Source organism: Adiantum capillus-veneris, chromosome 12, assembly GCF_014529385.1.
Source record: "Adiantum capillus-veneris isolate H3 chromosome 12, ASM1452938v2, whole genome shotgun sequence".
NCBI classification, from domain to species: Eukaryota; Viridiplantae; Streptophyta; class Polypodiopsida; order Polypodiales; family Pteridaceae; genus Adiantum; species Adiantum capillus-veneris.
In genome coordinates, this window is record NC_140942.1 from 45350886 (window position 1) to 45422974 (window position 72089).

Consider the following 72089-nt stretch of genomic DNA (forward strand, 5'->3'; position numbering starts at 1 on the left):
GCCGGACGGCGGCCGGAAAGTGGTCGGAAAACAACCGGTCGGTTGGCCGGTGGTCAATGGCCGATGGGCGGTGGTCGGAAGTCAATGGCCGGTGGCCAGTGGCCGAATTCAATGGCCGGTGGCCGAATTCAAAAGCGGACTTGTCTTCTCAAGGGCAGCCACACATGGGCGGATTGGAGGGTCCAATTTGGACTTATTCGCACAAGGGCGGCTACACATGGCTGTCTCTCATAAGAGAGGGCAGCCCTTTTGGCCTATAAAAGGAGGCCATTTCTACACACATTTCATGGTGTGAAGTTGATGCAACAAGGTGAGTGTGAGGTGGTGAGAGTGAAGCAAGGCGGGAGCTCCATTAAGGGTATAATCCCTTTGTAAACTACTTCTTGTTTTGAAGTACTAAAGCCATTGAGTGGCTGCTTTCCCGTGGACGTAGCCCACATTGGGTGAACCACGTATATCGTGTGTACTCTCTCTCTCTCTCTCTCTACTCTATAATCTCGTGTATATAAATCTATCTCTCTCCATTAAGTAATCTACTCAATTATCTATTTAGCTACGTCTTATTTCCTAACAAAGTGCTTATGCCATAAGACACATGCCCTAACAAGCCAATTAAAGAATCTTGCACATAAGGGTGTTGTTATTGGTATTTCAAAGAGTTAATTTACTCCACTAGCAAGCTAAGATAGCTATACCAATGAGAAGATATGGTACCTCCTTGTCCTCTCCCCTTGCTAGCATCTTTAAGACTTGTTCAACAAGCTTCTAGATTTTTTGGGACCGATGCCACCATAAACTTGACTAATATTCTTCTATGTAGCCACTAGGCATCAATATCTTGGACATTCAGACCCTCATTAGCCTCTTCAACATCATCATCATCAATACCACCATCTGCATAGCCTTTGTATCCACATATACACCCTCATTTTATTTATTGTTGTCTTCTTGCACATCATCCAAGTTACTCTTCTCTTATTCTTCTTCGTATGCAAACTCAATAGCAACACCAATGACATGATCAAGAGCTTCTCCTGCACCACGATACCAACTTTACAACCATCATTGTAATCTATAATAAGTTTCTCAATCTTTGCTTGTGCATGCATTGTTTAGTAGCTTTTCAAACTCTTTCTTCTCATCTAGATCATTGATGTTGTCAGTCTTAAGGACAACTAGAACTTTATCAGCTACCCTATGTAAAATATCTTGGGGTTGATCGCCATATTGTTGTTGTATGAGGTTCAGAAGGGCTTACCTCTCGTGTATCCCTTGAGTGGGGGGCCTTAGTGATGGGATATGCTTATGTATCACCAAGTTGACTTATGTATTAAATACTTTAAATATTCCCTCTTACGTTGTCGTGCTGTGACACGTACATAGTGGGAACGCATGCTACAAAATCTATCTTGTATTTTTTTTAGATACATAATTATATTTCCTATAATGTACATATGCATATGTAAGTATAAAAATAAGCTTTCTATCTCATCTTATTATTTATCTCAAGGGTAATGTATTCTTACTTTACCATCAAAAAAATACTATGGGAAAAGTGTCAATAGCTCCGCCTCTTTAACTTGGGGCAAAAAAGCATTGATTCTTTATTTCTACTATTTCATTATCATCTCACACCCTAGCTAGATCCTATATCTAGGGTAAACTCCAATATATATATATTCTATGTATTTTTTATACTTTTCTTATATTTCTTTTTAAATAGCTACTAGGAGAGAATCAAATCCTAGTGGGACACTAGGTGGCATGATTTCAAAGATACACTTATTTTAATGCATTATTGCAAGCATGATTACAAAACTTTGTCAAGGAGCAATGTCATGATTTCATATGGCATGAGGTGTCCTTTGGAATCAAATGAAAGTTTAGGCTAAGGGGACCACATGAAGACTTTTGCTGCCAGAAATGGACCCTATTTTGATGAATTTTTTACACAAGGTTCCAATCCGAATTGGAGAATGATTTTAAAATGAAAAAAATGAAAATCGTAGCTAATGAGCTGAAGTTTCTGCCCATATTTTTACTTTTTTATTTGGAGCTACGGTTGAGGAGATATGATCAAAATACTGGACCCCAGTCTGCCCACATCATGCAGGGACAGCTCATTTCCAACTTTTCCAATTCCTGTTCACACTGGCTCCTCTCTTCTTGTGTAAACCCTTGTGGGTTCCCTTCACCTATAAAAGGGGACCTCTTCTTCCTTGGAAGGAACTCAAGCATTCAAGCCATTGATGAGAGGAATTCTTGAGGGAGTGAGTAGTAATGCCTAATTGTACTTAGCCCCATTAACATAAGCCCAAGCCTACACTTTCTCCTAGAGGAAAACTAGCCATTCTTGTACGCCATCCTTGGAGGATCAACTCTAATCAAAGAAGGTGTTGTACTTGGCGTATCAATCAACGTTGAATTCTCCCCTCTTCTTCTCTCTCCCATCAATAATGGTGCCGAAGGGTTTCAAGTAAGATGTGTTCTACATTGATGTTTTCTTGATTTCTTGTTGTTTTCATTTTCATCTCTAATCCAACATATATATATGTATCTAATCTCATCTCCTTAACCAAACCTATCTCTCTCATTCTTAGTAATTCATCCTCTCTAGGTTCTCTTTGCTACAGGTACATCTCTCCCCGCAGTATCCTTATTGCCTACGGGCAAGAATAGGGCTTGGGAGGGAAACTTCTCATCTCTTCACTTCTCTCGTATCTACATTTCTCACATACTATCCTAGATGAATAACCCACATGATGATCATTTCTATCGCTTTCACTCTGTACAATCTATTAGAATTAACGTATGGATTAGCCGTAAAATACACTTTCAACAACGTATAGTGTTTCTCTTCGGCCCTGAAAGGCTCAATGAAATACTTCTATCACCGGATCCCATCATACTACCTCTCATAGACTATAATTTTTCTTTTGATGTAAGCGTAGTTATCTTGCTATGAACCAAGAGGATTTGTACACACAATTAATCCCAATCACTAGGCAAAATATATATATTATGGTAAGCACAAAACTACAATTCCAAAGAACAATTCGTAGCCTATTTGGTCAGCCAAGATTGAATGCCATTAACTCATCCATTAACCCTTTCATATTACCCATGATACGATATGACCATAGCCTTGATGTTTTCATCTTCGTATTGTTTTGACATTCTCTTTTGCGTTCTTTCTTTGTGTGTGTGTGAGTGCAAGAGAGAAAGAGTGAGTCTTCTTTGATTGCACTTCTTTCCAAACCCTAGTCTTCATGGCATCCATGGTTTAACTCCTTCATATAGTTTTTGTTGAGTTCTCTCACAAACTCTCACAGCCATAAGCCCGGTGCTTTCCTGGCAAGACCGCAAATTTCTCGACAACGTATCCCCATAACTAAGGTCCTCACACTCATCCATTGTGGGCTATATGCTGAGACTAGGAAATGGCAGCAACATTGCATACACATTTCCAAATGGAGCTGTAGGCCTTGTTAGCAACCAACTTGATGCCATTTCAAGTATGATTTTGTATGGGGGGTTTGCTTGCCCAAATATTGCGGAGGCATGCCCATCCAGTTTCAATCAATGAGAGCTTTGTGTTTGACGTGTTATGAAATGACGATGCATGTTTAAGATAGGTGTACACTTAAAAAGGGATGTGTGTAAACACCCTAAATTTAGAGTGGACTTTAGTGGAATCTAGAAAATCTCAGATTTTAGAACCAGACAAGGATGCTTTAGGATCTGGTTTTGAACGTAGAGCGAGAAGAGACTAGGCCTACCGTGGGGGTGAGCATGGATCTCAACTCTGTGACTCTCGCGAGCTTCATTGTGAAATCTACCATGGTCGACAACTTGCAAGCAACAATGCACTCTGTAGACCACACGGCTCAAGTAACCGCTCTCTCCCTCCCTCCCTTCCCCCCCCCCCCCCCCCCGTCTCTCTCTCTCTCTCTCTCTCTCTCTCTCTCTCTCTCTCTCTCCTCAGCGGCATGAAAATGGGTTTCTTGATTCTCTTGATTGTAGGGTTTATTGGATGATTGTTGAGATATTTTTTTGTCTTAATGTATAGGGCATTGCTGCTCAAACTACTTGCAATGTTTGCGGTTTTTGTGGTCACAAGCTTGCCATTGGTATTTCAGAAGTCAAACTCTGTCACAAGTAAGCTTACCTTCCATTGTATTTTCATGTTTACAGAGATCTTTTGCTAGATCTTTTGCTGAGTGTTTGTTCCATGATTCCTGAGATATTTTCTTGAGTGCTCGACATAGGATGGGATAGCCAGATGCAGTGACTATGAAATCATTAATTTCTGGTTATAGCCAGCATGGGTGCACGATGGAAGTTTTTGAGATCTTCCAAGAAATGCTAGCCAAAGGTCTGGAGCCAGATGACTTTGTTTTGTCTAGCCTCTTGAAAGCTTGTTCAAGTGGCTTATTGTTTGTTCAGGGTATGCTTGTCCATTGTCTTGTAGTGGAGATGGGCTTTGATGAGGATTCCATCGTCGGAAGCGCTCTTGTTGACATGTATATGAGATGCGGTGGTATTTTAGATGCTTGCAAAGTGTTTAGAACTATTCCAGGAACAAAGCTGCCGTTATGGAACTCCTTGACTGCAGGGTTTACATTGTAGGGGGGGCAAGGTTTAGTGTCGAGTTATGTCGAGGATTTGTAGAGACAAGGTTTGAAGCCGGACAAGCTGGGGTTTGTTTGCTTTCTTTCTGCTTACAACAGATTGGGTTTGGTGGGAAATGGCTACACCCTTTCATTAGGAAGGGAATGGGGTATAAGGGGGCCTCTTTATTTTCCATGGGATTAAAAGGGAGATTATGGATGCGGCAAATGGGTGGATGCCATGTGGACTGAAATGGTGGGTATGGCAGGTCCTAAAAAGTAAGTGGTCCAACTTGTGCTCTTTTACAAAATACAAAGATAAAATCTCTTATAAATTCAAAAAAATTAACTTTTCTCTAAATAGTTGAGTAAAAACCAGTACTTTATCTCTCTAGTGGCTCTCAGTTTCTCCCCCCCTCTCTCCTAAAAAGGGGTCCCTCCAAAAATGTGCTGATCATTCCCTCCCTCTCTCTCTACTGTACCATCTCTCACTTCTCTTCACTTCACTTTCAGTTTTCCCTCCCAAAAGCTTTGTTTCTCTTTCCTTCCTTTTAGTTTTCCCTCCCAAAAGCTCTACAACAGAAGTTTGAACCTTATTTCCCTCCTCAAGCTTACTGCATTCTCCTCAAGCTAAAGTTATCCATTTCTCCATGATCCTTACTAAACACCTCTACCTAAAGCTGAAGATCTGCTGCATATTCTTCTGCTAGATCATCCCTCTTTCTTTCCTCAACAAGTTTCCTACTCCTTCTCCATTGTGCTCTCTAGAGAGGATCTACTTTCCTCTCAAGCTTTGCAACATTATCTTCCCAATCAAGCCAACAAGCAGGTGGAGCAGTATAACAGTAAGTGGCATTCTTCGTCTGATGTACCACCAAGAATCTTGCTCTATACAACTGAGAACATGGATGTGCAATCTCTAATCATAAGTTTTTGTCTGCAGGTTATGCCACTATTCTCCATGGCATCATCGGTGGGTACTCGACCACGTAGGAGTGTTATTGACTCCATTTCATGCATCAATGTACAAGACGACAGTGGATGTTGGGTGACGATGGAGTTCAAACGATTGATGTGGGTGACAATGCAGCCCAACTCAAGAGGTGCACACAAGGTCTCAAGGAGACACATGGCTTCTCGAGCACACCATTGGAAGGGAAGTATCATGGAGTTCAAGCAAACCCATGATGGAAAGCGTCTTGCAAAGGTGCAACATGTGTATGTTGCTTCACAACTGAAGCTAGAGACAACAATGGCTCCATCAAGGTTTCTTGAAAACTGTAATTTCACTCCTTTGTCAAATTTTTAGATTGTATATTTTGTATTTGTGTTGTATATATTGCTTTGATGTCTATAAGGATTTCATTGCTTGTTCATTTTTGCAAATGTATTCCCATCTGATTTTGTAGAGTGGGAGCCAAACGAGTCCTTCACAGGAACTTTTGAGGCCATCCACATTGACCTTGGCAAGTTGCTCTATGCTGGTTGTCCATCTGTGGAGCTTGTCTCACGGGACATTTTTTTTTATAACCATACTTATGTAACGCCTAGGAAAACTGGGTATGGTAATCTTTCTCCAGTTCATCCACCAACCTTGTAGAGTATGGAATGGCCTAGGCCTGGTGCACTTCATTGCTAAATACACATTCACCTCGATTCTCCTTTTGGTTGCTACGATCAAGGCACCTATGATTCCCATAAAGCTTCCCCAACTTGGTTTATGTCCCTTCATGTGTTCATGTTTATCTTTTGACTGCAGAGTGTTTACAGGACACCAACAATGTGGACTTGCAAAGGGGAAAGTGCGATCAACAGTTTCCTTGTAGTTGGATGGCAGACTAAGGTGGTCAACCACCAGGGAGATACAATCAAGTGCTCTGTAGTTGTTGAGAATGTGGTGTGCAGATACCATATTGCGAAGAAGAGCTTGTCAATCGTCTTTCCCTACAAAAGATGGAAGCTGACAAAGGGAGAATGGGAGGCACTAGACTCTGATGTTGCTCCTAGAGAATCAAATGATATGAAAATATGCCTCCACAATAATGCAGTGCATGACATCTCAATGAATAACGACTGGAATCTCAGTCACCTTTGCGAGTATCTTAATCTTAGATATACCTTGTCCAATCAATATGTTTTTGTAATCAATGAAAAGGTTGTTCGTTCCAGAAAAGAGAAGAGCTTTCTGTGTGAAAACATTGTTTTTCCGCAATGTATTAATGTAAAAGCTTGTAACTAAAACGATTTCTCTCCCATTAATACATATGGCGTTTTGCATCTCTTTCTCATTTTTTAACTTGTTCAAGATTAAGTTTGAAATATGAAAGTTTTTTAGTTTTGAGCGTGAAGACTTTCAATGCTGGTGTCTTTCAATGCTTGTTGCGTGATTTTGTTTATAATTATAGTTTTAAGTTAATTTGATGTTAATTTTAAGTGCTTTAAAAAAGTGACACTGAGTATAAAAGTCACTTTGTAGGATTTAAACTTCATTTCTCACATTCAAAAAACACAAGCTTTCAGCTCTCTTCCCATCTTCTTCGCGAACATACCCATGGCAACATCTTCTGATGCACTTCTTACACAATTATAGAAGATAGGACTTGCAGATCTCGCACATGAACTAGTCAGTGTGTTTGAGAGGACGATCGACATGCATGCCATTGCTAACCTTCATGTAGAGGGATTCCAGAGCTTTCAGCTTTCTTGACTACATGATGGAACACATGGAAGAATATGCAATAGTCTTTGAGGGATCCAACATGGCGTGGTTGCTAGTGGATTTTCTCAAACGCCTCTATGCGGATGACAAAAACTTTTGCTATTGCTTGTTGAGGTTTATAAAAGGGCTTATTGAGCGGGACTACAGGATAGAGGATGAGGATGACCTCATAGACTTCAGCATGGGGTGCATAGGCACCCAATTCATCTCTTGGGACATGGTTCTAGTATTGCTTGTTCTTGAGGGCATGGAGAAGGGAAAATCAAAGGAAAAGGCCAAGCAAAAACCTCCTGTAACCATTGTGGAGGAATCAAACGAATTTATTGAAGAGTTTGATGAGCAAGCTAAAGCATCTATGGCACTTGTCCTCTTGCAAGATCCCAGCTCCACTAAGGAGGAAGATGGGATGATAGAGGGAGACGAGGTGCTCCTGACCTCCAAATTCTCACTTTGCATGCAGTGGTGGTGGATGGTTGTCACTTATTGTTCCTTGATGACATTGCAAAGACATTAGGACTCACAGAAGATGAGTTGCTCTCAGTGCTCGCTATCTATGCGGGCATGAAAGATCCCATTAGAAGGCAAGAGAAGGTCAACTTTCAAATTGACTTTGAACACCAAGGTCTCCCACCAAGCCTCTCATTCCTCCCTAGTGAAAACGAACAGAAGTTGGTACAAACCGTGGCAAATACAATTATGGAAATCAAATCATGTGACTCATTTTATGAAAGCATCCCGAAAAGCGCTTTTCTTCCACACAAACCGCTGACCATTATGGGTGGAGAAGATCGCTCTAGCATCGACCTTACAAGGAAAACTCTTGAAGAGATGGATGAGGAAATTGAGGTATCCACTTTTTAACTTTATCGATAGTAATTGTTTCCTATATATAGCAAGTGTTGAAGTTGTTTAAAATGTTTTGCAGACCACATACCATGTTTAAAAGTTTGCAATGCGTACTGGTAGTTCATGCAACAATCCTATGGGTAGAGATAGCTCCCTGTGGCACTACCTTGGCCATCTGGGGCCATCCGTTCTTCGAGTTGCACAAACAAATTTCTCCAAGCATGGTTCTGTGGAGCTGCTCAAGTGCAAGCCATTAAGTGCCATCATTGCTGAAGATTCCGTTACCCTTAATGCTCACAACTGTATCTTGGTGGATCGAGAGGCCGCATTGTATGCTTTTACAGGAAAGCACCCTGGGTCAGTCCTCTCCCACTGTGCCTTAAGCCTAGGTCAAGGGGTGACAAACCCAAAGGAGATTGTCACATTTTTTGGTGTCAAGTCGGCCATTCGCCCTATACCAAAAGATGTAATTTACAAGAAAACCAACTAGCCATGATGTAATATCCAGAGCAATATACAATAATTTTGTCTTCTGTATTTTGTTTGTCACTTCATGTACTTTTTTTTTCTATTGCACATATTGGCCAATAAACCTTTTTCTTCAACGCGTTCATATGTCCTCAACCATCCAAGCACCCGTCTGACGTGGGACGCATACCGGTGAATATTTTGTGAAACGGAGCCGTTTCGGGTGCGTACGGAGGCCGTGGGATGACCAAAAGACCACGACAATGACCAACGACGCGAAACAGGATGCAAAAATGCCCTGTGCACCATGGCGCGCATGGGGCCGTTTTGACCAGGGCCACCACAATGACCAACGATGTGGAACGGGCCGCAAAAATAACCCGTGCGCCACGGTGTGCATGGGGCAATTTTGACCTGGTCAAAACTGTCCCATGCACGCTGTGGCACCGCAAAAATGCCCTGTGCGCCACGGCGTCATGCACGCCGTGGTGCAGAGGGCATTTTTGCGGCTCGTTCCACATCATGGTCAAAACTGCCCCATGCACGCCGTGGCGCACAGGGCATTTTTGCGGCCCGTTCCACATCATGGGTCATCGCCGTGGCTTTTGGTCGTCCCACAGCCTCCATACGCACCCGAAACGGCTCTGTTTCACAAAATATTCATTGATAGATGTCCCACGTCAGACGGGTGCTTGGATGGTCGAGGAGGTGAAATCTAACTACTTGATTAATTCAAACACTTCAACAATAGAAAGTACACAATTAACTATTAAAGTTACATCGAATGAGAGAAAATTGAGTCGTTTATATTATATCAAAAGATTACAAATCTGATAAACAGAGGTTACATGGGAAAACTAATTCTTATGGAGGCACCCTTCATTCCTCAGAATCCACGCTAGAGCTAGATTTGTATTTTTTAATGTAACTCACTTTGCATGCATCATACAAGATCCACGGCATCCTGTAAAGCCAAAACAGCCACACGCTGGATACGTGTAACTGAATCTGAATATTCGTCCATTCTTTCTCTTACCACCCGAGAAAAAGCTGCCTTTGGTATTATTGGCTCTGTGCTCTTTTGATATTTGTGGATCTCACATAGAGAAACTATTCCAAGCTTCCATCACGTTTTCTTCTGTGCTGTTGGCGGTGGTGGAGGAGCCGCTTGTTTGGCCCATTGAGGAGGGTCATTTTTATACTTCTTCCTCCTCTCTTCTTGGGCTTGCTGCTCTTCAGGTGTGAGCTTGTCCTTTTTCTTTTTTGCACATTGTTTTGCTCTCTGAGGAATTTTTGATGGTCTAGAGCTCCTAACCTTTTCTTGTTGGGCGGCCTGAGTCCTGTCCTCTTCTGCTCTCTTCTCGGCCTCTGCTCATGCTTGTAAATTAGCCAAGTGGGCTCTCTCAGTCTCGGATCTCTTCCATTCTTCTTGCTCTCTCTCCCTTCTTTGTTCTTCATGCAATTTCTGTGCTTTTCTATCTTCTACGGCCTCTTTCTTTTCTAACTCTCTCATTCTCTTCCTCCTCTTGGCATCTCATGCTATTGAAACAGGATCACTCGGTATTACCTTGATCACCCGTTTTTTGATTCGCGGAGGGAATTTCCACGGTGTAGTTGCGACTGCTTGAGCTTCAGGTGTTGCCGTTGCTTGATCTCCAATTGTTGGCATCTCATGCTATTGAAACAGGATCACTCGGTATTACCTTGATCTTCCTCCTCTTGGCATCTCATGCTATTGAAACAGGATCACTCGGTATTACCTTGATCACCCGTTTTTTGATTCGCGGAGGGAATTTCCACGGTGTAGTTGCGACTGCTTGAGCTTCAAGTGTTGCCGTTGCTTGATCTCCAATTGTTGTTGTTGCTTGATCTTCAGTTGTTGCTGTCGTTCCATGAGCTCTAGGTCTTGTTTCCTGTGTTGGTCTGTTAAGAGCTGCAAATGCCTCGAGGTCCGGTAGCGGTGTGCAATTCGCATGTTGTAGTGGCTGGAGATAACCAAAAATCTGTCTCATGGTGTTTTGATCCTCTGTAGTTGAAGGTTGGGTTTTAGGAGCTGGTTCTTGTGGTTGAGGCTGTGGATTTAAAACGGTGGATTCTGTATGAGGTGCTGGTTGCGGATTTGCAGTGTTGTCATTGGCAGTGGTGTCATCGTTTGTTGACCGATGGGTCAACAACACAACATAACTCAAGTTTCGTACCAAAGTCTTATCTTTTGCGAGTTATGAAATGCTGCGGATTATGGCTATAAACATCATTTGTAATGAGTAGTTATTCTAGTTTCGAAAGCCGGGGTGCAATGGCACTTCCAGATTGTAAATGCAAAGCCATTTGACCCTTTCAACCCCATTTTTGGTTAAACCTAAGGTAGCCTTAGTATATAAGGTACCTAGGTCATTTTGTAAAAGGACTTTTTTCATAATTAAAACTTTAGCGCTGCCGTCTACTGTGTGTGAGAGAGAAAGAGAGTGAGTGTGAGCTTTATCCTCTCGCTACGCCCGGCTCGCTCAACACATTGGAGATCCGACTGCACCATTGCTATAGGCTCGAGGAGAGCTACGCGACAACGCCAAGCATTCCACGCGAGACGAAGCGCACACGCCGACGTATCTACGAGCTATTTATGGCCGTAAGTGTATCAAACGATGTCTGTTTTCTGTGTGCTAGTAGTCTATAGAATCGTGGCGACATAAGCTACGCATAGGTACTCATAAATTTCAGTTTCGGGCACTTTCAAAATTCTGCTCTGTCATCCTACGCGTTTTCCGCAGATTGGTTTAGAGTAAGGGCTTTGAGTGTAGAAGCGTAGGGAAAGGTGTATCCTAGTGAGGGGATGGTGTTCCTCAAGTTTCGTACGAATATAGCATGATTATGGGAGTTACCTTCCGTATGTGTGTATGTGGCTAGGTGGTGTAGTTGAGAGTAGTGAGGTTCTTGATTGTGGTTTAGTTGGCCTTCTAGAGTGTTGTATGTGTAGGATGGTCTTAGCCTGACAAGTTAAAGAGATTTCCTCCGTGTGCCTATCGTGTCATCTGTGTCCTCGATTGACATTATGTTGATCTAGGTAGTGTTTGCATGCACTTCATGGGTGTGTGAGTCGCTCCCCGTCCAACATTGGCGCCGTTGCCGGGGACACAAGGACGTAAGTAGGTTTCCTACTAACACTCGTGTGATGGTTGCTTGATTTAGTTTCGGCTAAAGAAAGCATTTTTCTTAAGTGGATCCGGAAGAGGATATTCCACGATCAAGTGGATAGCCAGGAAGCGTGCGTCTTGCCGAGGGTCTGCGACTAGATAGGTTTAATTAGGATCTGTGGATTAGAGTAGTTGTTGGTGGTCGAGTGATTTATGAGGTGATAAAAGCGTTTACTAGTTCGTGTGTGGTAGTGAAGCGTTTTTCTACTCATAGATGCAAAACCCCATATGATTTGTAGGAGTAGCTTTAGGTAAGTGATCCGATTCTGATCTAGAGCTATTCAGCACTGAATTATTTGCTAAAATGCTTGATTGCATTTGAAATCACGGAAAAGTGTGCTTTTGAGGGTAAAAATGCATTAAACAAGCTTTTGTGGATATTTTTGTATGACTGACTGATGCTGTGCATATAAAAGAGCATTTGCAAGGGTTCTGTGAAGAAAACCTGCAATTCTGTAAACATAGACATCCTAGGATGTCTCAAGGGGGTTCTGGAGACCAAATTTGAAAATTCTGAATGCACCAGTGGGTTCAGAGGGTAGGTTTTACCCTGGTAACATATTGACTTGGGTGTTTTCCCCTATTTTTGTTGACCAAAAGCCAAAAGGCGGAGTCAGAAAATCTAAAATTTCAGCAAAGGCTTAATTGAGTGATTTTTGCATGTTTTTGCAATTGTGAAGCATACTTGCACTTGCTGAGAGCATAAGGAAGCATCAGGGACACTTCAGTCTCAAAAAATCAGCAGCAGACATCCTACGCGTAGGATGTCTACATGGTGATCTGGTGGAAATTTTGAAAATCTGAGGTTACCGGTGTGTTTAGAAGGTAGGTTTTACCCTATTTTCACATGGAAAGTGGAAATTTGACCATATCTTGACAGATCAAGACCAAAAGATGAGAATGGTCGGACATCCTACCCAAATTGTGTCCAAGGCATAATTTTTGAGACCAAACCATAGGATGACTCCAAAGGCATGTTCTAAATGTTGTATTGAGTGCATGTGACAAATTTAATCTCATTTGGGTCAGTGAAAGGAAGATTGAACAGACTTTAGCACTTTTGACTGAAAAAGGCAAGAATAGCTAGTTTTGGGGGTCTTTTGACATCCAAACTCAAATCTAAGCATAGCATTGGGTTTCTGGCATCAAGGGGAAGATGTGGCTCAAGTTTGGGGTAATTCTAAGCAATTAGACATCCTACGCGTAGGATGTCTTCACCATGATTTAGCACTTCAAATCAACCTCTAAGCATACCACAGTGATCAGTACCTTAAGGAGAGTCTGTGGTTCAAATTTGGGGCAATTCTGAGCAGTTAGACATCCTATGTGTAGGATGTCTAAGGCATGTTTTTTAGACCAAAATTCTATTGTGACCATACCATGCTGTCATATAGCCTTAGATAAGCCTCCTAGTCAATTTTGATCCAATTTGGAGTTGATTTGACTTAGGAATTCATCAGGATAGACATCAGGCTTTTGGAACAGATTCTTCATCATTTGACCAATCTATAGGTGTCAAAATCAAAAAGTAAAAGTAGCTGTGAGTTTAGCACATCAAGGGGAAGCTACAGTGCAAGTTTGAGCTGAAACAGGGCAAAAAGACATCCTACACGTAGGATGTCTCCAGGGTCATAAAGTGGTCAAAATTCTACTTTGGCCATATAGGGAGGTTCCAAGTGTCTCAAGGATTCCAAAACTTTGTTCAAAAGTGAATTTGGACCTTGTTTGGCCTATTTACCAAGCAAAGACAAGAATTGTTAGACATCCTACTCTTGGAGTGCATAGAAGCATCCAAATTCAATTTTGAGTATACCATTGGGTTACTGAGCCCTAGGAGAATCTTGGGATCAAGTTTGGACAAAATCTGAGCACTTAGACATCCTACGCGTAGGATGTCTCTAGCTTGATTTAGGACTCCAAACCAACCTATGAGAACACCACTGTGATCAGCACATCAAGGAGAAGCTGGGGTGAAAATTTCAAGTCATTCTGAGCAAAAAGACATCCTACGCGTAGGATGTCTCAAGGCCATTTTTAGGTCCAAATGAAATTCTGAGCATACCATTGTGTTGTTGGACTTAAGGGGAGTCTATGAACCAAATTTTGTTAAATTCTGAGCATATAGACATCCTACGCGTAGGATTGTTTTAGGGTCCAACTGTACTTTTGACCATACAAAAGTGTTCACAGTGTCACAAAGATCCCAAATCTTCTTTTAAAATTGAATTTGGACTCATTTTGACCATTCTAAACTGCATTTCACTGTTTTGGCCATAACTTTCATAAACAGTATTGGATCGGAAAAGTTTTTATATCAAAACGTAGCCTGAGAGCGACTCTACAGATCTTAGAGCAAAATATGAACTAAATGTATGCCTACAGCAATCGTTTAGTTCTATTTTGAAAAAAACGTTGTTTGAGGCCTCAAAATTCATCCGCAAGTTAGGGGTGTCTGAAAGCGACAATTTGCGAGAATTCTGACGAAACGGTTGCAGTTTAGGACATAGTTTCGACTTTTCCCTAACCAAAGCACTTGAACACAGTGGACTAAGTCTACTTGAACCAAGCAAAATCTCTTAAGCCCAAAAATCATGTCTACCCTAGATTCAAACGCAACTTACACAAGCTTGGAGAGCCCGACGATAGAGGAATATCCTCCCACAATGGATCTTCCAAACTTGCAATTGATAAAGACCCATCTTGTTGAGAGAGTTTGGATGATTGGTCATGAGAGTGAAGGACCATATAGATACATTGACGACAATGAGGTCAATCTTTATAGGTGCTCAGATCCATACCTAGAAGAGATAATGGATTACAAGCTCTTATATGTCTACACATACGGAGTCGACTGTCAATGGAGATCTATAGTTGTCGACAAGTATGGACGAGAATACAGAGTTGTAGAAAGCACAAATCCATAGACTGTACTAGAAAGAGGTGGATATTTGGTCAATGAAGGACCACAAATGCCTCCACCAAACACGGGAATTCCAAGAAGAGAGCCACCAGGATTCCCTTCAAGAGCGATAACGAGAGAAGGATTGGGAGAGTCTCTGGTTAGACTTGTAGACAATCGACGAGTTAGACCATCCCAAGTCTAGAAATGGGTAAACAGAAAATACTCCGGAGATAAAGATCCGAGAGATCACGTAACGGCTTTTAGAAGAGTGATTAGAGCAGAGGAAGTTTCAGATTTTGCGATACAGTTCGTGGGATTTGGATTGACTCTAGAAGATGATGCAGCTACATGGTTCGACTCGGTGGAAAAATGGGATTTTGAGACCCTAGATGAGATGTTTGAGGAGCTTATTGAAGAATTCTCGCCAAAAGGCATTGCTCACAACACTGTCTCGCAAATCCATAGATTCAAACAGAAAGAGAATGAATGAGTACGCAAAGCATCATTACGGCTCAAGAGATATGTTAAGCTCTGTCCGAGAGCGGAATTACCTACGCAAGCACGGCTGATGCTGATCTTTATCCAGGGAATGAGACATGCGGGCCTTCAGAAGGATCTGCATATGATAAGGAGGATGACGCTAAACGAGTTGATCAAAGAAGCTCTTTATCTAGTGGATAACTGTGAGGCATACAAAGAAAAGGACTTAAAGAGTCAAGGAGATGACACATCCTCTCAGCATAGTGTTTCACAGATAAGTGAGTCCATTGACAAGCCAACGGCACCTATTGATCAAGAAAAGCTTATTGATGACTTGGTCAAGAGGTTGATTCCTCTTGTAAGGTCTGATTCGGGAGAGCCGAAGTGGTGTGAAATTGAGAGAAAATGGACGAACCATACGGGGGAAGAATGCTATTATAGCATGGAAAATGCTAGGGAGAGGTATGTACAACATGTTCCAGAAGCATCTACTCCACCTAGATACATTACAGGGAATGCGCCAAGACAAGTAGGAGTTTTAAGGCCACAGCTTGTCTTAGGACAACAACCTTCGCTGCCAGGTGCTAGAATGCCGGTAGACATGAGATACATGCCAATGATGGAAGAATCAAATAAACCAACGCCAGTACCAGCTACAATGTGGTATAGCAACCAAAGTGAGTACTACCCTTCGGAGCAACAAAATGTTAGAGAAACACATGGAGTGGTGAGGCCGGTACAACCTCCACCTCCTGGGTTTCAGTCGAAAGAAAGAAGGTATGAAATGGACGAAAGGACATTGCGATTCATTGAAAATAGTGTCTTTTCTAAGTCAAAGCTTGCTTATAGCCAAGAGGAAATGCTAAAAGAATCTCCTCAACCAGAGACAGATTGTCACAAAAGTCGTGACAACCACTTGGTCAAACAATGTCCTCATACGGAGATCACTAAAGTAAATGCTTATTGTCTTGAGTGTGGCATCACTCACTTGATCCCCGATTGCCCGAAAAAACCAAACCAAATCAGGAAAATCACGACAAATGTATCAGGGATTGTTCAGATCCCTAGTAGCTCAGAAAATTTTAAGTGGTTACGAGAGCACAAGCTCAAAAGAAATCTGATGAGAATCCAGAGACAAAGAACACGGAAAGTGACATGAGTCCAAAGACAGATGATGGACCAAAGACAGACGCACCTAGTCAGAAAACCAAGAGCAAACGAAATAGTTGGAAAGCTAGAAAGACTAGGATGAAAGCACGCAGGGAACGAGAGCAAAAATCCCTAGCTGAGAAGCTTACCGAAGCTGAGGAGAAGATAAAACAACATGAGGAAAAGGAGGCACCTTCTCTTACACAAATGGTTAAACCTCTAGAAGAACCATCCACGGATGTGAAACCGAGAAGTGCTAGTTCAAGAGGATGTGTGTTGGCAGAGAAGGTTAATGAGACATTAGATGCCCTCTTGAAAGCCTATGATGAAAGGCTAAAAAACAACCAAACCCAAGAACACAGGTGGATGACATATCCCTATGCGGAACTAGAAAAGCAAAGGTTTGAAATGTGCAAGAAAATGATTCAAACAACCCAAGATTTACTAGAACCACAAGTTGCAAAACCTGAGGATGTGATCCGTGTTATGCCTACACAAGTAATCCCACCAAACCAGGAACTAAAAGAGCCAGATTCTAGTCATGAGCACATACCAAACCTCAAAACCCAGCATTAGAACCAAGGATAGTACTGAATACCACGGATAACTCTTCCGAGGGATTTCACCAAGCTATACCTGAGGATTGTAAAGAGATAGATGGTCTTGACGAATTGTGGAAACAAGTCAGAGAGGCCAATGAAGCCGATGACCTAAGAAGACGAGTAGACAAGACTGGTGATGAACGAGGAGTGTTTCTACCACCAATAGAGGAATTTGAGACTGGATCTCAAATGAATCTAGACGTGCAATCTTGTTGGGGAGACAAAGGATCTGTACAATCTATGGATAGTCAACCCCATTCGCTAAGAACACTACCGTCCTACATGGGAGAGTACGAAACCAAGTCAGAAGTGGTTGCTGTCCCATCACAGATACTGTCTCCCAACAAGGCCATTGATTCAAAGGGGCTAGTAGATATTCTATCTACCCCAGTCACCTGTACAATAATGTTAGCCGAGTTGCTCATAATAAGACCAAACATGTGGGCTAATGTGGGTAAATGTCTAGAGAAATTTGGTGTAAAAACCCCAATGACTCAAATCAAGGAAGGCATCAAAGAGCTTGAAATGCCTTAGCTAAATACTAGGCCAATGCCATTAAACAAGGTAGGTGAGTATTACGAGGGAGAAGATGGAAAAACCACCCTTCCTGTGGAATTAAATGGTGTAAAAACCATGGCAATCCTTGACAGTGGAGCTGGTGTGGCCATTGCAACCAAAGAGGTTTGGAAAAAATGGGGAAAACCTGCCTTGATATCCACACGAATGACCCTGCAGCTTGCAGACGGACAGAAGGAAAAGCCCCTAGGACTCCTAGAAAAAGTACTTGTTACTTCTTGTGGCATTGAATATGAACACACTTTTGCTGTTGTTGACTTTGGCAAGAAGAACAACTATGACATCATTCTGGGAAGACCATTCATGCGACAATTGAAAATGGTCCAAGATTGGGGTTGTGACCATATATACCTGAGACATATGGAAACCATAACAAAGTTAACCTTGAGGGACCATAGCTATAGGGATGTGACGAGAACACCGGTTGAGGAGTTTGATTCTGCCATAGTAGCAGGATCAGAACTTCCAGCTTGGTTGGGTAAGCCTAAAGAACTGTGGATGTGTGGAGCTTCACAATGTGGTAGCTTGAAACGTGAGGAATGTATCCTAGAGCGAGTTATAGAGGATAGGGACTATATCCCAGAACCATTTCCTAAAGAAGAGTTAGAGCCTTTTGGATGGGAACACATCTTGGCTACTCTAGATGTGTGCGCCGTGGAGGATGCTCCCACAACAAAGTTTTGTGATGAAAATGGCCATGATGTCGTTCCTTATTTTGCAGTGAGTGTAATCCAGGAAAACAAAGAGAACCAGACATCAATAAGCTCTCAACATAAGGAGCAAACAAAGAAATGTGGAGAATCAAAAGATGAAGAAGACGACGAGTTCTATGACTCTGTAGAACACTTCGAGCTTCAAGAAGATCAACGACCCAAGAATCAATGTCATCGCTACACGAATAAAGTGCATCAAAAGTGGATTCCAAAGTCCTCGGTGAAGACACAACCACCACAAGCATGCTCATACATGGCTCCTAATAAGGATGCAAAGACTCAGCTAGGAGGAATATGACCAGAGCAACGAGCTAACAATGCTCTAATCAATGGGCTAGAAAAGTCCTCCAAGAAACTACCACCCACGAGCAAACAAACACTAACTTTCCACTACCAGCCAAAAAATCAAGGGAAAGTACAAGAAGTCAACCTTGCTGAGGATAGTAGTGATAGTGATGAATCTTACGACATCTCCTATCATCAACTCAGGCCATCACTATCACCAACCCCTTCAGCAACAATAATGACAGGTCAAAAGAACAGGACAAAAAGTCAAAGCAAAAAACCTCGACAAATCTGGATACCAAAAAGCTAGATCGGCCAAAAACAGATATGGATCAAGAAGACAAAGATCTATAATGACAAATCACAAGATCCAATACTAAAACAAAAACAAGGAAAGCGTGCACGAACGGGTAAGAATATCACAAAATTGCAAGCTTTCACAACTCAGGTTTGGGCTCCAAAGAAGTTGATTCAAGCACAAAAAAATCAAGAATTCATTTGGATTCCAAAACAACCACGGTATCAACTTTCAAAGCCTAAATCCCGTCCCCAACCAAGCGTATAAGGGCTGAAGCAAAGACCACTGTCGACTCACACAACAAAAAGGTGGATCCCAAAGAAGTCTCTTCAAACACAAATGAAGCACGGGAAAGTATGGGTTCCCAAACAAGCGTCAACAAAAAAACAGCCAATAATCGCAAAGAAATGGGTCCCAAAGAAGAACAACAAAACTGCTGTCAGTGCATCGCCGCTTGAATTCTTACAATTCTTCCTATGATTACAGTACAGTTAGAAGAGAGCAAGTCGCTTTAATCAAGCAACGATACAGGAGCTTCAAAGACCATTACATTGCTTATAATAGGAAGCCTCACAAATGCCAATAAGCAAATTCCTTATACCCACATCTTGCACAACATAAATCTTTTCCATGCATTGACTGTGTATGCATAATAGGGTTACATTACAAGGCCTGCATAGGTACAACTTTTAATTGCCCAAGCACAACACATACCCTTTGCGATACCCTGTCGTAAAGGATGACTCCAAATAGGAAGGGGGGAGGCATTTTGAATGCGGACCTAAAATTATGACTATTAGAGGGCAATGTTTTGTGAGATGCATTGAATTTTTGCGTTTTATTGTGATAATTTTTTGACGAAATTTAGAGTATATGCCCTCATAGTAGTGTTACAGAGGAGTATAGGGAAAAAATCCATATATGAGCCCCTAGGGACATGTGTATAGTGTACATAGCATTTAGATTTCTATTTGAATGATTTTTCTTTTGTTGAGTTATTTTAAGATTTTCTTTGTTTATTATTAAGAAAAAAAATAAAAAAATCCATAATCCACATGAAGAAAAGACTGACGAGAGGCCTGAGCACTACAAAGAGAAGAAAGTGAAGGAAAACGGTGAAACTTCACGAAGTATGTCTCAGGAGCCACTACAACAGCCGAAGAACTTGTCGCAAAGCAGTGTCAACATGCAACCGACAAGTCATACAAGTCAGAGTCGAGTAGCTACGCCACAAAATGAGTGAGGTGTTAGTCCCAAAGCTTCAAGTAATATTTTTTGTGGTCTAAGCGTCTTAGCTATTCTAGGTACTGCTCAAGCTAGAAGAGTTGAGCATATTTACGTTGTGTCGCTCATGCTGGTATAGGTGAGCAAAAGAGTCAAAGTCTAAGTACTTAAGTCTGGTGAAGTGAAGGAGAAGGTCCAAAAGACACTCACGTACTGAGCACAATGAGATACGAGTGGAGAAACTTCTACATCAACAACCCTTCTTGGAAAGGTGGAAGCTATTGAGACATCTTTTGATGTCACATGTGCTACATTTATTCCTCGAAACACCCATCATCTCCTTCTTTCACATTGCATGCTTTTTGTTGAGGTGTAGGCCAGGTGGCCGTGGGAAACCACCCTTGTACACTTTATTTCACCTAATCAATATAGGGAGAAAAGAGGTAGAGTTGACTCTTCTCTTTCTTCTCCACTAACCCACATAGGCTGCCTGTGCATCTCCCCCTTCCCCATTTCTCTTCTTCCCCCTCTCTTGCACACACTCCGTACACGCACACTCGTTCACAACAATTGGTATCAGAGCACAGGTGGAGCAGTGCGGCGGTCGTAGATTGCGGACCTTGCACAGCGAGAGATAGACGCCGTAGGAGCTTAGAGCTTGAGAGAGAGCTCAGCCATAGCCAAGCTCGGAGCTCAAGGGAGAAAGCCTCGTAATTGGAGCATCAAGGTGCTTTGCAAAAAGAACTCGAAGCAGGCTCAATAGGCAAAATCAAGTGCAGGCCAAGCAAAACAAAGCTTGGAATCGAAGCCAATTGAGAAAGTACAATTCCCTTGTACTCAACAAATTGGATCTGTCGGCAGCAGAAGGAGAATTGTACAATCGGGCAATGTGCAGCAGATCTGAAAAGGAGGAGCAGACTCGGGATACACACACACACACACACTCTCTGCGAGAGGCAATTTGAGGCAAGCAGCAATAGGTCAAGCAACCAGGACTCACAAGCAGAGGTGTGAGATAAGCTCAAGAGCTTGAAGCAAGGAGCCAAGCAGGTCGAACGACTCAAATTGAGGCAAGTATTGACACCGTGAACAGGGCTTGGGGGAATTGGAATCGAGTCGAAGGAAGCAAGGGAGCAAAGAGAGAGAGAGAGAGAGCAGACACGTAAGCAATGCATGGTTGGGCATTGAAGAAAGTCGCGAGCAAGGTCATGCTGCAGAGCAACAGAGGGCAGAATCGGGTGCATCAGGTGGAGCTTTGCAAGGGGGAGCATCTCGGCAATGAGTGATGCAGTAAGGTGCAAACACCTGCAACGGCAAGCAATTGAAGCCAGGAGCTCGGCCCGTGAGCAAGGAGTGATTGGGGGATAATTTGAGCGGCCAGAGCATTGGCAAGCTTGGGCATTGAAGCTGCAGGGGAGGGGAAATGTGTATGGTTGTGTGGTGCTCTCTCTCTCTCTCTCTCTCTCTCTCACACACACACACACACACACACACACACACACACACACACACACACACACACACACACACACACACACACACACACACACACACACACACACACACACACACTCAGAAGCAATTCCAAGCACCAGTGTGTATACAGGCAGCACTGCCGGTGCTAGCGAGTTGAGCACTGAAAAGGAGGAGCACTCACCATTGAGCATTTCGGGGGCTGCAATGAGCTGGCTTGAAGCAAGCAAAGAGACACACACAAACGAAGTCTGCATTTCTCTGCAACAGGAAGTCGTCAAAAAGCAAAAAAAAAAAAAATTCGATTTTTTTTTTGCTTGTTTTTTTGACACACTATAGTGTGTCAAACACTTGTTCCCACAAGTAGTGGCGAGCCACAAATCAAAGAACATTCATGCTGCAATTGAATGTGTGTGGTAGTGTATACACACACACACACACACACACACTCTCAGGAGTTGGAGTTGCAGCGAGTCCATTTGCCTAGGAATCGAGCACACAGCTGAATTGGGCAACATTTAGCTTGCAGAATTGAGGAAAAGTAGGGTTTTTTTTTTTTTGGTAAGTCGACCACAAGAGATCTTGCTCTTGACGAGCGACGTGCACCGACATCGGCGTACAACCATTCTCCGACTTCGTCATCGACTTCTTAGACATCGTCACCTGACTTCGACGTCCGCACACCGAGTCCGACAAGCTTGAGAGCGATCTTGACAGATCGAGCGAGATCTGCGATCGATACCGATCCGACTCGGTATTGACCGCTCGAGCATTGACATTTTACGGCTATTCATCTAGCCACTTCCGCCCAGCGGCGGAAAGCGACATCGACATCGACACCGCTCATGCGCACCGGCTCGACATTGCTCATTCGGCAGATCTCCGACATCTGACCCAGACACCGGGCGCTTCCCCACACGAGCGCGTTCCCGTGATCGACGACCGTGCTTGCGACATGCACGGGTGAGGTACCTCTATCATAGAGGAGTGACACCCGACATCGGCACCGAGCGCACTGATCGCCCTGTACGACACAGGTTACGGATACGACACCTTTGGCGGCTATTCGACTAGCATATTTCTGCCCGGGGGCAGAAATCGGCACATAGCGACACCGACACGCAGGTTACAGGCTATAGGGGGTTTTTCAGCCCATTCACTCACAGATTCTCCAGGTTACCAGACACAGCGCTTTCACAGGCGATTTGGCAGTCATTTTGACAGCAGATTCTCTGCGGACACATGCGTTGACAGATGCATTTTTTTGTGAGCACACATAGTGCTACTGAGCTCTTTTGAGAGCAGATATCCCTGCAGGGATCACTTTCAATGCATGCAACAGTTCTTGGCGCCTGTTTGAGCGCGATTTTACTCATGTACATTGAGTTGCGGACACTGCCCACTGTACTACGTGTGGAGCCATTTTTGGCTATTTCGACAGTTTTTCCCGGCCGTTTCTGAGACTCGGACTGGAAGAGCCCTTTCTGAGACTGAGGCTAGTCCATTTGTGTCTGCATTAGCCTTTTGGAGGGTCGATAGCGTGAGGTTTTCTTTGAGCTGGGGTGTGCTTGAATGTTGAGACACCTTCGGTGATACAAGTAGCTGGAGTCCCCCTTTTCGGTACCCTCGCCATAGGATATGTATCTGGACGGTTATTTATGCTTTTGACGCCGAGTTGGCACTCACATAGCAGTTGTTTTTTGCAGCAGATGCCCAGTTAGTGCAGTTGGCACATTTATATGCATTTTGAGTTGAGTTTTGACTCCTCATACAAAGGAAACTCTGCCGGATTTACTTCCCGCGAGTCGTGACTTCCATTGTTGGCACTTTTGAGTCCATTTCGGTTGAGATTTTACTCCCGATACAAAGTTTACTCTGCCCAAATTTCTACAACGCCTCGCCATAGTTTGGCACCTCTCAAACCCTCTTATCAGCGATGGCTTCTTCTTCAGAAAAGGAGGAGTATTTCATTCGGAAGTTCGATGGCAGCAACTTCACCATGTGGAAAGAGCGCATGAAAGATTTGGGAGATGCCAATCACTTTCTTGGTATGCACATCAAGAGAGACAGGCAACATGGAATTCTTGAATTATCTCAAGAAAAGTACATTCACAAAGTCTTGCAACATTTAAGTATGCAGGGGGGGGAAGTCATTGAGTACCCCAATGCAAGCATACTCCAAACTTAGCAAGGAAGACTCTCCCAAGACAGTGGCTAAGAAAGAGAAAATGAAAAAAGTACCATATTCTTCAGCAGTTGGCAGTTTGATGTACGCTATGGTAGCCACAAGACCAGAAATTGCACATGCAGTGGGAGTGGTTAGTAGGTACATGGAAAACCCTGGCAAGAAGCATTGGGAAGCAGTGAAGAAAATCCTCAGATATTTGAAAGGTACAACTAGCAAGTGTTTACGCTTCGGAAACAGTGATGCATCTATTGTAGGTTACACGGATGCGGATTATGCGGGTTGCGTGGATCGTAGAAGATCCACATATGGCTATGTGTTCATGTTTGCTGGAGCAGCTATCTCTTGGAGATCGTGTCTCCAAGATTGCACCTCTTCATCTACCACTGAGGCATAATATGTTGCTGCGTCTGACGCCAGCAAGGAAGCCATATGGTTGGCTCGTCTAGTGGGAGCTTTGGGCATTCACGAGGTTCCAGTACTACATTGTGATAGTCAAAGTGCCATTGCTTTGGCAAAGAATCCAGTGTTTCACTCAAAGTCGAAACACATAGAGGTCAGATACCATGTCATACGAGATGCATTGGCTGGCAAGCGTATCGAGCTTGTCAAGGTTCACACTGACGACAACCCCGCAGATGCTCTCACAAAGAGCCTAGCCTCGGAGCGATTTACACATTGTATAGAACTTATGGGTGTAGGATGAAGCCTCGGCAATGCTTCATCAATTTTGTATAGACTAACAATACTAATGCCACTATTGGCCACCATGACCTTCAAGTGGGAGGTTGTTGGGGTGTAGGCCAGGTGGCCGTGGGAAACCACCCTTGTACACTTTATTTCACCTAATCAATATAGGGAGAAAAAGAGGTAGAGTTGAATCTTCTCTTTCTTCTCCACTAACCCACACAGGTTGCCTGTGCATCTCCCCCTTCCCCATTTCTCTTCTTCCCCCTCTCTTGCACACACTCCGTACACGCACACTCGTTCACAACACTTTTGTTGACAAATTTCTCATATGCATATAGAGTGTCCCATAATTGGCACTTGCATTAGGCACTCTTTTCGTGTTTCACCCAAGCACTCACCTTTCATGAACATGTACTTCACGTTCAACTGCTCAACTCCAATAAGAGCGTATACCAAAGGCATTTTTTTTCCCACCGGGTTTTTTCCCTTTGGTCATCCAGGTTTTAGACCCTAATCTAAAGACACCTATCACCATCCTCTTGTACATATTCCTTCTACATCAACAATAAGGAAATGCTACTCAAATCAATTGACAAATAAATTGGAGCACCAATTTCAGATCATAGCATACTTCTCCTCAATGAAGAGTCGAAGAATGGCCTACAATGACAAAGCTGCAGACAACAACACAACATAACTCAAGAACAAAGAAGTCCTCAATGACAAAGAGCAGACATAAGGGTAATCAGAGGATCTCAAAAGCTTGTCCTTGATAATGTGCATCGAATGCTCGGCAGGGTTTTGAACCTCAAATTAGAATAATTAAGTCCTGGATTCGGCTTGACAGACAGACTTTGCATTGGAGTGCAACTTGGCCTAAAGAAGTTAAGGGTTTAGCCATACAATTTCTACAAAATCCTTACAAAGTTGTCATTGTCTCACAAGATCAGAAATCCAATCACTCAATTCTATAGATTGTAGAAGTTGTTTCTGAGAATCACAAATACTCCGAATTCACAGATTTGCTGTAGCAATTGATGGATGGAGCTTTCTCTATCCATGATGATAAGAGTCAAGTTAAACGACATTGGGTTCTTTTTGAATTTAGATATGGCAGTAGACCTATAATGACAGAAACAGATGCTGCAGCTCGGAGCGTGGATGTGAAAGACATAAAGTTCGTCATCAATTATGATTTTCCTAAATCATGTGAAGACTATGTACATCGGATTGGACGAACAAGACAAGCTACTGCAAAGGATATAGTCTATACTTTCTTTCCAACAACAAAACGAAAGCAAAGACCACATTGCCATCGATAATCAGGTCATGTCGGGGACGACATGAAGTGGAAGGGGGGAGTGTTGACCGCTGGGTCAATAACACAACATAACTCAAGTTTCGTACCAAAGTCTTATCTTTTGTGAGTTATGAAATGCTGTGGATTATGGCTATAAACATCATTTGTAATGAGTAGTTATTCTAGTTTCGAAAGCCGGGGTGCAATGGAACTTCCAGATTATAAATACAAAGCCATTTGACCCTTTCAACCCCATTTTTGGTTAAACCTAAGGTAGCCTTAGTATATAAGGTACCTAGGTCATTTTGTAAAAGGACTTTTTTCATAATCAAAACTTTAGCGTTGCTGTCTACATTGTGTGAGAGAGAAAGAGAGTGAGCGTGAGCTTTATCCTCTCGCTACGCCCGGCTCGCTCAACACATTGGAGATCCGGCTGCACCATTGTTGTAGGCTCGAGGAGAGCTACGCGACAACGCCAAGCATTCCACGTGAGACGAAGTGCACATGCCGACGCATCTATGAGCTATTTGTGGCCGTAAGTGTATGAAACGATGTCTGTTTTCTGTGTGCTAGTAGTCTATAGAATCGTGGTGACATAAGCTACGCATAAGTACTCATAACTTTCAGTTTCAAGCACTTTCAAAATTCTGCTCTGTCATCCGACGCGTTTTCCGCAGATGGGTTTAGAGTAAGGGCTTTGAGTGTAGAAGCGTAGGGACAGGTGTATCCTAGTGAGGGGATGGTGTTCCTTAAGTTTCGTACGAATCTGGCATGATTAGGAGAGTTACCTTCCGCATGTGTGTATGTGGCTAGGTGGTGTAGTTGAGAGCAGTGAGGTTCTTGATTGTGGTTTAGTTGGCCTTCCAGAGTGTTGTATGTGTAGGATGGTCTTAGCCTGACAAGCTAAAGATATTTCCTCCGTGTGCCTATCGTGTCATCTGTGTCCTCGATTGACATTATGTTGATCTAGGTAGTGTTTGCATGCACTTCATGGCTGTGTGAGTCTCTCCCTGTCCAACATCGTTGTGCGTGGTGGTGTGCTCTTGTGTATCGTCCATGTTGTGCAAGATATGAGTGCGTGTACGTTTGGTCTTGAGAGGATCTTCTAAAATGTGCAAAAGAAATGAACTTTGAGTTGTGAGTTTTGACTTATATGGTACTTAAACTTTTAAAAAACTCAATAAAATCACTAAAAATTAAAAAAGACTCCAAAATAGATGAAACTTGAGCCATGGGACTAATAATTGTCGCCTTTACGAATCACTTTGCATGACAATGCATATTTACAATAGAAGTGGTTAGTGTCAAAAGGAAATTAAATTTCCACCCTACGCTTGCCATCATGCTGCCTTGTCTCCAACCAGCGCCGGAATTGATCTTTTGCACTCGAAGCATGATATGATTGTGATCGCCTCAAGCTAACCACTTTTTCTATTCTATATTTTAAACTTCTTTGTTCTCTTGTCTTTCTCTCTCTCTCTCTCTCTCTCTCTCTCTCTCTCTCTCTCTCTCTCTCTCTCCCCCTGCTAAAACTCTGTAGAACCAATTGAACATATCGTGAAGGGCATTGCTCTTTTTTCTTCCACCTCTATGTCGTGTATTTTTAGAATACACTGCTTTTGCTTGATAGTGTGAGCGCTCCATCCCTTGGCTGGTCCAAATGCCTAATGAACCTTAAGTGTCGAGGAAAAAAGCACTATGTACAAAAAGAATGTGTTGCAAAAAAAACAAACTATAGTTTCGCATACATATGTATTTTGATTGAAAATATCAAATGTGTGACACATCATGTAATATGTTATGTGCGTCTGCCCCCAAGGATCCACCATTTGTGTTGTAAAACTATTGATTACAAACTTTAGGGTGGATATCTCATCATCGGTTAGCATTGCCTTTTCAAGAAGACGAAAAATATCATCAGTAGACTGCCACACACGAGCACGCTTAATTCCTAGGGTTGCTTCATTACCTTTGTAGGTGGTAATGTCACACACCTTTTTCCACAACTGAAACTCATTGGGACTTTGGGAGTTTGAATAGTTTGAAAGCAAATGTCTAGCTTTACTACCACCCATACAAACTTTATTAGGGCGATCTTGTGTACTTCCAGATGCCTCTTGTATTTTGATAGTTGAACTGCACCCCCATGTAGACCAACGCTCGATAGAATAGATTCTAGTTCTCGTATACACTCTTATCTTATTTCTGCAGGCTCCATATTCCAAGCATAATTAATATGGAGCATAAGCAACTTGTCAAGAATTCATAGACGGGCATGAAGGGTGCACACATGCACATTTATCAGTGGTATTGAGATAATATGATCCCAATTTGGATCATCCATGTTTCGATTAGGAGGTACTTGCTGTTCACAACTGAGGATACCTTGAAACCATTGTTGTAGTGCTTTATCCACTGCTTGTGTAGTGGGTATACCTTTTGCAGACTTGACTGTAACTTTTCCTCCCTTACCCTTACCACCTTTCAACTTGCTGGCCTTTGCACCCTTGCCATCAGTTCCCATTGAGACTTTACTGTGGCAGCAACAAATTCATGGAAAGAGGGTCATTGCACCTTGCTTGCACCTTAACATACACTTGAGTGTTTTCAAGTCTCCTACCAAATGCCACTCAACTTGGAACGTTCCAAGACCTAAAACATGCAAGCTTTGTCCTTCTTGCTGTTGTCGAATGACATCAACGATTGTTGTGCGATTGAAATACCATTTGAGAGTCTCATGTGTCTCATGTGGGAGATGAAAATCTGCCAGCCACCAAATATTTTTCTCTGACTAAACACCTAAACAAGTGTTTCCCTTTTCATTCCCATTTAGCTCCACATTGACACCCACCAAGGCCCTTCTCATCAACATAACACTTACCCTTTCGAGGCATTGATCTTTAACAACTTGGTACTCATCAAGCTTCATAACAAATATCACTTTCCCATCACACTCTTCTTGTGTCAACCCATAAAATCTTATCATTGACTCTTGGAGCTTCAACAAGTCAGTATACACATTGTTGAACTCGTTGTAGCGGAATAATTTGTTGTCATTTAATGGCATGCCATCCTTCACATACTGAAATCCACCCAACAAGCTTGCAACATCATTATTGGCGCACTTTTTGCGACACTGGCGTTGGCAGAAACCGAAACAAACCTTTTATCCGATGACCGAGTGTGACACTTTTATATAAAGCTTCATAGGCCTTGAAACTTATTCCTGCGCTGTCACACACCTCCATCATCTCTTGAGGTGACACAATGTTCTTTAGCTCACTGAAATACTTCTGACGCAAAACATTAGCAATGCCAGTGTTGGATGGATCATCTAGTAGCTCAACCAACTCCTTTGGCTTGATGATATGCTGGAGCAGAGCACATGCGGTTGTTTGAGCATCGGGATCAATTCCCATCATCATTCGAGCCAAGTTTCTACATATTGAATTACCGTTACACAAACTTGTAGAACATATAGAAAATCAGAATCTTGCATCAGTATTCTTACCGAGTTTGAAGGACACGTTTCTTTCGAGCTCCACCACTTGAGGATAGCAAGGACATCGCTTGTCTCTTGCGCTTACGAATGTGGTAGCCCAGGGGAATGTGTGTGAGATGATCGATTCGCCGATGCATATTGTGTGAAGTGTGTTGTAGTTGAACATAATTGTCTAGTCGATGCTCCTGCCCTTTTTTGTTGTTGTACTTTTTCATTGAGATTCGCCATCTCATTGTTCAGTTGCTTCATCTTCTTGTTGGCTTCCTCTCTGCTGTAGATCTTTCGTAGACTTCTCTTGTAGTGATGAATAGGCAGCCAAAAGATGTTTACTTGCTTCCCTTTGATTGACAAAAGCTGAATACAATCTCCAACAATAGCCAAACAGTCCGCCTCTTTCATCTCCAATAAAACGCAGAAGCTCAGTGACATTACAAAAGGGTAGTGGTGCATTAGTCGTTGGATCACCTGGGTAAATGTGGCCAAACCATAAGTTGATTGCCTTGCACCCAATGCTTCATAGCTGATTTGCAGCATTGGGTTTTGATGTGCCAAGTCGCACAGTAGCATATTCCTGCTCCAAATTAGCGTTTAATCGATATCATTTTGTCCTATTATTAATGTCTTGCAGTGTTGGGAGATTGAGTGGCACGTTGTCGAGAAATTTGCGGTCTTGCCAGGAAAGCACCGGGCTTATGGCTGTGAGAGTTTGTGAGAGAACTCAACAAAAACTATATGAAGGAGTTAAACCATAGATGCCATGAAGACTAGGGTTTGGAAATAAGTGCAATCAAAGAAGACTCACTCTTTCTCTCTTGCACTCACACACACAAAGAAAGAACACAAAAGAGAATGTCAAAACAATACGAAAATGAAAACATCAAGGCTATGGTCATATCGTATCATGGATAATATGAAAGGGTTAATAGATGAGTTAATGGCATTCAATCTTGACTGACCAAATAGGCTACGAATTGTTCTTTGGAATTGTAGTTTTGTGCTTACCATAATATATATATTTTGTCTAGTGATTGGGATTAATTGTGTGTACAAATCCTCTTGGTTCATAGCAAGATAACTACGCTTACGTCAAAAAAAACGTTATAGTCTATGAGAGGTAGTATGATGGGATCCGGTGATAGAAGTATTTCATTAAGCCTTTCTGGGCCAAAGAGAAACACTATACGTTGTTGAAAGTGTATTTTTTGGCTAATCCATACGTTAATTCTAATAGATCGTACAGAGTGAAAGCGATAGAAATGATCATCATGTGGGTTATTCATCTAGGATAGTATGTGAGAAATGTAGATATGAGAGAAGTGAAGAGATGAGAAGTTTCCCTCCCAAGCCCTATTCTTGCTCGTAGGCAATAAGGATACTGCGGGGAGAGATGTACCTGTAGAAAAGAGAACCTAGAATTTGCAGAGAGGATGAATTACTAAGAATGAGAGAGATAGGTTTGGTTAAGGAGATGAGATTAGATACATATATATATATATATATATATATATATATATATATGTCGGATTAGAGATGAAAAAGAAAACAACAAGAAATCAAGAAAACATCAATGTAGAACACATTTTACTTGACAAACCCTTCGGCACCATTATTGATGGAGAGAGAAGAAGAGGGGAGCACTCCACTTTGATTGATACGCCAAGTACAACACCTTATTTTATTAGAGTTAATCTTCCAAGGATAGCGTACAAGAATGGCTAGTCTTCCTCTAGGAGAAAGTGTAGCCTTGGGCTTATGTTAATGGGGCTAAGTACAATTAGGCATTACTACTCACTCCCTCAAGAATTCCTCTCATCAATGGCTTGAATGCTTGAGTTCCTTTTCAAGGAAGAAGAGGTCCCCTTTTATAGGTGAAGGGAACCCCCAAGGGTTTACACAAAAATAGAGGAGCCAGTGTGAATAGGAATTGGAAAAGTTGGAAATGAGCTGTCCCTGCATGATGTGGGCAGACTGGGGTCTAGTATTTTGATCATATCTCCTCAACCGTGGTTCCAAATAAAAAAGTAAAAACATGGGCAGAAACTTCAGCTCATTAGCTACGATTTTCATTTTAAAATCATTTTCCAATTCAGATTGGAACCTTGTGTAAAAATTCATCAAAATAGGGTCCATTTCTGGCAGCAAAAGTCTTCCCGTGGTCCCCTTAGCCTAGAATTTCATTTAATTCCAAAGGACACCTCATGCCATATGAAAGCATGACATTGCTCCTTGACAGGGTTTTGTAATAATGCTTACAATAATGCATTAAAATAAGTGTATCTTTGAAATCATGCCACCTAGTGTCCCACTAGGATTTGATTCCCTCCTAGTAGCTATTTAAAAAGAAATATAAGAAAAATATAAAAAATACATAGAATATATATATATTGGAGTTTACCCTAGATATAGGATCTAGCTATGATGTGAGATGATAATGAGATAGTAGAAATAAAGAATCAATGATTTTTGCCCCAAGTTAAAGAGGCGGAGCTATTGAGCTTTTCCCATAGTATTTTCTGATGGTAAAGTAAGGATAGGTTACCCTTGAGAAAAATAATAGGATGAGATAGAAGGCTTATTATTATACTTAAATATGCATATGTACATTATAGGAAAGATAATTATGTATCTAAAAAGTTACAAGATAGATCTTGTAGCATGCGTTCCCACTATGTACGTGTCACAACACGACATCCACCCCCTCTAAACCTGCACATCCTCCGGTATGTGCCACATTATTTCTTTGTAAGATCAGCCCTCTTGTACATCTTCCTTGCTTTCTTCTTCACTGGATGATTCCAAATCTTCATGTTCACTTTGATCTTTACGTGTGGTTTGCTCTTCTTCCTCATCAACATCTTCTGGATCATTGTCTCCTCTTCTCTTAAACATTTTGATCCTTTTTCCTGCAATGGGAATCTTTACTTTTGTACCATCTAGTTCAGACAAGCTGTAAGTAGAGTTTTCATGCACATGCTCTACAACATACAGTCCAAACCATCTTTTTGAAAACTTACGCATGATTGTGTGCTGGTTATCAAGGCTACTATCATACACCAAAACCCAGTCACCTTTGTCAATTGCTTTGCTCCTGAGTCGATGTCGCTTATCAAAGTATTCCTTGTTTTTCAACCTTGCATTTTTGAGTCGTTCTTTTGTAGCTTCAATGTCTCCAGGTCTTCTCTCTAGCTGCCTTATACGCAGTGCAAGGAGATCTTCCCTGCTAATCCCCTCTTGCCAAGGTAGTGCATTCCATGTGGGAATTGTATCTTCAATCGACATCACTGGCTTTTGACCATACATTAGCTCCGCAGGCATGTAGCCAGTTACTGAGCTATGTGTTGTACGGTCAGCCCATAAAGCATATGGTAACAGTTTTGGCCACTCACCAACTCTTCCTTCGCAAGCCTTGGCCAAATCTTTGATGATAGGAGGATGCCCTCTTTCACTCTTTCCATTGCCTTCAGGGTTGTAAGCTATAGTAAGAGAAAGCTTGATTCCTAATCTAGAAAAGAACTCCCTTGCTTCTTGGGCATCTAGGTCACCTCTATCTGCAGTGATTTTTCCCACACAACCATAACGGCAAATCACCTCATCAGGAAGGAATTTGCACACAGCTTCTGTGGTTTTAGCTCTTAATGCTCTTCCTTCAACCTGGTTAGTTAGGTCCTCTCGTGCAAGAACCAAGTATCTCATCTACCAGAGTCCTAGAGGCATTGTGACTAGATCCACAACCCATTTATAGTGCATGGCTAGTGGATATGTAGGGTGCAATCCATCACGATGTCGAACATTTGAATACACTTGACAAGTTACACATGTCTCTACAAACTGAGATATATCTTTATACATACCCTTCCACCAGTATTTTTCTTTCAACTTGGAGAAGGTTTCCCATACACCCCTGTGTCCAGCCCATAGACTCTCATGAAACTCTTGCATGAGCTTTACTTGAGTCTCTTTTTTACATATAACCCTTTGTGGTGTAGCACCCTTTTGTTTAGGATGCTTCCACAAGTAACCATCCCTCAAAAAGTACCCATATGCTTTCCTGCGTATCCTCTTGAATTCTTGTCCAGACCAATCATCCTGTTTTGTTAGAGTACTCAAGTAGCTTCCAATAAGAAGCCAATCACCTTCATAAAGCTCTTTCAAGAATGATTCAAGTAGATTAGTCATGCAGACATTGTTACCTTTGACATGAGAGATAGAATAGAACTTTGTGCCTACATCATCTCCCTCGTCAATCATTTGTGACTCATCTTCATACCTTGCCCTTGATAGCATATCTGCCACTGTATTGTCTTTACCTGCAATGTGCTTAAACTCAGGATTTAAGGACTTAATGTAGGCAATCCACCGCAACATAGCAATGTCTAGAGTTGAGAAGCTTGTAATCATCCCAAGAAGTGGTGGACAATCTGTTTCTACAACCACACATGCACCAATTAGGTACTCTTTCCCACTTTTCAAGGTTGTAACCATACCCCATAACTCTCTCTTTATCTGTGGATAGTTTCTTTGGCGAGCACTTAGCACCTTTGCTCCAAATCTTACCACATACCTGTGTCCTTCTTTGTCATCTTGCCCTATTGCCCATCCAATCCCTGTAGGACTGGTGTCTACTGTCACAATTACTGGCCTTTGACACTCATAGTCTACCTTTCTCAAAGTTGTTGCTGATTGGAGCAACTCCTTTAGCTTTTTCATGGATTTTACATGTGCTTCTGTCCATTTAAACTTCTGATTCTTTCTAAGCAGCTGATAAAGAGGATCAGCTACATGTGCATAATGTGGAATCCAAATAACATAGAAGACACATGCTCCCAGAAAAATTCTAACCTCAGTGATGCTAGTGCACGTTTCTTTCATTTTTTGGATGGCATTTACCTTTGTTGGACAAGGTTTCCTACCATATGGCCCGCACATGTGCCCCACAATAAGCACTTCATTGACACCAAACATAGACTTTTTCCCTGACAATGTAAGATTCACTTCTTCCAACCTAGACAAAATTTTATCACAATCATTTATGTGATTTACCACAAACATGCGACATCCCTTGAGATCCAAAGCTTCATCTTTGTCACTTTCTTCACATCCTTTGATAAGAAAATCATCAATGAAAGGCATTGTGATTTGAGGAATAAAGTCACGTAAGACCTTATTCATCCCATTCATTATATGTGCAACCGAGTTGGTTGCTCCCTGTGGCAAGGTACACATCCTTACCAAACCCAAAGGTGTCCTCATGGTTTTCAAGTCTCTGCTTTCGATTGCAAGCTGAAATTGATCATACTCTGAGTAGAGATCCCCCATTGAGTAGAATGCCCTCCCTGCAAATGCCTTTGCAAACTCATCCACAATTGGACCTATACCTACATTTCTAATTGTCACCTTGTTCAATGGTTGCATATCTTGGATGAAGCGTAGAGAACCATTCTTCTTCAGAACTGTGAACCACCTGTTTGAGTATGGAGCACAAGAAGGCTCCAAGATTCCCATTTTGATTTTCTCATTCAGTAGCTCTACTAACTTTGGCAAATGAGCCTTTGGAACCGGAATAGGCCGCAGATTCCAAGGCACATGAGGTATTGTGAAAATTACCATAGGAGCTACAATAGAAGGATCAACACATCCTATCTCATGTAGCTCAAATGCAAAAGCCTTACCATACTTTGAAAGCATTTCTTTGAAGCACTTTGTCTCCTCCTGTGTTAGAAACTCCTCGCGACCAATCTGCAAGTCTTGGAAAGACTCCTTTGTGAAGGTATGTCCAATCTTTTTAGGATTCCTCAAACTTGGTTGGAAAGAAGCTTGCTCAATCTTTTCCCTGTTGTTGGGTGGTAAGGGTGAAGCTACTGGTTTCACCTTCTTTGGTACACTCTTGTATTTAGTTTCAACATGGACTTTTGGGCCAACTGTTTGGCTTTCTTTAAAGGCTTCTATTACTTGATACATTTCCATAGAGCAAACTTCCACAACTTCATTTTCAAGATGCAAATTAGACCCCATTATAGCATCAAGCTCACCCATAGTATCTACAAAAGAAACTTGTTCACACAAACCCAAAACATTTTCAGTAGGCTCTAGCAACCCACTCTTTTTCATGCCTATTTGTACATTATGCACATATTGCCTCTCACATCTCTTCAAATCTTCAAGTTTTGTAAAACATACTGATCCATTCTCTGTTACCAAGGAGCTCGTTGAAAACGCTTCACCTATTTTTGGATCAGGCGAGACCCTTTTTCTTTTTGTACCACTACAATCCCGCTTTACAATGGTACTTGGCCAAAACCCATCATTTCTCTATGATCATGAAACTCTTTGCTCACCTTTGGTAGAGGATGTTCTCTGAGGTTGTCATGATTTCTTTCATGGTTCACACAAACTATGAGAAATTGGACAGCTCGTTTACCATCTTTGCTACGTATCCTAGCATATGCTGAACCATCATCCATTACCTTTGTTTCCATTCGAACTCCCACGATGTAGGGATATCCAAGGATGAGATGATATGAAGATGTATCCTGTACAAAGAAGTTTTGGTCAATCTTTACATCACCTATTGTTACCTTCACACCTGGACATGCTGCACACAATTCACCGGATGAATTGTTTGCCACTTTTACCATCCAGCCATGATCTGTGTCCATCGGCCATTTGCACTTGTTGTAGAGACTCTTTGACATTATGTTTATTTCTGAACCATGGTCAATCAAGGCAACAAATGGCTCTTCAAGATCACCTACCTTGACTAAAGTTTCTGTAGTAGCCCTTGCCCAATGACTTCGTGAATAGTAACTCATAGGAATATCTTCAACTTCTTCATCATCATTTGAGAAATACACTTGCTTCACTCTCCCACTAGATTGGTAGCATCCTACTACATCTCCATCATTCTCCTTATTTTGCAGTTGCATCCCTTGTGTCTTTGAGGTTTCCCCTTCAACCTGTGGACGAGAAACTTCAGCAAGGGTTTGCCTCTTCCTCTTGATGATGTCAATGATCTCCTCATGGAATTCACGCTTTGCAATGCCAAGAACTTCTCCCAGAGTAAACTCAATCTTGCTATTCAAGATACTTTCCTCCAAGACTTTCTTTAAATCTGTAGCAACCTCAATATCAGATTGTAGTTTATAAGTTGGGCCTTTTGTCTTACCTTTCGTTGGCTCTTTCTTCTTTCCTGTTGTAGACTCCTCAATGAGTACTTCAGGTGGAGATGCTCCTTGTGTTGAGGGTGTTTGAGAAGGCATTGAGTCGCTTCTTCCCCAACTTCTAGAAGCTCTTTTTGATGGTCCTTCATCAGCATTCTCACGTCTACGCTTCTCTTCTACAATTGCCTCATTTTGTTGGCATTTTGTAATGTAAGCATGCACTGACAATGAGTCCACTGGATCATTCCATCCTATTTCTAGACGTATGCAATCACCTTCTTTATGTAGAATCTCTTTTGTAAGCTTTCCCTTTTTAGCTAATTGCATGACATTTGGCCAAATTTGACCATGATGGTCACTCACCTCTTCATCACAAAAATGTTCAATTTTTACTCCATAAGTAGCTACCTCAACTGAAGAGGTGGCATGCTTAGTTGCCATATCTTCAACTAAGGTTTGCATTCCCCCCTTCCCAAAGTTAGTTCTCAAGGGTAGACCTGTCTCTCTTAAGTGGATTTTACCATCCTTAAAAAAGACAACATCTTTTGACAAAGCATCACTAAAATCATCACAATCCCTTCTTACATGGTCTGTACTATCACACCAAATACATCTATTAACAAACCCTTCTTTGGGCTGTTCTCTTTGCCTAGGAAGTGGCCCTGATGGTTGGCCTTTTTCTTCAAGCTTTGCAAACTTCACCTTCAAGTCACGCATTCCCTTCACAAGCTCATCTAGCATGGACTCATCAAACTTAGGAGCGATAAAAGTAGGCTTTACCATTTTGTCAGAAGTTGAGGTGGAAGGACTTGTAGTGTTTACTACCATCTTGTCCCTTCTTCTTTGTCGTTTGGCAAGCAGTGAGACAGCACCTTCAACCTCATTCCAGTCGGTCTTTAGTCCTTTCTCAGCATCTTTATCTTCAAGAAGAAGCTCCAAATTTTCTTGAAACTCTTTACCTGCAGCTTGTAAGAAAAGATCTGTCTTCTCTGCATCTAGTGTGGCCCTTTCTGTCCTGGTGAGTTGTGCATAGCACCGCTCAAATTCCCTAAGTAGCTCTGTTATTGATATTCCTTGCTTCGGCTTGACTACCCATTCTAAGAATGTCCTTTTGGTCACTCTCTCAGAGTCCTCCATGAAATATTCCTCCCTTAAAGCTACTTTGAGTTCTTCCCAATTTCTCCCATGCCCATATTTAATTACCCTAACATGCTCTCTAATTTTTGGAGCAACAACTAGCTCAAAGCTTTGAATCATCTCACCTTCTGACACGCGATGCAGCTCCGTCTCCTTTACATACTCGCGTAAGTACTTGGTTACATCTTTGCCATTGAACTCATCCATTCTATTGACGACTGCTTGTATGGCCTTCGTTGCTAAAATCTCCCTTCTTTCAATGGCATGTTGTTGTTGCATGAACATTGCAAATGCTTGAAACATTTGCATTGTTGCTGGGTCAAAATGCATACCCTATTGCTCAACATTATCACCCATGGTTATCCACAAAATCTCACCCTGGCAGTTTCGCGTCAGGTTCACCAAAATATGTCGAGAAATTTGTGGTCTTGCCAGGAAAGCACCGGGCTTATGGATGTGAGAGTTTCTGAGAGAACTCAACAAAAACTATATGAAGGAGTTAAACCATAGATGCCATGAACACTAGGGTTTGGAAATAAGTGCAATCAAAGAAGACTCACTCTTTCTCTCTTGCACTCACACACACAAAGAAAGAACATAAAAGAGAATGTCAAAACAATACGAAAATGAAAACATCGAGGCTATGGTCATATCGTATCATGGGTAATATGAAAGGGTTAATAGATGAGTTAATGGCATTCAATCTTGACTGACCAAATAGGCTACGAATTGTTCTTTGGAATTGTAGTTTTGTGGTTACCATAATATATATATATTTTGTTTAGTGATTGGGATTAATTGTGTGTACAAATCCTCTTGGTTCATAGCAAGATAACTACGCTCACGTCAAAAGAAAAGTTATAGTCTATGAGAGGTAGTATGATGGGATCCGGTGATAGAAGTATTTCATTAAGCCTTTCTGGGCCAAAGAGAAACACTATACGTTGTTGAAAGTGTATTTTTTGGCTAATCCATACGTTAATTCTAATAGATCGTACAGAGTGAAAGCGATAGAAATGATCATCATGTGGGTTATTCATCTAGGATAGTATGTGAGAAATGTAGATATGAGAGAAGTGAAGAGATGAGAAGTTTCCCTCCCAAGCCCTATTCTTGCTCGTAGGCAATAAGGATACTGCGGGGAGAGATGTACCTGTAGAAAAGAGAACCTAGAATTTGCAGAGAGGATGAATTACTAAGAATGAGAGAGATAGGTTTGGTTAAGGAGATGAGATTAGATACATATATATATATATATATATATATATATATATATATATATATATATATGTCGGATTAGAGATGAAAAAGAAAACAACAAGAAATCAAGAAAACATCAATGTAGAACACATTTTACTTGACAAACCCTTCGGCACCATTATTGATGGAGAGAGAAGAAGAGGGGAGCACTCCACTTTGATTGATACGCCAAGTACAACACCTTATTTTATTAGAGTTAATCTTCCAAGGATAGCGTACAAGAATGGCTAGTCTTCCTCTAGGAGAAAGTGTAGCCTTGGGCTTATGTTAATGGGGCTAAGTACAATTAGGCATTTCTACTCACTCCCTCAAGAATTCCTCTCATCAATGGATTGAATGCTTGAGTTCCTTTTCAAGGAAGAAGAGGTCCCCTTTTATAGGTTAAGGGAACCCCCAAGGGTTTACACAAAAATAGAGGAGCCAGTGTGAATAGGAATTGGAAAAGTTGGAAATGAGCTGTCCCTGCATGATGTGGGCAGATTGGGGTCTAGTATTTTGATCATATCTCCTCAACCGTGGTTCCAAATAAAAAAGTAAAAACATGGGCAGAAACTTCAGCTCATTAGCTACGATTTTCATTTTAAAATCATTTTCCAATTCAGATTGGAACCTTGTGTAAAAATTCATCAAAATAGGGTCCATTTCTGGCAGCAAAAGTCTTCCCGTGGTCCCCTTATCCTAGAATTTCATTTAATTCCAAAGGACACCTCATGCCATATGAAAGCATGACATTGCTCCTTGACAAAGTTTTGTAATCATGCTTGCAATAATGCATTAAAATAAGTGTATCTTTGAAATCATGCCACCTAGTGTCCCACTAAGATTTGATTCCCTCCTAGTAGCTATTTAAAAAGAAATATAAGAAAAGTATAAAAAATACATAGAATATATATATATTGGAGTTTACCCTAGATATAGGATCTAGCTAGGGTGTGAGATGATAATGAGATAGTAGAAATAAAGAATCAATGCTTTTTGCCCCATGTTAAAGAGGCGGAGCTATTGAGCTTTTCCCATAGTATTTTCTGATGGTAAAGTAAGGATAGGTTACCCTTGAGAAAAATAATAGGATGAGATAGAAGGCTTATTATTATACTTAAATATGCATATGTACATTATAGGAAAGATAATTATGTATCTAAAAAGTTACAAGATAGATCTTGTAGCATGCGTTCCCACTATGTACGTGTCACAGCACGACAGCGTTTGTTAGCTAATCGACAAAAATAGTGAGAGAATGTGTAATGGTGAGTGTTGCAAGCATGAAAACATGGCTATGGAGGGAAAAAGTGGAAGGTACTGAGAGATAGTAGAGAAGGATTATGTTGTGGAGGGAAGAAAGAGAGGGAGTGTAGCTCAATCTCTTTTCAATTCAAGATATTGATCATGAGGGGTTTAGAGAGAGAAATGGAGCTGCACACAGAGGTAATGGAGTTCTCCATTGATCTCACCTGAAGCTGGAATGGGAGGAGAGAGAGCCTGAGAGAGAGAGAGAGAGAGAGAGAGAGAGAGAGAGAGAGAGAGAGAGAGAGAGAGAGAGAGAGAGAGAGAGAGAGAGAGAGAGAGACAAAAAGGAAGAGAGTGAGAGAGAGAGTAGATCTGCAGCCTTGGAGGATCTACACTTTTTGTAAGATGTAGGCAGCATAGAATGTCCTCTTGATGATTGGGAGTGTTACCATATACATGTGGTAGTGATGTGTGTGAACACACTAGGACCACCGGGGCATTTTTTTCCCTCTTTAGGAGGTTTTTTCCCCCGTGCATTGTATATACGCCCATCACTCTAGGGCTATCTATCTTTCCATTGCACACTAAGTAACACACTCTCTATTGTGTTCCTTGAGCTTCCTTCATCTTCTCCAAGCTGTGTGTGTTTCTCTGCAACCCTAATTCCAACAATTGGTATCAGAGCAGGTCACGTCCTCCCGGGCTTAGTCACCAGCTGCTCCAACACATGCCTGCTCACTTTCTCCGATTTCAGTGAGCTTTGGCAAGCGTTCGCAGGTCGACAAAACTTTTGGGATCGCTCGAAGAGCTCGGTCTGCTCAGAATTTTGATTTGGGCTCATTTAGGCCTCCGTTTCCACTACAGGTAGTAATGTACAGGCTATTTCGTCATTTTGTGCAGAATTTCTATCAGTGCCATTTTCTGCATAACAGGTGTCTTATAGTCTTCTACGGTTTGTGCTATATAGCACAGGTTGTTCCCGCTCCGTTTCTCCTATTTTCGGGCAGTTTTCACATCAGGTGCAACATTTACCATGGCTGACAACAACAACATAGATGTGTTCAAGATGTTTGCTGCTGAGGACAGGTTGGATGGGTACAACTACCCTATGTGGGCTTATATGATGCAACATGTTCTTGTGTCAAAGGGTGTCTGGAACATTGTGCAGGGCAATGATGTACGTCCTGGTTCTGAGGATGTAGGCGATGTTGAGGATGTTGCAGGTCTTGTTGCAAGGATTGCAGCTGTTAGAGTTGTTTTGCCTACGGCAGAACAAGCTCGTTGGGATGTTAAGGATGCGCAGGCTCATGCATTGATTGCATTGTCTGTGAAGCGCACCATTGTTTCTCACATCCGTTCAGCAAAATCTGCAAAACAGGCTTGGGATATTCTAGCAGGTCTTTATGCAAGCCGCAATGAGGGTAAAATTTCTTTGCTGCGTAAAGAGCTGGAGTCAAAGATTATGCATGAGGAAGATGATATGGACACTTTCCTTGCTAGTGTCAAGGATATCAATGAGCAGCTTATTTCTGCAGGTGAAGTCATTTCAGACAGTTCCCTTGTGCAGACTGTTCTTGATGCCTTACCAGATTATTACCAGACTTTTGCTAGTACTTGGAGACTGATGACCCAAGAAAATCCTGAAGTTGTCAAGTTTGATGCACTATGCACATTGCTGTTGTAAGAGTCACTTTCTAGAAAAAACAAGACTAGGCAACGTGCAGTTGAATAGGCTTTTATTGCTTCTCAAAGAAAGGGTGGTAACAGTAATGCAGCCACTTCTTATGGTTCTGCTGTGAGTGGAAAAAATTCTGTTCCTAATGCTTCTGCTGGCAGCACTTCGTCTGGAAATTCTGGTGATAAGGGCAAAAAGAAGATGCATTGCCATTATTGTAAAACTAATGATCACTTGATCAAGTCATGTCCTAAGTTGAAGGCCAAAGAGGCTAAGAAGAAAGAGGGTGGTTCCACTGCAAATGCTGGTTCCACTACAAATGCAGCCATTGTTGAGTCTTCTGTGAAAGGAGACTGTGTTGCTGATGTTGATGCAGAATGGGCTTTTAGCGTAGAGTGCACTTAAAATCCTGCTTTCCATGATGCATGCTTGTCAGTTGCTGCAGATTCACATGTGTGGTATTTCGACAGTGGTGCTACAAAGCACATTACCTCACATCGTGAATTGTTTACCTCTCTCGAGTCTGTCCCTCATGGAAATTCAGTCACTTGTGCCAAAAACGCCTCTTATCCAGTTCAGGGAGTTGGAAAGATTGTTCTCACTGCTGCTAATGGCAGTTCCTTCACACTTGTTGCTGCACTTTATGTACCTGGGATCAAGAAGAATCTCTTGTCTATATCCGCACTTGCTAGACTTGGACTTGTAGTCAAATTTGTGGATGACAGATGTACAGTTCATGATCTCAGTTTTGGTGATGAAATTGTTGCATCCGGCCTTTTGTGCCGTGGGCTGTATAAGCTCACTTTGTATGACAAGTGTGGAAAAAATTTTGCAAATGCTGTTGCAGATTCAAGGGCTATTTCAGATGCAAAACTTTGGCATGCACGTTTTGGTCATCTGAATTTTGCCAGTTTGCTGCGTTTGCAGAAATCTGATATGGTTGCTTCTTTGCCACCTCTTGAAGCACCTGTCAAACATGTTTGTGAAGGCTGTATTTTGGGTAAGATGTAGTGTTCTAAGTCTCCAAAGGATGGTTCAGTTCGGGCCACATGCAGGTTGCAGCTTGTGGATAGTGATGTTTGTGGGCCCATGCAAACTCCGTCCTTGGGCAATTACCTGTTCTTCGTGACTTTCATTGATGATTACTCCAGGCATGCATGGGTATTTCCGCTTAAAGCGAAGTCCGAAGTTTTTATGTGCTTCAAAAATTTCTGGCTATGGCTGAAAATGTCTCGAAATGTACGATGGGCACCCTCCGTTCCGATCAAGGGGGGGAGTATATGTCTCATGAATTTAATGCATTTCTGGCTAGTCGTGGGATAAAACACCAATGTACAGTGCCTTATACACCTCAGCAAAATGGTGTTGCTGAGAGGAAAAACAGGTCACTAACGGAAATGGCATGATGTATGGTCAAAAGTCAAGCTTTACCGCATTCTTTTTGGCTTGAGGCCATCATGTGTGCCACTTATGTACTTAACAGGTGTCCTACGAAAGGTTTGCCGTCTATTACTCCATATGAAGCATGGCATGATAGAAAACCTTCTATTGAGCACATGCGTGTTTTTGGCTGTTTGGCATATGCTTTGGTGCCACAAGTGCAGCGCGGAAAATTGGATGATAAGGCTGTCAAATATATTTTTGTTGGTTATAGTGCTGAAAGCAAAGGTTACAGGTTGTATCATCCGCAGACAAAACGTATTCTGGTTTCACGTGATGTAGTGTTTGTGGAAGATTCTGTTCAGCCCTTGCTGTCATGTACTAGAGACGGTAATGTAAGCTCACAGGACATTTATGACACTTTGTTGCCTCTTTTCAGTGGTGGAAATACAAATGTAAGTTCCAATGAGGCAAATGTACAGCCTATGGGGGTTTCTGAAAATGTTTCAGATCAGCCTATTACTGATGCAGATGTACATGATGTACTTGATGAGGAAAGGGCTGAAAATGAGCAGGCTAGAGGTATGCCAAAATGGCTGGTGCACACTTTGCGTGACAGTAAATTGGATGCACCTTTGTCTAGTCGTACTCGTTCAGGCTCTCGGCATGCATCTTATGCATCAGATTGTTATGCTTTGGCTGTGTCTAGTTTACATGATGTTGAGAAGCCTCTGTCTTTTGAAGAAGCACACAATTCAAAAAATTGGATGGCTGCCATGCAATCAGAATATGATGCACTTATAGAGAATGACACATGGACTTTATGTGATTTGCCTCCTGGCAAAAAGGCCATTGGTACGAAGTGGATTTACAAGTTGAAACGCATGCTGGATGGTGAGATCGATCGCCATAAGGCTCGACTTGTTGCAAAGGGTTATGCACATCAAAAAGGCATAGATTATGAAGAGACTTTTGATCCCACTTGTCGTATGACTACTGTACATTTTCTATGTGCATTGGCAGCTCATTTTGGTTGGGATATACATCAATCAGACATTGTTACTGCTTCCTTGAATGGTGACATATTTGAGGAAGTTTATGTAATGCAGCCTCGCGGTTTTGTCATAAAAGGACAAGACGACAAAGTGTGCAAATGTAAGAAGGCTTTTTATGGGTTGAAGCAATCTCCTCGTGCTTGGTATGAGAAAGCTGACACTCATTTGGTTAAATGAGGCTTTTGTAACAGTCCAACAGAAAGCACATTGTATGTAAAGCGTGAGGATGATATATTTCTCATTGTGGTTCTTTATGTTGATGATTTGCTGATCACTGGACCAAATGAGAGACATATTGCTGAATTTAAGGCTGATTTGAATGCTACTTTCAAGATGAAAGATTTGGTGCTGTTGCATCATTACTTGGGTATACAGTTTAAGCAGTGTGATGGTGGTATTGCCTTGTGTCAGAAAAGTTACATAGAGACATTGCTATGTAAGTTTGGACTCGAGGATTGCAAACCTATTGCCACTCCCATGGAAACAGGTTTGAAGTTGAGTCTACATGATGCTGGTGATCCTGCTAATGTCACTCTTTACCAAACTGCTGTTGGCTGCCTCATTTATGTATGCAACACGAGGCCGGATATTCAGTTTGCAGTCTCACAGGTCAGCAGATTTATGCATATCCCACGGTCTAAGCATTGGCACGCTGTCAAGAGGATTTTTCTCTACCTTAGTGGCACTTTACATCTTGTCTTGTTTTATCCCAAGGGGGGATCATTGCCGCCACACTTACATGCTTTTTCGGACTCAGATTGGGCTGGTTGTTTTGACACGCGAGTGTCCACAAGTGGTTTTTGTTTCATGCTTGGCAGTTCATGTATATCATGGTTGAGCAAGAAGCAACCTACTATGGCCACTTCGAGTTGTGAGGCTGAGTACAAGGCAGTCTTCACAGCTACGGTTGAGTGTGTATGGCTCAGACGCCTTATGGCTGATTTGGGTGTTGGACAGGACACTGCCAACACTATCTACACTGACAGTCAGAGCGCATTGGCAGTTACGAGGAACCTAGTTTTTCATGCTCACACAAAGCACATTGAGGTGCATTACCACTATGTCAGGGAGAGGCTCTCTGCAGGAGAGATCAACTTGGCTTATGTGCCAACACAGGACAACCTTGCAGATCTTTTCACAAAGGCATTGTCTCGTGAGAAGCTTGAAGCTTTCCGCAAAGCTTTGGGCTTAATCCCCTTTGTGGAGTGATCCTGTCCTCAGGGCATGGCACTTCCCTCTACTCATGTGCCAACTCTCGTTCACCGCATCACTCCAGGGGGGATTTGTTACCATATACATGTGGTAGTGATGTGTGTGAACACACTAGGACCGCCGGGTCATTTTTTTCCCTCTTTAGGAGGTTTTTTCCCCCGTGCATTGTATATATGCCCATCACTCTAGGGCTATCTATCTTTCCATTGCACACTAAGTAACACACGCTCTATTGTGTGCCTTGAGCTTCATTCGTCTTCTCCAAACTGTGTGTTTCTCTGCAACCCTAATTCCAACAGGGAGGTGGAAGTGACAAGAGAGAAAAGGGGGGGAAAGAGAAAGAGTTGGCTCACGTTTTAGAGAGAGAATGTAGAGAGAGAATATGCAAAAAAACTGCTTTTCGGGTAGGGGGACTGAAAGTGCTTCTTTTAATGAGAACTAAGTGAGAGAGAGTGTTTTATATGTTAGAGAGAGAGAGAGAGGAGAGAGATGGGGAAAGACATTTTAAAATTCAGTTACCCACCTCTCTTTTGTGTTAAAGTAGCCTATTTTCAAAATACAAAGTATACAAATGGTATTTTAAAAAATCTCAGCATAGGCCTTTTTGCCGTCTCTTTTAGGCTTGGTCAAACTTGACTTAAGCTTTAAGCATTTCCTTAAACTTCCAAATAAAGAGGCCCTCCTATACCCCATTCCCTTCCTAATGTTTCAATGGATGCAGAAGAGGCATGGTGTTACCCCAACAATACAGCACTTCACCTGCATAGCAGACCTACTGAGCCGAGCAGGGCTAGTAAGACGAGTAGAAAATTTTCTTCAAAGCATGTCGACTCCCTCAGACGCGGGCCTCAGACGCTGTTGGGTGGTCTACTGTGTTGAGCCATTTTAGGACACTTGGCGATGCAAGGAACACTTTGCACTCTTCTTCTGGCTTACATTCCAATTCAATGCACCACACATGTTTCAATGATTCAACAAAGTCTTGAACCTTCAAGTTTCCATAAGCATCACAATGTGAAAGCCTTAGTTGTCGAGTTTGCATTGTAAGTGGAGAAAGGCCAAGTGCTGAATTATGTGCAGGTTTTGCAGCAAGGCTTAAAGCAAGATGAGTGGGTTTTACTCTTTTTCTTTCTACTTCATCAAGTACTTGTGTGCTTCTTTACATTCCGTATCAAAACATTTCTTTTTTGAGCTACCTTTATTGACATCTTTGCGAAACACATGCTTCACTTGGGTCTATTGGGCGAAGGCTGTTGCCTTGTCAATTGATGTAGAAGAGGCATTTCTGTGGCAGTAAGCCTTTGCTTTCATAGCAGACCTCCTGGGCCATCTGGAGTGAGTAGTAGATTAAGCCCATGTCTTACATGGGCACCAGGAAAACTCAAAAAGAGGGTGTCTGGGTCCCTGATGTGTCACATGGGAGGAGGGCATTGGAATATAGAGCATTTTCTCACGACTGCAAGCATAAACAAAAAAAAATTATATTTTGCATGCTTTAACAGCTGTGATGGCCCATGCTTGTGATCATTCCATCTGAATAAGGATGCGGGTGGTGCCGATGATTCTCATTGCTCCACATTAGGTTTCAGCAAGGCTGAAGCAGAGGTGCATCGACACCCTAAGAGTGGCTGCCAAGTCCTCTATCACACTCTCTTGCTTCCCATGTCTTGATTTAAATAGATTTGGGGAAAAATGATCAGCATGTGTTGTTGATATAGAGAATTGACAAGAGTTCAAGGAGCAACAGTGCTATGCCCATGGATGATTGGGATGTTCAGATGACAAGGTTGGTGGTGCTAAAGAGGTTTGATTGTTTGCAAATTGAGATCTTTTATTCTAAAATATAATACAAGTCTTATTTTGTGCATAGGATAGCCCCCTTCAATCAATGGATAGTGTACTTCAAAAGCATGACATTCCTACCATTTACAGGCGAAGCTCCAAGACCCAGACCAAAAGTATTCTTTGTTCAAGATAGAATCAATAACAAAGGTATGATCTTATTTTGTTTGAAAATTACGTGCAACATCTTTTGAGCAATTTGCTTGACCCTGCAGAGTACATACTGTTGCCCTCATGGACCTCACACTCCAATCAAGGTACGCACAACTTCAAGCTTGGGAGTTGCTGGTCTAGAAGCTGGCGAAAGGGCTCTCAAGTCTTTGCCACCATCCACTAGGCTCAAGAACGCATCAACAGAGAAATCCTATCAATAGAGAACTCCTAGAGGTGGGAAATTAATGTGAACATCTTGGTCCTCGAGGCTTGCAAATTGCTACCTTGCGGCTTGCAAGCTGCAACAATTTGGATGTTGCTGCGTCCAAGGTGGCTCTATCTCTAGACTGTGGCTTTTGTAGTGCAAAGACATCAAGATTCTTATTTTTTTTAAACGATTTGTATGCTTTCATGTCCCAAACCGCCTTAGGTGCTTGAGAATCCTCAAAAAGCTAGCATTTCTTATTTTGCAGGTGATAATCAGCTCATGGATTTTGTGTATATTTAATAACAACGGCTTTATTGTTTTTTGGAGATGAACAAGTATATTTTATTGAAATTTGTACACTTTTGAGATAGTTCTTGATGACAATCGTACCAATGCTTGGATTTAGAGCCTAAACATACAAGCTAGACAAGCATACGATCCGAATTTTGGGCGTAGTCAACTTGGAATCGATTTTGCGATTCATTGGTTAGTAGTTCTTTTCATATGAAGTCACTTTTGTTGTGCTCTTTTCTTGTTGTTGGTCTCTAGACTCTGGTTCTTTTGTTAAACAAAAGTTATTTAGATGGTTTATTTAATTTTCTCTTCAAGAGTTTTGTCTTTGATCCTTTGAACTTAAATAACTCAGCTTGATTGCAAGCTTGCCTTAACATGAACTGGCAACGCTTTTAGCAAAAGATTCAAATTTTGACCTAAAAACCGGGAGACTTTTAAGTTTTCCTTTATTTTATAGTTCTAATACTCTATTACACATTTTTTTTGCAAAAGTTATAATGAATAGAAACGTTTGAGTTTGGTACATGATGTGTGTGTGTGTGTGTGTGCGTGTGTGTGTGTGTGTGTGAGAGAGAGAGAGAGAGAGAGAGAGAGAGAGAGAGAGAGAGAGAGAGAGAGAGAGAGAGAGAGAGAGAGAGATTTTGATAAGAAAGAGATACATTTAGAGAGAAAATTATAAGTTAATATCTTTTGTAATGTGTTTTGATTTAATAAGAGAACTTTTACATGGTTGTTTATGAGAATACCATATGATTTGTTATTTAGAGAACAATCCATCATATGTGTGCCTTAAATCCCAAGTTGGAAGCTTACTGAGTAGGTGGCTAGTGTCATTTTTTTTGAAACTGAGACTTGTATTAGTTTAGAATTGAAATGATGTCCGTCTTTTGACAAATTACATTGAATCGATCGATTTTTTTTAATTTAGTATTTATTATATTTGTTGCTTTTCATGGTTTGTTCTTTTAACATCTATTGCAAATGAAAACACACTACAATCTACACTTATGTTCATTTGCAATTCATCATGTATTTTGGCAAAAGCATGTGCTTCTAAAATTGTTTTGTTACTAGTATACATAAAATAGTGGGTTATTACATTCCGTACCAAATCCGTATGAGGGGGGATGGTTTGTTGAGAGAATATATGTACCTTGTCCATATGTAGGGGGGTAGGTTAGCATGTAAGATACCGTACATAGGGGGGTTTCTCTAATAATGATGCACACAGGTGGCATCCCCCCTTTACTAATAAATAGTGAATCCCCCGGGGTGTGTTGTTGTTAGCCATGGAAAATGCTGCACCTGATATATACACAAATTGTAGAAGGATGTAAGAGACCTATTATGCCAAAAATGGAATTAATAAATGTTTTTGCACAAAATGACAAAATTGCCTGTACAACACTACATGTAGTGGAAACGGAGCTCAAAATGAGCCCGAATAAAAAATCTCACAAAAACTGGAGAAAGTGATTAGGTGTGTGCTGGAGCTGGTGGCAACTAAGCCTAACCTGCTCTGATACCAATTGTTGGAATTAGGGTTGCAAGAAAACACACACAGCTTGGACAAGATGAAGGGAGCTCAAGGCACACATCAGAGAGTGTGTTACTTAGTGTGCTATGGAAAGATAGATAGCCCTAGAGTGATGGGGGTATATAGAGTGCATGGGGGAAAACCCTCCTAGTGATTGAAAAAGTGCCCGGACGGTCCTAAGTGTGTTCACACATCGCTACCACATGTATATGGTAACAGGGAGTCTGTATGGATTTAACAATAGCTTTCAAGCTGAGAAAGCATTAGAATTAGGGTTGAAGGCTTCAATGAAGATTTCTCAAACTTTATTTCTAATAAACTTTAAATTGAACAAAGACTGCATTAGATGTATCTATCCTAGCTCAAATTTGTTCTAAGCTCTACAAAGATAAAAAAGAATAGGTTTATTGTCAGATATAAGTAGTGAGGTATTAGACTTACTCTCTGCTTTCCATTGGTCCTAAAGTAGATTAAGTAACATATAGATCCTTTCCAACATTGCAACTATGTATTAGGACCATGATTGCTTGTTGCTCTAGGTGAGTCCAACATTTTTTAAAATGTCCAACATATCCAATTTGTTAGTCATATGATCCCACTAAGATTTTTTATTTCCTAAAATAATATGGCCTTTGTTTTTCCACCTTTTAATGACCAGCTTCACCATATTAAAATCACCCATAAGCAGCATATGGTTAGTTAAGTTTGCAATTTCTTGCCAACATATTGATCTTTCAGAAGTGGAGTTAGGGGCATACACATTGACTATTGTATAGTCAATGTCAGAGATGATGGTAACTGCAATCTAGTAGTCTCTCCTTGATTTTTAGTAACTAGATGATTGTATTTCTGGCAATACCAATGATAGCTCCTCCTCTACTTGTAGAATGGTATGTGTAGTACCAGCAATGCTTATAATTAATCCTTTTGAGGTTAACCTTTAACTGCTCAATAGACACTTTCACTTCCTATAAACAAACATAATTTAACTCGAGATTGAAATCATTGATCCACTTTTGAATGCAAAGGATCTTGAGAGGGTTAGTTAAACCTTTAGAATTAAATGAACCTCCATGAATGTTTGGAAACTTCATATCTTACTAGTTTTTGGAGGTTTGGCCAAAGACACAAAGGCTCTATTGGACTGAACAATACTGTTTTCTTCTTCCCTCTTACATTTGGGCACATCTTGTCGTCTTGGAAGAGATTCTTCTTTTGCCTCTGTCATTTTGATGTCCACTGGTGCTTCTAGAGAGGCTGCAAGCTGATGTTTTGTTGAATTGTATAGTCCTTTAAGTTCTTTAACAAATTCCTCATCCCTAGTTTCCTTAAGCTCTTGTGAATTCTAGGATATTTTCTATGTGTTGATAACTTCATCTGCATTGTCAAAGTCTTAAGATAGACCCTAGACTGATCATTAGGGCTTGCTGGAGGAGTTTGATCTCTAGGGATGTGCTTAAGAGGGATACCCTCATTAGGGTCCATTGAATCTGTCATGTTTGTCTTTTGCTGAGATATACATGCATGATTAGTTTTATCCAATATATCATTCATAGGATCAAAACATCTTTAACATCTTTAAGTAAAACATCAAATTTTGAATCATATTTGAGATTTACAAGCTTGAAGAATTTGTTGGGTCTAGTAGAGTTCTCCTCCCCACAGGTTGAAATTGCTATTTTTGACCTCCGTGTTGGTTAGGGACATAAGATTTTTTATTCTTGATTTTGATTCCTTGTCAGTCCTGCTTTAAAGGTGGCAATGGAAGCATGAATTGGTAAGATTTCTATACAATATCTTTTGAGTTTGAAGCATTTTGCCAAATGAATCTTTGATAGGGATCTCTATCTTGAGATCCTTAATAATATCCAATTCAATGAGTAGTGGGGGATTCCACTTGAGGTTGGGTCCCCCTCTTTCCGTTTTCCCTACAATTTTTTTGAAAAGGACACCAATATTCCTTAGCCATGGATAGTATTTCAACGGTAGATCCGGGAAGTTGACCCAAAGAGGTATCTTGGTTGGTTTAGCACTCTTGTGGTTCAAACAATTATAGCATTTGTAGATGGAAATTTGGGCACTTTTAATAAGCGATATTTGGCCTTGAAAAATAACATGTCGTGCATTGTTTGAGTTCTAAAAGATAAACAGATAGTAGCTATTAGACAGGCATTTGATGCAATAAGGGAACAAATTCCTGCTTTCCATTAACTACTATCCAAGCTTAAAGAGACTCTATTGAAGGCCTAGGGCCATGACATAGACCTATCACAACTTTATTTTGAAGCTGATCAAACTAGTTAGTGAGATCAACTTTATAGTTGATAACCGACACATCTTCAATCTCTTCTCTTTGATCAGAGAGGGAGTAGGATTGGAACTTATCTTTTTTTGTATTCCGGAGCAAGAAGGGAGAAAAGGCCCAATGTCAGGGTGAATTTTAATTGAAGGGTAGATAGTGTTGAAATATGAAAGTTCACATCATCTCTACTACATGTGTGAACAAGGGCTAAGGAGAAGGCATGATGTAAGTGAGTCAATATGGACTCAAATGTGATGTTATGGCATGAGAATACATGCCCATGGTCATGGATTTTACCCCATCTACACGTGGGAAGAGTCTAGAGTAACTACCAAGAAGTTGGGTCAAAAGTACCTAAAAGTCAAGAGCAATTTCAAGAGGTCTATAGGAAAACTTGTAGGAGTGATATCACCCACCTAAAACAGTGATCTCATGGAAAAACACAAAGAGAACTTGTTCTACTCAATATGGACTACAATTGGTTAGAGGTTTTAGCATAATTCCATTGCTACCATTTCTGGTGAAGGCACCGATCTGGCTGCTTGCAAAGCCAGAGACTGCACACATAGGAGCTAGCATACCAACTTGGGAGTGACCAACCAAGAGATACAACTATGATCTCTTGATGAAGTGTAAAGAGTAAATATTCCCCTCATCATGGAGGATCTACGTACCAAAGGAATCCCCAAAATGTAATTGGAGGAGTCATCTACAACAGCTATGGAGAGTGCAGCAGAGAAGGATGCACTGGTCCCTTTGTACACAATTGTACCTAGGAGTACACTAGTGCCTAGAACCTAGATATTGGTGCCTAGTTCCAAGATTTTATTGGGCTAGAGCGGGGATGCCACTACATCTTATCAGGTGGTAAAGTGATTCTACTGAGAAGCACACTCACACCTTAGCATTGGGAAGAAGAAGAGAGAACGTAGTGAGACACACAATAGAGACAACAGAGAGACATTGTGAGGCATTAAATCATCTTGTATAGAGTGTTGTTAGTTGGAAAAACACACTCATTATACTTGGGACTTTAGCCTCTAGCTGGGGTTCCGGGATCAACCTTTGAGTCTCTCAAAAGTACCTGTGCTGCGTATGATAGATACTTTCACAATATCTGTAGGTTATTCAGAGTACCTTCTGTAGACAATAAGAGTATCTTAAAGTACATGTTTGTGTGCTTTAAGTACTCAAATTGTATCATGATTGTAGTGCTCTGAATAATAAAGATTTCCATTACATTATATCAGTGTCTCTGTCATATTTGAGTTCTCCTCACTCTCTCTTTCTCTCCTCCTTATATTTTTCACAGATAGGGGACTAGGGATGGGGTTGTTTTCCATTGGGAGTTGTGCGCTTCATTGGGAAGGGGCCTATGCCCAAGAATTCCAGGGTGTGCTTCAAACATAGGATTGCCCTCTGAAATCCAAGCAGTTTGTTCCAAGAAGTTGAAAGACATAGCTTTATCAAGGTTGTTTAGTCTAGGCTCGAAGAGGGGGTTGTGCATTTCAACATGTGAAGCCCTAGCGATGTCTACATATGTTTGCTCTTTCCTTAGTCCATGCATGTCTTGCTATGGCGGTAGATGTCTTTGGTTGCCTTGTACCCTCCCTTGCTATGAGAAGAAAAACTTAGGAGGAGCAATGACAAAAAGTTGATGCATCTATGAGGGAGTAGGTTTAGAAGCTATGCTCGCAACTAGTCGAGATGAGGCACTAGCAAAGGGTAGTCAAGAGGGCCCGAATGGGAAAAAGAAGGCATGGCGTAGAGGATGTTGAAAGCACCCCTTGCTTCGAGGAGCTCCAATAAGGAGGCTCAAAGTCCTAGGGCAGGCTATTCCCTCGCCGTTCCCATCCATGTCTGTTATTGTTCTCGATCTAGGATAAATTTTAACATGGCATAGGGGGACCAAGAATATAATGTTGAAGTTTGAACGGCACCATAATAGAACCTAGGTTAGTGCAATGCCACCTAGAAAATTTAAGGTTTAATTTACCTCTAGATTTGATGTTTGAAGATGAGAGAACCTTAAAAATTGAGAGAAATTTAGTGTGAAAACTTCATGAAATACAGTCTTTTTTGACCATTGGTGTTGAATGAGTAGGCTAGAATGCATAAGAACGAAGTGATGGAATGTACCTAGAAGATTGGCAGTAAAGTGGCGGTACATGAATGCATGCATGAAGTCTCACTTGTCTACAAAAGGACGTGGTATGGCCAGTGTTAGAAAAAAACCGGGGTCTAGTGTATTTTAACCGGCTGAAATTATAAAATCCCGGTTAGATTTTGAGCTTGCCTTTAAGAAAACCGGCTAATTTACCCAAGTTTTAGTGTAATTACCGGCAAAAGCTTCAAATTTTGACCTAAAAACCGGGATAATTTCAAGTTTCCCCTTATTTTGTTCGGTTAGGAAAAATGTATTTTTCTAGCCCTGGGTATGGCTGTGGCAATATGGACGTAAAAGGAGGGGAGGCCCCACCAACTAAAAGGGGGAGCCTTACAAACTGAAAGGAGGTGGTCATATGCATATGCTGGCTGGGTTATCGCAGTTCACAAGGGAATAATCGGTGGACCGGCGTGTACATTTGGCGGTTCTGAGAGATTTGGACAGTCTCTCGACTCAAGTCGGAGAAAGTGAGAGTGAGACTCTGAGAGAAGGAGAGGCCCGAGGGATACCTAAATAAGACAGTGCTTGATGATTGATCAGACTGTTTTTCCACGCGCGTAACTACAAAAGTCGGTAACTCCTGTGCCTGTAGACTGTAGGGAGCTGTAGGTTGTAGTAACACGTCACACGGCTCGCCTGCTGAGGTCAATCCTCAGCACTAAAGATTTTTTATTTTTTTGGGGGCCGCATCGGTTTCAAAAATACAATAGTAAACTGTGGAAGAATATTGTTTTATACTTGCATGCAGCGCACGTCAGTGACGTCAGCATCTCTCCTCTCTCTCTCTCTCTCTCTCTCTTCCTTACTCGCTCGCTTCTCTGTTCTTTTGGACTCTGGAATCTGCGCTTCTCTCTGCTAAAGTCGGTGTCGGTATCAGGCTTTCCGACGCTCTCGACTGTCGCAACCCACTTCTCTCTCTCTCTCTCTCTCTCTCTCTCTCTCAAATTTCAATCCAGCGGCACAGCCTCCTGAGTCCTGAGCACTGACGACTGAGCGTCCCTCCGTTCAAGAGCAGTCTACACACAGTGACACACTGTCAACCTTGCGGCCTTCTGTCTCTTGAGTCCTGCAAGGCTGCCTGCTTTTTCGTCGAGCCCCTTTCTGCCTTTTCACGACGTCATCCTCAACGACAGTCTCTTCCCGTGACCCGTACTTCAAACGAGAGCTGTGTCAAGCTTTGCCGGTGGACTCTGAAAAAAAAAAAAGGCATGTCTCAAAAGTCGAGAACCACCCTCATTTCCCTAAGGCATGATATTGTAAAGTAAACTTTAATTCCTTTTGTTTTTTAAAGACTGACGGCCTCCTTCCGTAGACTGGCTAGGGTTATTATTAGAGAGAATAGAAGAGTGGTGAATCAAGAGAAGATTGATGCTCTAGAGAAATCTTTTAGTTTGACCAATCACCCCCATCCAAGAGCTTTCTGATTTTAAGTTGACGCAGGTAAAGCTTTTAGCTGCCGAAGGGGTCCTGGCTAGGATGGAAGAATTTTGGGCTAGAGAAATTAACAAATGTGTTTAATCTCCTACCAAAAAAAGAAGATTAAGGCTTATGTGCCTCCACTCAAATATGATAATGAGACATTGGCTGTGAATAGTCAAGAAAATCTACATACCAGTCCACAATACTATTTTGATGTGTTCTCTAAGCGCCCTTTGTATTATAGGTTTCCCCCATCAAGGGAGACATTTTCCAACACAATACTTTGTGTTCCTTCAATAACTTGTTGGTGCAATGAAGATGGAAGCTTCAAGCACCAAGCTAACCCTTGTTGAACACAACATCAATTCCCTCATGGTCTCAGACCCAAGACCTCACACACCTTCGAAGATGGTGAGAGCTAGCGGGGTATGAGAGTAGATTGAGAGGAAGAAGGAGTATTCTTACGAGAAAGAAGTATATCTTCTCACATAATCACTCATAAAAGCTTAGCATAGCTTAGTAATTAGCATGGTTGAGGAGATGAGCATGCATTGGAACTTGGCTCTTGGTTGGATTTGCATCACAAAGCCAAGAGTTGTTGGTGTAGGCCTCCCTTCTCACAAGCTTGGAGTAGATGGTGAGCTTTCCATTAAATCTTAAGAAGGAGAGATAGTCTTCTTCGCTTCACACATGAGATTGTGTGTGTGTGTGTGTGTGTGTGTGTGTGTGTGAGATAATGCCTTGCCAAAATCAGCCCCCTCTCTCTCTTGGTCGACCACTCATGATTTTTACTCATGGTGTCATCCCATTGGACCTTGCAAAGCTTAGCCAATGATAATTAAGAAGCATAAGTGATAGCCTTGTGACATGTGTCCCCCTTTCCCCTTTTGTGAGAGCTTTAGGTAATTAATTAATGCAATTAAACTCTCATTGGACCCCTTAGTCTTCTGGCCAGTACGAATAAGGCAAGCCATTGGGCTGTGGACCCCTTGGGCTGTCCAATAGTCTTCTAGAGAGCTTAATTTCTATTGGCTCTTTTATCAAGTGTTTTAAAATGAATTAAACTAAATGTACTCTAGCCTAATCCTCATTGGTCCACCTCTATGGCCATCCAATAGGAATTGAATGCATCTTGGGGGCAACTGGCCTAGGGAGATGACATGTGTCCCCTATTCCCTTTGTGTAAAGGGAGACTGCTAGAGTGTGTGTGTGTGTGTTTCTCTCTCCTCCCCTACAATTTGGACCTGCCTCCTCATATATAGGGATATGTGAAGACTTTAGGGTTTTCACATAAGCATCCAATTTGCCCTAGGTTTTGACCATTGGACCTAGCCTTTGCATTTTGGAACCTTAGCATTTTGGAAGTCTTAATGGGTTGAACCTTAGGGTCTTTGAAGGCCATTGTTACACATTGCTATTTTGTAGATGCCCCCCCCCCCCCTTTGGATCCCTATTTTCCCTCCTTTGGATCCCTATTGTGGCCGGTCTACCAACTTAACCAATATTCTAGCTTTTTCTTCCTTGGTACTTTCCCATATTAAATGATCAGTTTAACATGAGAAAATCATTTAGAAGAATTAGATATTACCTCTCTCTTAAAATCATAGTTGTCCTCGACTATGGGGTCTTTGAAGCCCATTGTTACACATTGCTCTTTTGAAGATTCCCCCCCTCCCCTTTTGATCCCTACCCTCCTTTGGATCCCTATTTCCCCTCCTTTGGATCCCTACTGTGCCAGTTTTCCAGCTTAACCAATATTCTAGCTTTCTCTCCCCTAATACTTTCCCATATTAAATGATCAGTTTAACATGAGAAAATAATTTAGGAGAATTAGATATTAGTTATTATGACATTACCTCTCTCTTGAAATCATAGTCGTCCTCGACTATGGGGTAGAGAATATAAAGCCTATTTATTAGTCTTTTTTCTAGCGGGTAGAGGATCCCTATCTTACTCTACGACATCGTTCCAAAATGGATGACTAATTCATTTGATGCTTGAGAGCCTAAGCTGCCGGCCGCAAGCATGTCTGTGCATTAGTCCTATCAATCTTCCATAGTAGAGTGACAAGCTCTACTTGGTGTTTTGGAGATGTCTCCTCAAACTTGATCCTAAGCATGCATACTTCTTAACATGTGTGTACAATAAAGAAAAAGAGAGTCTTGTAAGACTCTGAGTCTTATAAGACAAAAACGTTTTTCATTTTAAACATTTGTACATTTGCTTACTCTAGGGAAGCATTGTAAGCATTGACAAGGTTTTGGTTATCCTTTAATTGTATGCCTTGCATCCATCTAGAATCTTCAAAAGAATAGTTCTTAAACTTAATAAGATACTCTCGATAATCTTACCGCCTCTCAATACCTTGTCTTCATGTCGGGGAGAATGGACTCGGGCTGTAGCACCTCTTCTTGGTCCTCGATCTCTGATGGGTCTTCAATAGTTGGTTTTTGAGGTGGCTCTCCTTTGTAAGGCTTTAGTAGGCTCACATGAAAATCATTGTGTATGAGCCAATGACTGGGCAACTTGAGTTGATAGGCCATCTCATTGATTTGTCTAAGAATTTGGAAGGGACCATAGTACCTTTTTGCTAACTTAGCATAGTACTTTTGGTGTCCCGTAGGATTCTTGCCCGTCGTGTGCCTTAATCGAGCCTTGGAAAATTTAAGCAAGACCCAATCATTTTCTTTAAAGGCTTGGCTCTTCTGTGCTTATCAGCAACAGCGTTTTGCCTTTGCTATGAGATAGAGATAGCATCCTTCATCTTTTGGAAAGATTCTTGTAGGTCTCGGCTATACTCATCTGCAGCGAAGATCTTTCCATGTACCTTAAGTAGCAGGGGCCTTTTAGGTCTTCCCTCAATTACCTCAAAAGGTGATTTTCTCATGGAGTATGTACATTATTATTGTACGCATACTCCACTAAGGCTAAGTACTTCTCCCATTGGGACCTTTGATCTAATTCCATTACATAGGCTTTTAGTAGATCAAGAATTGCTAGGTTAGCTATTTCACTTTGGCCATCCGTTTGGGGGTCATAGGCCAAAGAGAAGTTTAGCCTTGTCCCTAAATTCTCAAAGACCCTTCCAAAAATTATTGGTCATTCTAGGATCTCTATCCGACACTATGGACATCAACAAGCCATGGTACTTGAAGATTTGTGATATGAAGTGGATTGCCATTTGATGGGCTTTGATAGTCTTTTGAACATGTGTAAAATGAGCTTGTTTACTGAACCTGTCTACTATCGTCCATATTCTCGTATTCCCATGGATAGACTTAGGCAATCCAAAGATAAAATCCATGGATATGCTCTCCCATGGTGAATTAGGGATTGGCAAACGTTGAAGCAATCCAGGTTGCTTCCCTCTATCAAACTTTGTCTTTTGGCAACCACACATTTAGAAACATACTCTTGTATGTTTGCTTTCATGGCAGGCCAATAGAGATATTTTTCAATCCCTTTTAGGGTAGACTGAATCCCTCTATGCCCCGCATAAGGAGGAGTATGAGATTCATACATTACTTTCTCACGTAGTGAGTTAGTAACGCATAGTCTATTTCCATAGAGAAGTAACCATCTTGTAAAGTAAATGGTTCCTATTTCTTCCCTAGTGCAAGGGCTGAAATTACATCTCTAAAATTGGGATCAATAGCATACTCATCTATCATAGAAGATAGATCATTGTGAGTTGCTATGGAAACCGCATTCAGGCTCTCACGCATCTTGAGAGTGCATTGGCTACTTGATTATGCTTGCCAGTAATGTGAGCAATATGAAAATCAAATTGCGAAAGGAAATTTTCCCACCTCATTTGTTTGTCGGAGAGCTTGGTGTTGGGGTAAAGCCCCATGTGGCCGGTTAGGCCACGTGCCCGCCCACTATACTTATTCATTATGTACATAATAGAATAAGGGGGCTCACATGTAGAGAGTGAGTTTTATCCCCAGCAAACACAAGGTCTCCTCTTCTCCTCTCTTCTCCATCACTATACACACACTCACACACGCTCTCGCTCGTGCACTTCAACTGGTATTGGGAGCTCCATTGGAGCATAGCGGGGAAGCAGCAAAAACTGTAGCACGTTTTTGTAGATCTGTTTTGGCCTACCAAAACGTTTTCATTCAAGCCGATTCCTAGGAATCTTGATCGGTTTTTTGTCCTCTTCAACTTTGCTGAAGAAAGTTTTCTCAAAATCTTTACCAATTTTGAGATATGTCACTTAGACTGCCTGCACGTCTAGGGTACACAGGTGTAGATTTTTACAGATCTATTTTGACCTGTATAAACAACACATTTCAGGTCCATTCCTAGGTATCCCAACCGTTTTTGTGTGGTCTACAACTTTGCAGAAGAAAGTTTCTGCAAATTCTGAGCGGTTTGAAAGATACGAGCTAACAGGCTGCAGGGTATTCAAAAAGTTGAAGATTATGTATGCATATTGTGGTGATTTGCTACATTCGGAGAGCTCTGTTTGAGCTTTGTCATTCTCTTGTTTTGCGTATTGATGTTTTTCTCTCAGTGAAGAGAGTGTGGGTTGATATTTTCAACACATTTATACGCACACATTGAGAACGCTTTGTGGATGTATGCATTCTTGTGGACTCTCAGGTTCGAGAGTGGCTTCATCACAGGTTATGTGCATTGACTTATGCGATTGAGCAGATTTTGGAAAGTGTGATGCATGGATTTGTAGAGAGATTTGCAAGCATTTATAGCATGAATGTGAGCTGAATTTTTAGCTAATTTGGATGCTCTTTGATACACATTTGGTACATGCTTGATGCTCGTTTATATTTCCATGTGGATGCACATGATGTGCGCTTTTCGGTGGATGGTATTCTTCGCCTTGCAATGGCATATGTGGGCTGATTTTCAGCTATTTTGAGCATCAATTTGTGTCACATTTTGGTTGGTTTGCATCCAAGTTTATGTTAGTGTATGCTTCGCTTGTAGAGTGTTGTTGATGCACTTTGAGTTTCGGATTACAGGATTGTTTTCCAAGTTTACGGATTTGAGACTTTGGGGTGGCTCATGTATGCTTGAGTGCAGATTTTGCGCATGATTTGCTCATGGTTTTGAGCATGTTTATGGAATGTATGGTTATTATGGTTAGATAGCCAAATACTGCCGAAACTCTGTCGGATTTTTCTTGCAAGTTTATTTGTTTATGCGCATGGTTTGCAATCGTGTTTTGATTGCATTTGGCACTCAGTGGTTGCTTTGCCATAGTGTTTTGGCATCGCATTGTGAGAGTGTTTGCTCACCGGATTATGTCATTTGACATACATGTGGTAATCTCTTCAGGAGGGAGATTGTTGATGATAGTTTCATCGATTGCCACATAGTGCTCTTGGGATTAGAGCGGGTGTTTTGGCATCATTTGAGCGGTTTTTCTCACCTTGTTTCGTTACATTGATCGCCATATTTGATGATACTTCTCTTACACAGCTTATGCCAGCTTATGTTGTATTTTGACAGTACTTGGTGTATGAGTTAGCCAGGCTTTGGCTATTGTCAGTTGATCGACTTGTGCTTGGTCTTGTCACAGGTTATCGCCATGGATTTGGCATGTACATCATTGTCAGGGTTTGTGCTTTTCCATACAAAGTTTGATGGTTCAAACTTTGAGCATTTGAAAGTAGGTATGCATGCATTGACTCAGTTGGGCCAATTGTCGCCACTACAGGGCATGGATGCTAGGCCAGAGTCAATGACTGACGATGAGTGGGAGGACTTGGATGAGCTTGCACGTTCGACGATCATGTTACGCCTTGGTGAGTCTGTCTATCGCATTGGGTTGGATGCATGTATAGCTAGAGAGTTATGGCAAAGATTGTGCAATGCTTTTGGCACAAATGAGTCTAGAGAGATGACTACAATCAAAGGACGATCTTGCAGACATAGAGATGTTGTGTGTTGGCATTGTGGTCATACAGGGCATGTACGTAGGCATTGTTTTCGACCGATGAGACAGCGCAGGAGACAACACAAGAGGGATGCTATCACTTTGGATGATGTGGGAGCAAATGTAGCGTATGTGGCTACGCATGACAGAGATGTCGACTTTGCTTCCATGTTTACTCTTGACTTTCTTATGTCGGTTTTTGACGACACATTACCTTCGTATTGGATACACTGAGTCGTGAGTGGTTGAGCACATATGCTAGTGGTATGCTTGGACATGTGTGTCTAGCTGATGGTTCAGTGCATGACATAGTTGGTGCGGGCCGGAGATGTCAGACTATTGTTGCCGAGTGGTGCATCATACGTGTTGCGAGATGTACGCCATGTGCCAGGTTTGACACAGAGCTTAATCTCTGTGAGTCACGAGACAGTGGATGCCAGGTAGTGGTGGATGAGCACAGTTTTCGATTGCATCATGGACAACTAGTCATAGATAGAGGTGCTACTGTTGGCACGATTCGTGTGATGCAAGTACGTCATGTGCGAGACGGCACAGTTTTCGTGAGTACACAGCCATGCGGAGAGATGAGGCATGTCTCCTTTGCAGATAGGTTGCATGATGCTCCAGTTTGTGAGCATGTTGAGCTAGTTGTGCAGACTTTTGTGCAGCAGGGCATGTCATTCGTGGATACGATGATGGATATGGATGGCTTGAGTGCTGAGGATTCAACTGTGATTCAGTCATTCACGGATATGCTTAGGCCAGAGGCTGATGTATGTGAGTTAGAGCTAGACATTGCTCTTACCACACAGGGTTCAGGATAGACAGATTCTCTTGGTGCGCATGTGACATGCGATGGACACGAGGATGGATTCCACGGATCGGAGCTCGGGTGGCATGGTGATTTCCATGAGTGGAGTTCTGAGCCAGATTTGACTGATAGGGTCAGATTGGCAGATACTGCTAGGATTGCATCAGCATTCGGGAGTCTCATGTACGATATACTCATATCGAGACCCTAGATTACATTTGCAGTAGGTGCATTTGCAGTGGGAGAAATTAGTCATGCAGTGACTGACGTTGGCCTTGAGCATAGGGGTACTTTGCAGCGTATGGTGAGATACCTGTAGGATGTTTGCGGCTTTGGTGAGGAGTATGGTATCAATCACTCTATACTTCCTCTACAATTAGAGGTGGATGCACACAGATTCAGTGAGCCAATGGGCATTGGCTGACGTCATACTTGTGATGGCCTTGTACAGGTTTTTGTACGGCTTTCTTTTCTCTCTCACGGCCACATTGGCCTTTACGTGGGAGGTTGTTGGGGTAAAGCCCCATGTGGCCGGTTAGGCCAGGTGCCCGCCTACTATACTTATTCATTATGTACATAATAGAATAAAGGGGCTCACATGTAGAGAGTGAGTTTTAGCCGCAACAAACACAAGGTCTCCTCTTCTCCTCTCTTCTCCATCACTACACACACACTCACACACGCTCTCGATTGCGCACTTCACTTGGTCTGCGTCATGAAGTACTTAGGGCTTTGGTGATCCGTCCGCAAAATGAAAGGATTCCCCAATAAGAAGCATTTCCAGGAGTCTAAGGCATATAAAACCGCGAGGAATATATGCCTAGAGCTTGCTCAACAGGGTCAAGGCTTTGACTTTCATAGGCTATGGTGTGCCCTTCTTGGAGAAAAACAGCTTTAAGGCAATCACCACAAGTGTCACATTGGACCTCAAATGGCTTTGAGAGATCCGACAGTGTAAGCACAAGTTGAGGGATAAGCTTTTCGAAAGTATTGTTCTCTTTGGCAGACCATGTATACCTAACGTTTTTCTTTGTTAGGTCATGTAATGGTCCTACATTTGTGAGAACTTTTCTATGAAGTGTCTATAGTATGCACTCATATCTATAAAGGTTCTTTAAGGTTCATGAAGACTGCTTGGCTTAGGCCATCCTTTTATTACCTCAAACTTTGATGGATCCATTTGGATGCCATCTTGAGAGATAATGTGACCTAAATATTGAATCTCTTGTAAGAAAAAATCACTTTTATTTCGGTTAACATAAAGTTTATTCTCTCTAAGACTTGAAATATTACCTGGAGGTGTTGCTTGTGCTCGTCTAATGAATTAGAGTCGATGATGATATCATCAAAGAACACTCCAATAAAGGTTCGGTTAGGCCTGAATAGCTTCTCCATCAAGAGGTTAAATGTGGCTGGTGCATTGGTCAAGCCAAAAGGCATGACACGGTGGATGCATGAATAGGTGGACTTACTATCTGTGTCTCGGAAACACTAGCACGCTGGTAGCTACCTCCAAAATCTAAAGGTGGAGGGAAACTTTTCAGTGTAGTTAATAATGATATTTTAAAAAACGTGACAGAGACCACGATCGAAGGTTCTTACGCCTTTTTGTTACTCTCTCTCTCTCTCTCTCTCTCTCTCTCTCTCTCTCTCTCTCTCTCTCTCTCTCTCCTCCCCCTCTGTGTTGAAGCTGAAAGCCTCCATAGCTACCTCCTCCATAGCTGCTCTCTCTCTCTCTCTCTCTCTCTCTCTCTCTCTCTCTCTCTCTCTCTCTCTCTCTCTCTCTCTCTCTCTACTGTTCCCATCTCCATAGCTGAGCACGCACTCTCTCTCAGAGTAGCTTGCCTTCCTCGATTACTGCTCTCTTTCTTTCTCTCTCTCTCTCCCTCTCTCTCTCTCTCTCTCACACACACACACACACACACACACACACACACACACACACACACACACACACACACACACACACACACACACACACACACACACACACACACACACACACACACACACACACACACACACACACACGCACGCACGCACACACACACACACACACACATTGCATGCGAATCCCTAGCTGGTGTTTAGGGCTTAGATTTGGACAGGGTACCCACTTTGGCATCCTCTTTCCACCTCTCAAAGACTCACAAGATGATGGAAATCATTGCAATTAAGGATGTTGTGAGTTTAACAAGTAGCACATGCCTTTGTTGTGACTCAGTCAAGTGCAGCTCATGCAAACAGAGTGTAATCAAGGATTATGAAGCAAATTGAAAGTGCACATATCACAAGAGAATCAAAGAAAGGGAAGCTAGAATTAAACAGGTTGATATTAATTTCAGCACCGCAAAATTACTGCACTGGTGATCAAGTTTTTCATGCAGTGCACAAAGGGTCTTGACAACAAGGCAAAGAAGGAAATCATGAGGAGCATTCTCAAGTATCGAGCATTGAGAGACCTGAAAATTCAATTTACAGGAGGTGAGGTTTCCAATGATGAGCAGAGGGTATTGATTAATGGAAGCACAACACTCTCAAGGTAATCAAGAGACCAAAAAGCTCGGCAGAGTTGTTCATTAAATGGGCGAGTATCATGATAGTTATGAGTTCCACAAGCATAAAACCAAATATAGAAGCTGCATCGAGGCTTCTTGGTATCCATCGAAGGAACTTCTATGCAGCTAGATCTTTATTGAAACATAATCATACATAATTGCCATTGCATTTGTGTGGGCGACAACCATACGAAAATAGTGTAATTACAGAGGAAGTGAAGGCCACAATGGCGAGCTTCTGGACTCACAATACTCGCGTATCACCCAACAAAAAGGATGTGTGTCGAAAGCCTATTGCACGCAAAGTATTCGATAAACACCCAGTGCATCTTCTTGAGCAACCCCAGGTTTGTTTTGACTTCTTGAGTAACTACAAGATTATTTTCATTGACAATTATGGCACTGGTTTGGTTGTACTTCAATTGACTGTTGTACAGTTTTCTTATTGTTGCACATTGCTTTAGACCTAGTAACTACCACTTCCAAATAGGTAGCTTACTATACATGATTGGTAGCTACCACTGTGATCCTTATAATTACCAATGTCAGACTTTGGTAGCGTCCATGTTGTCCTCGGTAAAGGTAGCTACTAGTCTGATAGGGGTTGCTACCAATCTGCCATGGTGTTCTTGGTAAATTTACTGGCTACCACGCTCAACCTGCTAGTTTACAATCTCATAATCATGATAAGGTAGCCACCAGTCTGATAGTGCTTTCTACCAAATTGCCATGGTAGTATTGGTGTACTGGTAGCTATTATTGTCAACTTGGTAGCTATCAATATCCTAGTGCTAGCTAGAGCTATCACTCTGAGAGTAATAGCTTCCAGTTTGCAATGCAATCCTGGTGGAAGCTACCAGTCTGCCATGGAAATCTTGGTGGAAGCTACCAGTTTGCCATGGCAATCTTGGTGGATTGGTAGCTATCACTGTCAACATGGTATCTATCAATGTCAACCTGGTAGCTACCCTTAGGTAGTCTAATAACAACCAGCCTTACAGTGCCACTCATGGTAAAGGTAGCCACAAGTCTTAGAGTGCTTCCTACTATTAGACTCAGGCTCTTGTAACTTTTCTCCTTCCACTCATCACAAAATATTAGTTACCATTCTAAGAGTAATAGCTTCCACTCTGCCATGCAATCCTGGTGGAAGCTACCAGTCTGCCATGGAAACCTTGGTGGAAGCTACTAGTTTGCCATGGAAATCGTGGTGGATTGGTAGCTATCTTTGTCAACCTGGTAGCTGTCACTGTCAACCTGGTAGCTACCACTGTTAACCTTGTAGCTACCCTTAGGTAGCCTGATAACAACTAGGTCTTAGAGTGCTTTCTACTATTAGACTCAGGCTCTTGTAACCTTTCTCCTTCCACTGATCACAAAAGTATTAGTTACCATTCTTATACTAGCTCCCACAAGATTGATCTCAGTTTTGCATGTCAACAATAAGTTATGATTTTGCCATTAAGTGTACTGAATATCATTATTTAATGCAGGTAGAATTCTTTCTTGCCTTCAAACAGAGTCACTCAGAGGTACAAATTCACCAAAGGACATTTGAAAAGCTAAAACCTTATTTTGTACGCAAGCTTCGAGATCGCTACAACTACTGTTGCATCACTCATATTCAAATGTCATTCTTGAGGGATGTTGTAAACCATATAAGGCAGATTTCTTATGGTGTGCATGGGAAAGAGTGTAGTTGTCAATGTGATATTTCTGGTGCAGATTTGAAATGTAGTGCTGAGACAAATTAGTGCCCTAGCCTTACAAAGCTTTGGGAGCCAGTTTTATGCTCGAAGGCTAGCGGGTCAAATTTTTTTGCACTGAAGTGTTTGATTGGCGAATGCTCTTCGTGTGGGCCTTCAAAGAAGCTACCAATTTGCTCAATTGAAGAGTTAAATGGTGCACGCATGGTAACAGTTAAGATTTTTGAAGACCTTGAAGTTGGCGAAACAGAGTCAAGGAAAAAGAAGAAAAAAAATATTCTTTGTCACAAGGAGATGCAGTGCGGGCAGCTTTTCATACTATTCAAGGATCATTTGAGTAAGTTTATAAAGCACAATTTTGTTTATAGATGGAAGGCCAAGCAGTTTAAAGATTGTCTACGTATCTTCCCTGAAGATGTGGTAGTGTCAGTGATGAATTTTGCTGAAAAATACACTTTCAAAGAACAGAACGAGATCCAATTGATGCATTGGTTTTCTAGCCATGTGACAATCTTTGTTCACATTACATATTTGAGGATTGCAGGTAGTGTCCAAAAATACTATCATTTCTATATATCTGATGATAAAATCCATGATACTCTTTTTGTCCAGCATTGCTTTATGCTCCATTATGGTTGGTTGAAAGAGCTAGGCATATCGCTCAAAGAACATTGGGTCTGGTTAGATGGAGCAACCTCGCAGTTCAAAGCAAAGAGGCCTTTTTATTTTGTTGCTCGATATGGAACTCTGACAAGTTTGAAAATGACACATCACTTTTCAGGTTCAGGTCATGGGAAGGGCGAACATGATGGTGCAGGTGCTGTTATTAAGAGGCATCTCACTCAGGAGCAGCTAAAGCCACACTGTGTGAAATTACTATGTGTAGTAGATGTGGTGCCATTTTTGAGAGAAACCATGTCCAATGGTGCTACAGCCACGTGTTCTTCGCAGGTACGACCAGTTACTCGACTGTTCTGGGAGGTCAAATTAGGTGATGTGGATAGAAGCCAACGTCGGGATTGTAAATCTGTGCCTAATGCACGTGGGTTACATTGTGTCAGTGGCTACTTCTTAACAAATGGAAAACTTCTTAGGTATCGGCAGTTCTCATGCTTTTGTAGTGCTTGTCTGCAAGGAAGTTGGAGGAGGTGTTTGAACAAATCACACGTTTTTGCATGGAATTATGTTACCCTTGAATGTATAGATGATGCCGAAGATGATAATGAGATTGAAGAGTTTGCATATGAAGGACACCATGATGCGTTGAGTGATGCACTTCATGTTGGTGGTGACAATTTTGCTGTTATAGCTCCTCATGACAATAAGGAGCTTGTGGATTTCTATGTCTTGAAATGTACAGCTGAAAAGACTCAAACTAAAGCTTTGCTAAGAGATGCACGGGGGAATGTTTGCAATGCCGGCTCATTTGTTGTTGAAGGAGTTTGGTACGAACAAGAAAAAGAAAATCCCTATGAGTTCAAGCTATTAAATTCTGAGCCTGAAGCCACCTTGCAATCCCACCTTGTACGAGCTATTAAGTTTCCAATGCAGAAAGTGGGACATACAAGAAAATTCTTACTTTCCTCAGAAACATATTAGGCTATTTATAATAGCACTCCTTTTGATGTATAGCATTCCTAGTTCTAATGTAAGCTGCTTTTGATGGCCTTCATCATCTTTTTTTTTTCTTTGGGGGAATCTTCGTAATCTCTGCGTTGAGCATCACCCCGTTTTGCAATTGCTTGAATTGTGTCTAAAATGCCTATGTGATATTTTGAGGCAGATAGCATGAACACTCTGTCGAAAGCCTTTCCCTAGAAAAGGAGATGAGGGAAACTCCAAATGACTTGCACATGCAGCCGGCCATTCAAGGGTTCGGTGCCCCTGACCGGACAACCAACTGATGACGGATCTCGCACATGCACAGCAGGCGGTTGCTCAATGGTTGTGTTGACGGAGGATAAGGTCAGCTTTAATTGCAGGCCCGCAGCAGCAGGTGTTAGCAGTCTTTTGCAGGCTCCTGCTTCTCTCCCGCCTTCGCCATCGGCACCGTTCTAGCTGAACGTCGTGAGGGGGGGGGGGGGGGGGTGTCATCACGTTGGGGGCGATAAGGAGCCGTTCAAAATAAGCGCAAGGGCGTGCAAACATGGCAGGACTTTTCTAATGTTCGAGGCTGCATGTGCAAGTCCTAAGAGACAATGGACAGGTGACTCTGGTAAATGCTGAATACATCTGATGCATGAATGATCATGACCACTAGAAACAACCCAAGTGCCCACCAATACTCCCGTGTGTACATTAAGCCATAAGAAATAAATCATCTCCACAATAGACATAGAAAAATTAAACAAGTGTAGCTAAGTAGCTGCAAGGGTAGCTACTATGCAGACTGGTAGCTGTCCTTAACATTTCCTGGTATCAGAAGCTGTGTTAAGTACTTGTAATTGTGCAACTGTGGAGGTGTAGTGATGAACAATGCAAAACGTAAACAAGTGTAAGCTACAAGGGTAGCTACTATGCAGACTGGTAGCTGTCCTTAACATTTCCTGGTATCAGAAGTTGTGTTAAGTACTTGTAATTGTGCAACTGTGGAGGTGTAGTGATGAACAATGCAAAACGTAAACAAGTGTATAAGTTAGCAAAAGCTGCTTTACTACATTGAGCATTGGAAGCTGCTTTACTCCATTGTGTCATCATTACAAGTGAGCAAAATACTCCATAAGTCAGTAAATGGTTTACTGTTTACATCGCTTATCATGGTTACATGTCAGGATAATATATCTAGCCGTAATACTCTAGACGCCACTACTTTGAGATCCTAATGCTTAGGTTATCGGTCTCGACAGTGCACAGTCCTTGGCATACTTGAGGCAATCTTCCGCACAAAGCCAAGCCGTGAGCCAAGATCTTATAGTTGTTGTAAGATATCCTTGAATCTCAGTGGGATTCTGATTTTCCATATTCTTCACAATGCAGAAAGTGCCTGGAGGATTCACATCTGCTTTTACTGTGTGTCATCCACTAGAATTGTGGACGTAGAAATGTATTGACCTCTTTTCTCCCAGAAGTCACTTAGCTTCTTGTAAAATACAAGCTTTCCACCAGCTATCTTGAATCTAGCATCTCTTACACAATCCTGCTGTGCAAGAATTTCCTTGAATTGGGGAAACTGATCAGGAAAGCAGGCACTCAACAGGTTTTCTGCTTTAGTCTTCATGCAGTAGGTCCACACAAATACATCAAAGTGCACAAGGCACTAGTCCAAGAATGCAGGTGCATCCCTTTTATACCCAGCAAACACCCCTGCTATGTCTACAATTTCTAGATCATTCCAGTAGACAGGCTTCCTTGAACGATACCTCTTGTCTAATGAAGTCAGCAGGACACCATTAATATCAAGGATAGAGCTGGCTTACTCTCAAAAAATATGTTCCCAGGATCCTCCCATGGACGAGACACCGTCCGATCATCGTTCCTAACATAATCTGCAACACCACCTACACCTCCTCCATCCTCCCTTTGCCGAGACACCATCCCATCATCGTGCCTTACATATTTTGTACCACCTGCACCAACTGCATCAGCTGCACAACCTGCATCACCACCTACATCCACAGATGCATCACCATCTTCCTGAGGTGGTTCAGACTTTTCATTGGTAATCTCCGTGTCCTCACCTGCACCAACTGCCCCACCTGCACAACTTGCTTCACCACCTGCATCCACATATGCATCACCATCTTCCCAAGGTGATTCAGAATTTTCAATGATAATGTCTGTGTCTTCACTTGCACTGCCTGCACCAACTGCACCACCTGCATCCACAGATGCATCACCATCTTCCCGAGGTGGTTCGGACTTATCAATTGTAATCTCTGTGTCATCACCTGGACCACCTGCACCAACTGCACAACTTGCATCACTACCTACATCCACAGATGCATCACCATTTTCCCTTCCTGGTTCAGACCTTTTCATGATAATCTCCATGTCCTCACCTATAATGAAGACAAAAAACTCCGTGTTTTTATCCTCTTGGTCATCAATGCTACTAGCACATGGGACTTGGACCTCAACTCTAAATGAACCATCTACATCAGGAGGGTCTTTCATAGTAGACTGTGCTATCATACTTATTATGTGATCAAGATTGTCAATGTTGCTAGTGGCAGCATCTGAACATAAAAACAATAATGAGATAAACAACAATGATGGACATGACAAAAAAAATTTGATTTTGGCTTTCTTAATTCATAGGAAATGGAGACTTGTTACAAAGCCAAAAACGACGACAGGATTTAGGAAAAGAGCCAAAAATGGGGATAGGCTACAAAGCAAAAATATCGAGACTACGTTTGGAGTCTTTTTCTGACTCTGGTTGTTGTAGCACCTTTTCTTCCAGATTCCATGTTACTATTTTCTCCAGTCTCTATGGCTAATTGGTCCTTTGATGTCTTTGTTTGCCCTTCTGCATCCTCTGTAGGCTTCTTGGTAGCTCCATCTACAAGAGAGAAGAAACAATCAACAAGAATGAACCTTAAACAATATTATCTACTTTTAGGACAAAACAAAACCAAAAATAACACCTGTCATCTTTCTCTTTCTTTCCCTTTGCATCATTTGTATGGTTTGCAGGTGTCTTTGGTGTCTCTGGCTGACACTTCATTGTCCTTCATTGATGAAGGAAAATTTTTTGCTTGATCTCCATTCTCAGGACTATACTTCTCTAACACACCTTCCTTCTCAACTGTAGTCTCTGGCTCAGCCTCTGCAGTCATGAAAAGTATTAAGGAATTAAGAACTTGTTGTTTCAAGTTACATGTAGCTACATCATGACAGTGGAAGCTTCCAGGCATGATAGTGGAAGATACCAGGCAAGCACTGATAGCTACCAACACTATCCTGGTAGCTACCAATGCCATCTTGGTAGTTGGCTGACTGAGAGCTCCCAAGATGACATAGGGGCCACCAATGCTATCCTAGTAGTAAGCAATCTAACAGTGGTGGTTAACAAAATAAAAGCCTGGCAACAACCTTTATCAGTCGAGCATCCACTCCAGAGTTGGGGAGGTCGTATACTTCATGTGCTTGAGGCTTTGTCATGCGAAAAACTGTCTTCCTTTCAAATGGCACATATGGAGTGCACCAACAGCCTTTGCCCTGTAAAATATAGGGAAAAACATAAGACCATAGTTGTTTCCATACGGCAAACGCATACGGGTATGGAAGTATAATTGGAGTATGGTTCAACACTTAAGCTTGAAACATACACAGCCATAAATTTACTGAAAATTTAGATAACTTATGCATGGTGAGTATTTATAATATCACAATTTTACAGAAGTTTTCACATGAAACATCAATTGTTTGCATTGAGCAAGAGCAGAAGCACGTTGGGCATGTGCATGAATAGGTGGTACAACTACCTGTGTCCCAGACAGATAGCTACCATGTACTACCACCTTGGTATTCTTTGCTAAATGAACTTTTTGATTGGTAGCTGGCTAACATAATGCTACCAACTTGTTATGTTTTTTGCAGAATGCTGAATGCTACAATCTTGATGATCTTTGATGCACTTTCCCTATATTAAATGAGTGTTGCAGGTGGTAGCTACCACACTGATAGAGTATCACTGACTCATGATTCTTCATAGCACTATGACTTGCAATCCATACGAGTACGGTCCCAACTATGCACAAGACATGAATGCATGTGCAGCCAGCCAATTGAAGCTCAGTCAAAAATGCAATGTGCACAAATATATCTTCTTGAATGGATGCATGCATGTATGCCTCTACACAGGTTTTCAATGAAAGCTTGAATGCATGCATGCATGCCTCTACATGGGTTTTTAATGCAAGCTTG

The 72089-nt window shown here is 41.8% G+C and overlaps 1 pseudogene; it reads left to right on the forward strand.

Moving 5' to 3' along the window:
* The first annotated feature begins 3792 nt into the window (after positions 1-3792).
* On the forward strand, positions 3793-46302 carry LOC147445687 (pentatricopeptide repeat-containing protein At4g33170-like; annotated as a pseudogene).
* Positions 46303-72089: the final 25787 nt, after the last annotated feature.